General features: G+C 32.2%; 7 protein-coding genes and 1 non-coding gene across 16 annotated transcripts; 4 read left to right on the forward strand and 4 right to left on the reverse strand.

Moving 5' to 3' along the window:
* Positions 1 to 2,765: 2,765 nt before the first annotated feature.
* Positions 2,766 to 3,227, reverse strand: LOC130957645 (uncharacterized). The gene has a single exon (XM_057884495.1). The coding sequence runs from the start codon at positions 3,225 to 3,227 to the stop codon at positions 2,766 to 2,768; it is 462 nt and encodes a 153-aa protein (XP_057740478.1).
* A 4,243-nt stretch (positions 3,228 to 7,470) lies between these two features.
* On the forward strand, positions 7,471 to 7,577 carry LOC130958917 (small nucleolar RNA R71). The gene has a single exon (XR_009078018.1). It is a non-coding gene; the product is annotated as a small nucleolar RNA R71 (small nucleolar RNA).
* A 7,286-nt stretch (positions 7,578 to 14,863) lies between these two features.
* Positions 14,864 to 16,057, reverse strand: LOC130957646 (uncharacterized). The gene is made up of 2 exons (XM_057884496.1): positions 15,953 to 16,057; positions 14,864 to 15,601 (listed from the first exon to the last, which is right to left on the reverse strand). The coding sequence occupies exons 1-2, from the start codon at positions 16,055 to 16,057 to the stop codon at positions 14,864 to 14,866; spliced, it is 843 nt and encodes a 280-aa protein (XP_057740479.1).
* Positions 16,058 to 28,172: 12,115 nt separating this feature from the next.
* Positions 28,173 to 29,949, forward strand: LOC130954118 (UDP-glycosyltransferase 73C6-like). The gene has a single exon (XM_057880855.1). It carries the CDS (start codon positions 28,208 to 28,210, stop codon positions 29,678 to 29,680), a length of 1,473 nt encoding a protein of 490 aa, XP_057736838.1. The 5' UTR covers positions 28,173 to 28,207; the 3' UTR covers positions 29,681 to 29,949.
* A 4,086-nt stretch (positions 29,950 to 34,035) lies between these two features.
* LOC130954622 (UDP-glycosyltransferase 73C6-like) lies at positions 34,036 to 35,701 on the forward strand. Its single transcript, XM_057881378.1, has one exon. The coding sequence runs from the start codon at positions 34,060 to 34,062 to the stop codon at positions 35,530 to 35,532; it is 1,473 nt and encodes a 490-aa protein (XP_057737361.1). The 5' UTR covers positions 34,036 to 34,059; the 3' UTR covers positions 35,533 to 35,701.
* Positions 35,702 to 36,138: 437 nt separating this feature from the next.
* Positions 36,139 to 45,025, reverse strand: LOC130955629 (putative pentatricopeptide repeat-containing protein At1g12700, mitochondrial). 8 transcript variants are annotated; one of them, XM_057882537.1, is made up of 8 exons: positions 44,358 to 45,025; positions 44,108 to 44,270; positions 40,424 to 40,478; positions 40,084 to 40,311; positions 39,537 to 39,617; positions 37,444 to 39,396; positions 37,138 to 37,211; positions 36,139 to 37,042 (listed from the first exon to the last, which is right to left on the reverse strand). In XM_057882537.1, the coding sequence occupies exon 6, from the start codon at positions 39,305 to 39,307 to the stop codon at positions 37,691 to 37,693; it is 1,617 nt and encodes a 538-aa protein (XP_057738520.1). In that variant the 5' UTR covers positions 39,308 to 39,396; positions 39,537 to 39,617; positions 40,084 to 40,311; positions 40,424 to 40,478; positions 44,108 to 44,270; positions 44,358 to 45,025; the 3' UTR covers positions 36,139 to 37,042; positions 37,138 to 37,211; positions 37,444 to 37,690. The 8 variants fall into 8 exon arrangements, 7 of the variants coding, with proteins under 7 accessions (XP_057738520.1, XP_057738521.1, XP_057738519.1 ...); XR_009076826.1 differs by having other exon boundaries at positions 36,140 to 37,211; positions 37,444 to 37,621; positions 39,291 to 39,396; XM_057882538.1 differs by having other exon boundaries at positions 36,140 to 37,211; positions 37,444 to 39,209; positions 39,291 to 39,396.
* A 14,021-nt stretch (positions 45,026 to 59,046) lies between these two features.
* Positions 59,047 to 63,198, forward strand: LOC130957971 (KH domain-containing protein At4g18375). 2 transcript variants are annotated; one of them, XM_057884840.1, is made up of 8 exons: positions 59,047 to 59,184; positions 59,783 to 60,378; positions 60,673 to 61,101; positions 61,304 to 61,561; positions 61,667 to 61,927; positions 62,031 to 62,092; positions 62,567 to 62,634; positions 62,797 to 63,198. In XM_057884840.1, exons 2-7 carry the CDS (start codon positions 59,803 to 59,805, stop codon positions 62,613 to 62,615), a joined length of 1,635 nt encoding a protein of 544 aa, XP_057740823.1. In that variant the 5' UTR covers positions 59,047 to 59,184; positions 59,783 to 59,802; the 3' UTR covers positions 62,616 to 62,634; positions 62,797 to 63,198. The 2 variants fall into 2 exon arrangements, with proteins under 2 accessions (XP_057740823.1, XP_057740824.1); XM_057884841.1 differs by having other exon boundaries at positions 59,168 to 59,294.
* Positions 63,199 to 67,738: 4,540 nt separating this feature from the next.
* On the reverse strand, positions 67,739 to 68,281 carry LOC130957647 (uncharacterized; the record flags this gene model as incomplete). The annotated part of the gene is made up of 1 exon (XM_057884497.1): positions 67,739 to 68,281. A coding segment is annotated over one exon (219 nt), but the record flags the coding sequence as incomplete, so codon positions are not given.
* Positions 68,282 to 72,089: the final 3,808 nt, after the last annotated feature.

The following is a 72,089-nucleotide window of genomic DNA, read 5'->3' on the forward strand; positions in this document are numbered from 1 at the left end:
AAGTAATAAAATCAATCCATACAAATAGACAGAGCTCCTAACCTTAACAATGGAGGATTAGTGGCTCATGGTTCAGAGTAGAAAAAATAAGGTTCTGGTAACAATCTGGTAATAATCTGCTACCTGTCTAAATGTACAGAGTTTCTATTTATTACTATTCCTAATAGGTTTAAAATCAAAAATTAAAAATAATATCTTTTCCTAAAAGATAATATTTGAATTTAAATTCGAATTAATTAACAGATTTTCAGTTGATGGTTGGGGACCACTTGTTTTGTCCATTCTGCAGCTTCTAATCTGTGTTTTCTGGGCTGGAAAGTGGGTCAAAACAGCCCAGAAATTCGTAACCAGTGTTTTCTGAATTATTGCAGATCGCGCATGTGACGCGTTCGCGTCGTCCATGCGCTCGCGTCATTTGTGCAGATTCCAATCCACGCGTTCGCGTTAGGCATGCGATCGCGTCATTGTGATTTCTCCATTCTGCGCGGTCGCGTGAGCCATGCGTCCGCGTCGGTCTTCGCTGGTCATCTCTTTGGTTTCTTCTTTTTTCTCTGCAGAAACTTCATCAAATCCCTCCAAATGCTACCTAAAATAAATAAAATTGCACAAAACTCAAAATAGCATCCATAGTGGCTAAAATATAATTAATTCTTAATTAAACTCAACAAATTAGATGCAAATTCACTTGGAAAAGATAGATAAGATGCTCACGCATCACAACACCAAACTTTAACTGTTGCTTGTCCTCAAGCAACCAAAACTAATATAAGCTTAGGATGTGAATTTGCATGAGAATGAGAGTTTGATTAAGCTCATGTCTCTTCTCACAGTGGGGTTTACAACTGCAATCCTGAATAGTTTTGGCATCTCACTCTCCTTTGAATCAGAAGAATGTTAATGTCATTTAGATTTATAATCCGGATGATATTATGAATTCTCTGATCTTTACATTTCAGTTTAATCCTTGAACACAGCAACATTTACTTTAATTTATTTTTCTTTGGTGCTTTGCACCTTGAGCCTAGCCGTGACTTTAAATGTTTTGTCTCAAAAGTTACTTGACACCAAAACACCACAAGCACTTAACTGGAGAACTCTCTTTGAGTTCTGATTTTTCTTTCAATTACTCCCAGACAGTGGTGCTCAAAGCCTTTGGCATACTCTGTTAAACGCACTTGGTCTCGACTCTAAGTGTTCTGTCTCAAGGATTACTTGACACAATTACACCACAAGCATATGACTAGGAAAACAACTCTTTGAGCTTTTAATCATGTTTGACCTCCCTAGTCATTGATGCTCAGAGTCTTGGACCTTGCTTTATTATTGTTTATTTATTTATATAATGATTTTTTCTTTTGCTGTTTCTTTTGCTTCAAGGATTAAATTTTTGTTTATTTCAGAGAAGTCATAATAATTCTCTAAATTCTTGTTCTTTATACATCAACATCTCTTGATTCAATTTCAAATATGCACTGTTCATATCATACATTCAAAAATCACAGAAAATACCACCACATTTAAGTAAATAAGACTATTCTTAGAATTATACTCAATTTCTCATGCAATACATCACTTCTTTTTCTTTTCTTTTTGGATTCAAGTTCAGTGAGTGGTACATGAAACATCTTTTCAGCATAAAATTAAAAAAAAAGAAACTAAACTAGTCCTAGGATTCTAACTAATAAAGGATCATGCAACAAACAAAACAAAATAGCAGAAAACCGGAACATAACATAGAAAAAGAAGGGAGGAAAAAAAATATGAAAGGAACTCATCCACCTTAGTTATCCTAGTGGTCGTTTTATTCTTCAGGTTGTGCTCCTTAGTGAAGATGATTCGCCTCCCTTTTGTGCCAGAAAACCAATAAGCGCAGCGTCCAACAACACCAAACTTAAAGGTTTGCTTGTCCTCAAGCAAATAAGAACTGAAAATAGAAGAGACAAATATTATGAAAAAATAAAAGGATAAAAGAATAAGAGAGAATTAGGATTGGGAGAGAGAGAGAGAGAAAGAAAACTGGGCGGCGAACTAGTGTGGCGCAAGCGACGCGAACGCGTGGGGCACGCGTTCACGTGATTGCGTTTTAGTTAGTTGACACGATCACGTCGGTCACGCGGTCGCGTGACCCATGTTATGCTTCGGGCGCGAGTGCAGCCTCGCGCCTGCACAACTCTCTGTTCGAATTTAAATATTTGCCAAATTTGGGGTGACGCGATCGCGTGGGGCATGCGATCGCGTAAGTGGCTTCAGAAGGGAATGACACGGAAGCGTCGGCGACGCGTTCGTGTGATAGGGATTATGCGTCTAGCACCAATCCAGCACCACTCCAGCACAATATTTGGTTGTGCACCCTTTTTACGTCAAAAATCAGGGCACGCGGCCGCGTGGGTCACGCGTTCGCATGGGAGGCTAATATTCCCACATGACGCGGACGCATCGGCAATGCGGTCGCGTGGGGCGATTTGTGCCACTGGCACGCCTCCAGCCACGCTCCAGCATGACTCTCTGTTCGTTTTTATTTTCTCCCCTCTCCTTGCGACGCGGACGCGTCGCTGATGCGGTCGCGTCGCGTGAAATTTTTTTTTTTAGCTTGAGGTGTTCGGTTCCTGGGAGAACATAGCTGCATGATCAGAAAATTAATAAGAACTTAATAATAATAAAATAACTAAGAAAAACTACTACGAAAAATAGTGAAGGATACGAAATTATCGGGTTGCCTCCCGACAAGCGCTTCTTTAACGTCTCTAGCTTGACGGTCAATTCTGCTAGTTCAGCAGATGAGTGGTCCTCTGGCGGTCAATCTCGCCTCCAAGATAGTGCTTCAACCTCTGGCCATTCACAATAAATTTCCTGTCAAAATTTTCTTCCTGTATTTCCACATGACCATATGGTGAGGCTCTGGTAACCACAAACGGTCCTGACCATTGGGATTTCAGCTTCCCGGAAAAGAATTTGAGCCTTGAATTATATAAAAGTACTCTTTGTCGTGGCTCAAAGACTCTGATGGCAATCTTTTTGTCATGCAATAGCTTGGTTCTTTCCTTGTAGAGCTTGGCATTCTCATAGGCTGAATATCTGAATTCATCAAGCTCATTCAACTGAAGCATCCGCTTAATTCCTGCAGCTTCTGAATCAAGATTCAGATACCTAATTGCCCAATAAGCCTTGTGCTCTAGCTCAACTGGCAAGTGACAGGCTTTGCCATAGACTAACTGATATGGGGACATGCCAATTCGAGTTTTTTATGCTATCCAGTATGCCCAAAGAGCATCATCAAGCTTCCTAGACCAGTCCTTTCTTGAAACACTGACGATCTTCTCCAGAATCCTCTTAAGCTCCCTATTGGAAACTTCAACATGTCCACTTGTCTGAGGGTGATAAGGGGTTGCCACTTTATGACGGACTTCATATCTCTGCAGAAGAGAGTCCAACTGTCTGTTGCAGAAATGGCTTCCTCCATCACTAATAAGTGTCTTTGGAACACCAAACCGGCTAAAAATATATCTCTGAAGAAAGCTCATTACCACTTTGGCATCATTGGTGGGCAAAGCCACAGCTTCCACCCATTTGGACACATAGTCGACTGCCACTAGAATATAGTTGTTTGAATGTGAGGGTGGAAAAGGTCCCATGAAATCAATACCCCACACATCAAACAACTCAACCTCAAGAATTCCCTGCTGTGGCATTTCATGGTTGGCGGGGAGATTTGCAGCTTTTTCACATTTGCCACAGTGCTTCACAAATGCCCTTGAGTCCCTGAAAAGAGTCGGCCAGTAAAACCCGCTCTGAAGGACTTTTGTAGCTGTCCTCTCACCACCAAATTGGCCTCCATAATCAGACCCATGACAGTTCCAAAGAATCTGCTGCTTTTCCTCATCTGGGACACATCTCCGGATTATTCCATCTGAGCACCTTTTAAAAAGGTATGGTTCTTCCCAAATGTAGTACTTTGCATCAGTCAATAGCTTCTTCACTTGTTGCCTACTGTACTCCCATGGGATAAAATTCATGGCTTTGTAATTTGCAATGTCTGCAAACCATGGTGCCTGCTGAATGAGGAACAATTGTTCATCCGAAAATGTCTCAGTCACAGCTGTGGGTGGTTGTTCTCCTGCTTCAGGCTCAATTCTGGAAAGATGGTCAGCTACTTGATTTTCTGACCATTTCCTGTCTTTTATCTCAATATCAAACTCCTGAAGGAGTAACACCCATCTGATTAATCTTGGTTTAGAATCCTGTTTGGTTAGAAGGTACTTCAAAGCAGTATGATCAGTATAAATAATAACCTTAGAACCAAGTAAATAGGACCTAAACTTATCAACAGCGTACACAACAGCTAATAATTCTTTTTCTGTAGTTGTGTAATTCTTTTGGGCATTATTTAACACACGATTGGCATAGTAAATGACATGTACAAGCTTACCATGCCTCTGTCCTAAAACAGCTCCTATAGCAAAATCACTAGCATCACACATTAATTCAAATGGTAGATCCCAGTCAGGGGGAGCTATAATGGGGGCAGAGGTAAGGTTAGCTTTCAAAGTTTCAAAAGCATCCAGACACTCAGAATTAAAGACAAAAGGGACATCAGCAACCAAAAGGTTGCTTAGAGGTTTTGCAATTTTAGAAAAATCCTTTATAAATCTTCTATAAAATCCTGCATGACCCAAGAAACTCCTGATTGCCTTAACATTAGTTGGTGGTGGTAATTTTTCAATTACCTCTACTTTTGCTTTATCAACCTCAATTCCTTTACTTGAAATCCGGTATCCAAGAACAATACCTTCTATAACCATAAAATGGCATTTTTCCCAATTTAAAACAAGGTTTGATTCTTGACACCGTTTCAAGACAAGAGATAAATGTTTAAGGCAGGATTCAAAAGAATTACCAAAAACAGAAAAGTCATCCATAAATACCTCAATAAACTTTTCAACCATATCAGAAAAAATTGAAAGCATACACCTCTGAAAAGTTGCTGGAGCATTGCAAAGTCCAAAAGGCATTCTCCTGTAGGCAAATACTCCAAAGAGGCATGTGAATGCTGTCTTCTCCTGATCTTGAGGATCCACTGCAATTTGATTATATCCAGAATATCCATCTAGAAAACAATAAAATGCATGACCAGCTAACCTCTAAAGCATCTGATCAATGAAAGGCAGGGGAAATGATCTTTTCTTGTAGCAGTGTTGAGCCTCCTGTAGTCTATACACATTCTCCATCCTATGACTGTTCTTGTGGGGATAAGCTCATTCTTTTCGTTCTTGATCACTGTCATCCCTCCTCTCTTGGGAACTACCTGCACAGGACTTACCCAAGGACTGTAGAAATAGGATAAATAATTTCTGCTTCCCATAGTTTCATTACCTCTTTTTGGACCACCTCTTTCATGGTTGGATTGAGTCTCCTTTGTGGTTGCACAACTGGTTTAGCATCATCTTCAAGGAGGATCTTGTGCATACACTTGGTTGGACTAATCCCCTTTAAGTCACTAATGGTCCACCCAAGAGCTGTTTTATGGTTCTTGAGCACTAAAATAAGCGCCTCTTCCTCTTCAGGCTTCAGGGAAGAGCTAATAATCACTGGATATGAGTCATTCTCACCCAAGAATACATATTTCAGAGTAGGGGTAGGGATTTGAGCTCGAGCTTGGGGACTTCCTCCTCTGTCTTAGGCGTGTGGACCATAGCCTTCTGGGGTGGTGAATTATCAATTTCAACTAATTCATACTCAGAGATAGGATCCAGAATGTCATCAAGTACCTCAGCTTTCAGTACCTCTTGAACAAGCGGTTCAATAACATCTATTTTCATACACCCTTCAGAATCATTAGGGTGCTTGAGAGCTTCAAAAACATGAAGGACCACCTGTTCTTCATTGACCCTCAGGGTTAATTCATCGTTTTGTACATCAATCAGAGCTCTACATGTAGCTAAAAAGGGTCTACCAAGTATGATAGAGGATTTTACTTCCTCTTCCATGTCTAATACAACAAAATCAACAGGAAAGATGAATGGTCCTACTTTAACAAGTAAATCCTCAATAACACCCACAGGTAATTTAATAGAAAGGTCAACAAGTTGAAGAGAAATACGAGTGGGTTTTATCTCCTCAATTTGAAGCTTTTTCATCACTGAAAGTGGCATGAGATTGATGCTGGCTCCAAGGTCACATAAAGCTCTCTGAATGGTGACATCTCCAATGGTGCAAGGAATGACAAAGCTCCCTGGGTCTGGCATCTTCTCAGGAAGGTTGTGTTGAATAATGGCACTGCATTCCTTGGTTAATACCACTGTTTCTTGTTCCTTCTAGTTCCTCTTGTTGGTCAACAATTCTTTCATAAATTTAGCATAGAGAGGCATTTGCTCCAGAGCCTCTGCAAAGGGAATGTTGATCTGTAGCTTCTTGAAGACATCTAAAAATTTAGAGAACTGCTTTTCTTTGGAGGCCTTCTGAAGCCTCTGAGTGTATGGCATTTTCGGCTTAGATTCAGGAGCCTTTGGCAAGGTAGGATAAGTGTCAAGAGAATCATGGAAAGGATTGTCTGCACGCTTAGGAGGTGTGTGCTTGACTTCTTTCTTCTTCTCCTCTGGGGCTTCTTTTTCAACTAATTCTTCATTGGCCTTGGTCTTAGAACCAGTTACTTTACCACTTCTCAACTGAATAATCTTGCAGTCTTCTCTTGGGTTCACCACTGTATCACCTGGAAATGTGCTTGCAGACCTCTCAGGTAATTGCTTGCTTATTTGGCCCATTTGCATTTCTAAGTTTCTAATGGAGGCTCTGGTTTCCTGCACGAAACTCATCATCATCTCCCAATTAGAATCTTCCTTGGATTTAGAGTTTGCCTGATGAGGTGGTTGTTGCTGTTGAGCCTGAAATTGGCGGTTATTGTAATTATTCTGTTGGAAACCGCCCTGAGAATTATTGTTAAAATTCTGAGGTCTCTGAGATTGGTCTCTCCACCCAAAATTTGGGTGATTCCTCTATCCTTGATTGTAGGTCTTAGAATAGGGATCATTGTTGGGATTTCTAGTAGCACTCCCCATGTAATTGACCTGTTCAGAAGACGCTTGAGCATAATCATAGTTATCATTCTGCACAAAATTACCTGTCATGTCATAAGAGGCTTCTTGAGGGGGATTTTGGGTGTTGATAGCTGAGACTTGCATGCCACCCATCTGTTGAGTAAGAAGATTTATTTGCTGAGACATAAGCTTGTTCTGAGCAAGAATAGCATTAAGAGTTTTCACTTCCATGACACCCTTCTTTTGAGGAGCCTCAGAGTTCACAGGATTCATGTTAGAGGAGTATAAATATTGGTTGCTAGCAACCAATTCAGTAAGCTCAATAGTCTCTTCTGGTGTCTTCTTCTTGTGCAATGAACCTCCTGCAGAATTATCTAAGCACATTTTGGATATTTCACTCAAGCCTTCATAAAATATGTCTATTTGTGTCCATTTGGAGAATATGTCTGGAGGGCATTGCCTAGTCAGTAGCTTGTATCTCTCCCAAGCTTCATACAGAGTCTCACCATCCTTCTGTTTGAAGGTATGAACCTCCATCCTAAGCTTAGTCAGCTTTTTTGGTGGGAAAAATTTTGTGAGAAACTCAGTAACCACCTTGTTCCAAGTATCCAAACTGTCCTTGGGTTGAGAATCTAGCCATAGTTTTGCACCATCCCTCAGAGCAAATGGGAAGAGCATTAGTTTGTACACATCTGGGTTCACTCCGTTTGTCTTCACAGTATCACAAATCTGCAGAAAACTTGAAATGAATTGATTTGGGTCTTCGTGGGGGAGACCATGATACTGGCAGTTTTGTTGCACCAGGGTGACCAGTTGAGGCTTCAACTCGAAGTTGTTCGTAGCAATAGGAGGCACTACGATGCTTTTTCCATAAAGATCTGCGGTAGGAGAAGAGTAGAAGCCAAGCACTCTCCTTTGTTGCTCATTCCCATTCGGGTTTGCCGCATTGGGATTATCAGCATTGTTAGCATTCATAGTGGATTCTGCAGCCTTGTACAATTTTGCCTGTTGTAAACGTCGCCTGAAAGTCCTTTCAGGTTTAGGATCAAAGTCTAAGAGATGTTCTTTGCCTTTGTTCCTGCGCATAAACAAACAGAAAACAAGAAAAGATGGGAATCTCTACGTCAGAGTGTAGAGAATTCCCAGTGAAGTAACTCTGTGTAAAGAGATAAAAATATTGAATAAAATAAATAGAAGAAAAATAATAAATAGTCAACACCAAACTTAATTTCAGAAATTAAGAAAAATATTGGTGCTATTTATTTAAAAAAAATTATTTTTATTTTTATTTTTTTTAAGAAAAAGGAAAAAAATAAAAAGAAAAGAAAAAAGGAAAACGTGACAGGGGAGGGGGGAACAAAAGAAAAAAAGAAGGAAGTGTAAAAAGAAAAAAATATTAACGTAAAAAAAAGATTTTTTTTTGAAAAAATAATAAAACAATATTTAAATAAAAATTAAAACTAAAACGCCTAATCTAAGTAATCAAACAACTAATAGTTGTTAATCACTATCAATCCCCGGCAACGGCGCCAAAAACTTGGTGCGGAACTTTACAACCCACACTACTAACCGGCAAGTGCACCGGGTCGTATCAAGTAATACCTTACGTGAGTAAGGGTCGATCCCACGAGGATTGATAGATCAAGCAACAGTTATTGAGTGATAAGCTTAGTTAGGCAAGCAAAATTTGGTTTTGAGATGTTCAAAAGGTTTAAGTTTGAACTTAGAATATCAAAAGGATAGACAAATAAATGAGTTGGGAATAAAATGTTGAGAAAGCAGTTAAGATTTTAGAGTTATCTATTTTCCAGATTTATTTTTATCACTAACTAATTTAATTATGCAAGATTTAATTTCATGGCAAACTATATGTGACTAGGCCCTAATTCCTTAGACCTTCCTAGTCTCCTCTAAAATTCATTAATTGCCAATTCCTTGGTCAATTAATCCCAATTAGAGGGTGATGATCAATTTCTAGTTTATATGCCAAAAGAATTCTAATTATCCAAAAATAAAGGGATTATATGTCACGTATCCCGTTAAATACAAACAATTAGAAATTCAGTATAATATATTTTCAAGCTGTTGTTCAAGTAAAGAGCTTTTCCAAGTTTTACAAGAACTCAATTAGAACATGGGTCATACTTTCGTTCCACCCATATTCATAAAGTAAAGAGCGAAAACAATTATTGAAATATAAATCAAGACATGAATTAAATTAGAAAGATCAAATGAATAAATCCATACAAATAGACAGAGCTCCTAACCTTAACAATGAAGGATTAGTTGCTCATAGTTCAGAGAAGAAAAATAAGGGTTCTGGTAACAATCTGCTACCTGTCTAAATGTACAGAGTTTCTATTTATTACTAATCCTAATAGGTTTAAAATCAAAAATTAAAAATAATAATATCTTTTCCTAAAAGATAAGATTTGAATTTAAATTCGAATTAATTAACAGATCTTTAGTTAATGGTTGGGGACCATTTGATTTGTCTATTCTGCAGCTTCTAATCTGTGTTTTCTGGGCTGGAAAGTGGGTCAAAACAGCCCAAAATTCGTAACCAGCATTTTCTGAATTATTGCAAATCGCGCATGTGACGCGTCCGCGTCGTCCACGCGCTCGCGTCATTTGTGCAGATTCCAGTCCACGCGTTCGCGTCAGGCACGCGATCGCGTCATTGCGATTTCTCCATTCCGCGCAGTCACATGAGCCATGCATCCGCGTCGGTCTTCGCTGGTCATCTCTTTGGTTTCTTCTTTTTCTCTGCAGAAACTTCATCAAATCCCTCCAAATGCTACCTAAAATAAATAAAATTGCACAAAACTCAAAATAGCATCCATAGTGGCTAAAATATAATTAATTCTTAATTAAACTCAACAAATTAGATGCAAATTCACTAGGAAAAGATAGATAAGATGCTCACGCATCAGAGGATCTCCACGTAATTCGGCAATATAAATCTCTTTCTCATCTGAATCACTACTTTTGGAAAAACAATCAACATATGCAACCTTTTTTGAACCCTTTTTAAAATTTTCTTTTTCTTTCTTCATTTGTTCTATCTGTCTTACTCTCTCAGCTAATTGGAAAAGATCTAAAGTATGTTGATTAACAAGTTTCTTTCTAACTCCAAATTCTAGCCCATTAGTAGCCATTTTGACAACTTCATATTCTAGAATTAGAGTAAAACATTTATTCCTCATGTTTCTAAACTGTGCCAAATAAGTGTCAATGGATTCTCCTTCTGCACGCTTGACAGAGAATAAATCTGTAAGACTAACTTTCAATTCACCTCGGAAAAATTGATCATGAAAATTTTTTTCTAACTACGCCCAAGAATGAATAGAATTTGGTCTCAAGTTGGAGAACCATGTAAATGCATTTTTTGTTAAAGAAGAAGGAAAGTATCTCATCTTGAGATATTCATTAGAAGCTGCTTCCCCAATTTTAACAGTATATCGAGCAATATGCTCTATTGTAGACTCATTTTCTTCTCCAGAAAATTTTGTAAGAGATTTTAGAATTTTCCAACCCCTTGGGAGCTCTGCTTGTTGGACACATTCAGGAAAAGCAGACACAAAATATGGCCTATTTAAGCAACCAACATTAAATTCCAAACGGTTTAAAACTTGTTCAACATTTCTTGCTAGATTATAATGCCCCCCTAAGTTGTTTTGCCTAAGTCTTTCTAACATATCATCAGCATTTTGACCATGTCTAGGCATATGGACATCATAATTAGAAATTGCTCCACCATTTTGATTGACATTATCAAATCTTAAACCCTAATTATCATTTTCTTCTAAATTTACCACAATAGCAATCCTATTGACTTGCCTATTTAATTGTTCAATTCTAGTGTTTGTGTTTTCTAAAAGAGGATTTAAAACTGTCACCATTTGATGAGTTAACATGTTTACTAGATCATGGTGGCTTTCATCCATCTGTTGCCTAATATTTGCTAAAGATCCCATGGTTTGACTAGGTTGATTAATAGGCATTGCTCTTGACATGTCAGGAAATATAGGTCTGGAATTTTCTACCCTAGTGACAGTGGATGTAGTAGAATTGGATGCACTGTTATTTCCTGTATTAATAGCATGTGAAAAATTTTGTTGTGATTTATGTGAACCTGACACCCCAGAAACAGGTACATTTGACATGCCATATGAATTTTGATAAATAGGATTTTGAAAAGTTGAGTAGAAAGGCACAGGCAATCCTTGTGTCACCATGGGGGGGACATACCCCGGTGGCAAGCCATATGGCGGCCACTCCACGATATTTATGTGAGTTGCATTTAACCCTGTATGGGCATGGCTAACGCCATCATGCCTCACTGACATCAAGGTAGGCTCTGCGTTTGAAATCACAGGAGAATTCCCGGATTTATTTCCTCTAATCTCATCACTAGAAGTAGAAGAAGATGCTGCAGAAGTATTTGACATGTCAACTGACGCTGATTTCCTTGGCTCTGAACGCACGAACTTACCACTGTGCAACCACATGCAAATTCAAAACTCTTGATTTTTCTTTTGACAAACTACAATCTATTGACAATGTCCCACTGGGCGTGCCAATTTGTTTTACTCAAATTTTTGTTCCATTGTTAACAACAAATAAATCAACAATTTTCGAGTTTTGTTTCACAATCTTAATTCAAGGAGCGAAAACGACTCCTTTTGTGGGTGTCTCAAGGTCTCAATTGTAGTTTCGAAAGTAAAATTAAAGATAAAAAGAAAACATGCAAGGTGCCGGAGGCAAAGTAAAATGCAGAAATTAAAAGAGAAAGAAAGAAGAAGATGAAGAAGAACAAATAAAAAGTAAAGAACTTTGATTAAAAATAGAAAATAAAGTACAAGTTTGAGTTCAGTTCTTCTTGGAAAACACTTAGAAACCCAAAAACGCTCTCAGCCTCCCTGGCATCACAGAGTAAAACTGGAAATCTTAAGTAATTCCTCTGAAGTCTGAACTCAAACTTGTACTTTATTTTCTATTTTTAATCAAAGTTCTTTACTTTTTATTTGTTCTTCTTCATCTTCTTCTTTCTTTCTCTTTTAATTTCTGCATTTTACTTTGCCTCCGGCACCTTGCATGTTTTCTTTTTATCTTTAATTTTACTTTCGAAACTACAATTGAGACCTTGAGACACCCACAAAAGGAGTCGTTTTCGCTCCTTGAATTAAGATTGTGAAACAAAACTCGAAAATTGTTGATTTATTTGTTGTTAACAATGGAACAAAAATTTGAGTAAAACATGCTCCTACCATTTCTTTGATTGTGCCTAGTACTTAAAATATGATGGCTGCCATATCTGATAAGCCTACATCTAAAGCCAATGCCAATAAGGTATGACATATCATTTAGCCTGATTATTAGTACTTGCTTTTGTATTTTTGTTTAACTTTAAAATTCTGAAATTCCCCTAAGTGAGCAGTCAGAAAAGCAAATACCAATCACTTCCATTCATGTTCCAACCCCTAATATGGTGAATGATTTATTGGTTGATTTAGAAAGTCTAAATAAAGCATATGCCTGTAGCATGGATACACAGAAGCCATAGTTGAATCTTGTTCCACCATTCAAAGTCACCTTCCAACAAAGCAGCTCCATACTACACCTCCCACAACCAAGATTGTCGACAATTCCATCTTACTTCCATTGGCCCAACAACTCAGTGTCATTCTATCCAAACCTATTTTGACACTTGCTACCGATCCGCAGTTTAAGGTTCAGCTTTCTGATATTCTTTAAACTTTTTCAACTACACCACATCCTGACAGTATTGATCCTTTGTTGGCTCACTTGCAGAAGGTTTATAAGGACCTTTATGTCAAATTTTCGGAATCTCAAGCAGCTATCTCATCATATCAACAATCAACTGAAGCTCTTTCTAAGTTGAAACAAGACACCTCCTCTTTTGAGACTGCCAAAGTTACCCTGGCTGCCCATATTGCAAAAGCTAAAGATCGGGCTCATGAGCTATCTGAGGAGATTCGAGATTTGGAACAACAGCTGATTGTCAAGAGAGGAGTAAAAAATAGGCTGGATGCTGCTTTGATGAAGAATGAGGCTCAATTTGCCAAAGCAAGTAGCATGCTTGACAGTAGCAATGCAGCTTTACAGTCACTTGAAGACAAGATGCTCTCCTTACAGGAAGCTGCCAAAGAAGCCAGAAACTTTCAAACCGCTCTCCAAACTGAAGTTACTCGCTTTAAGGAGATCTTTGAAACTTAGTCTTGTGTTTCTTATGTGAACCTTTGTGATTTTAATGTGTCCCTGCAATCTTCACTTTTTTGAACTTTTAGAGTTTTGTTTATTACTTGCTTTTGTATGTACTCTATCCTTATTCTGGACACTTGCTATCTTTTGGGAAGTTATTACATTACTTCACACTAAACCAATTATTAATATCACAGTGACCTCTTTTGTATTTCATTTGGGATGACCTCTATATCTGTTCATGTCAGGTTGCACTGGTGCATGCCATCTTGTGTGCATTCGCCTCAAGTGCTGTCAAATTAAATCAAATGTGCATTTATTGACATGCCTCTAGCTTCATACAGGTTTATTCACTAAACTTTTAGTTCTATATGTTAGCATGTACTGTACTATACTCACAAAATGATAAGTTATTTTTTGTATTGACTCTTATTTTAAATTAATGCTTTGGACACATATTTGTCTCATAATCTTAATGCTTTACACTGTCAATGGAACTTGCAATTCAGAGAAATCACAAGGACATGTTAGCTTTTACAAACTGAATTGCAAATATTAGTTAGCTTTTTATTTTTTCCTTTGACACTTCAACTGGATATTCTCGTGTCCTTAAACATGTGGAATGTTTATCTCATGCATGTCTGGCCTGTATACTTTTAGATATTTGCCATTTATTGAAGGAATTCTTCTTCCTGATCCAACTTCAATAATCTTATAGGTATTTCCAGAATAAATCTTGTCAACTACATAAGGTCCTTCCCAAGTTGGAGACCATTTACCGTAAGTTTTTTACTTTTTTATAGGAAAAATTATTTTCCATACTAAATCTCCAACTGCAAATGTCTTTGCTTTAACACGGTGGTTGTATGATTTTGACATAATCTCTTTTTATTGAATCACCCACTCTAAAGCTCTCAACCTTTCGTCATCTAGTTCATTGAGCTCATCATACAAAGAATTCCAATAATCTACTACTGGTACCTCATCTTGTCTAGCCACCCTTATACTTTACAGATTAATATCAATTGGGAATACCGCATCATGACCGTAAACTAGCTTATACGAGGTGTTTCCAGTAGAACCTCTTGGAGAATTTCGGTAAGCCCAAAGAACTTGACTGAGAGTTTGGTGCCAATTTCTTGGCCGCCTTCCAATGTGTTATTTAATTAATGCAATGAAAATTTTATTCGCTGCCTCCACTTGTCCATTGACTTGGGCATAACACAGTGTAGAAGAAAGTATTTTTATATCCCTAGACTTGGCATATTCCATGACCTTTTTTCCAATAAACATGGTTCCTTGATCAGTGGTAATAGACAGAGGATTTTCAAACCTATGCACAATATGCTCCTCAATAAAATCAATTATTTTATTGTGAGCCACCTCCCTTAAATAGCCTCTACCCATTTAGAAAAATAATCAACACCAACCAAAATGAACTTATGACATTTAGAAGAAGGTCGGTGAATCTGTCCGATTAGATCTAAAGCCCAACCTCTAAATGGCCATGGCTAAATTATAACATGTAATTCTAACGCTGGAATATGTTGAAGGCTTCCATGTTTTTGGTATTCTTCACAAGACCTAGCATAATTTATACAATCTCTTTAAATAGTTGGCCAATACAATATTCTCCTATCTATCACCCATTTCATTTTTTCCCCCGACTGATGGGCACCACAAATTCCCTTGTGCACTTCAGCAAGAGCCAAATATACTTCTTTTTCTCCCAAACATGTCAAGAGGGTTCCATCAACAGATTTCTTAAACAAGACATTATTCATTAGAACATAACTTTGAGCCCTATATTTAAGTTTTCTATCGACACTAAGACTTGGATTTTCTAAATATTCCACAATTGGTACTCTCCAATCTTCTGGGTCTAATTTTTCTAATGACAACACTTCTCTTTCTCTCAAAGGCATAAATATGTCCTTTATCCTTACCAATTTTTCTAGTGTTGAGGGCTTAATCTTATAACTTGAAGCAATTTGAGCTAATTCATTTGCTTCTTGATTTAACTCCCTTGGAACATGCCTTAAAATGACATTGTCAAACTTGCTCAACAACTTTGTAGCCACATTGAAATACTTTCTTAAATTTTCACTAACACACATATACTCAAGTGATACTTGATGAACTATAAGTTGTGAATCTCCAAAAATTTCAATATTTTTAACTCCTCTCTCTAATAATAATTCCAGTCCCATTATTAACGCCTTATACTCTGCCTCATTGTTGGAACATGAATAATTCAATTCAAAGAGGAATTTACTCGGCTCACCGCTTGGAGAAATAATTAAAATTCCTATACCAACACCACCCTTATGGCATGAACCGTCAAACTATAATTTTCAAGGCACCAAACCAACAAAACTCAGTAAACTATCATCAATGTCAATACAAGGATGGTCAACTAGAAAATCAGCTAGAACCTGACCCTTAACGGCTTTTGCAGGAACAAAATGTAAAGAAAATTCTGTTAAGGCCAACATCTATTTTCCTAGTCTACCATGCAATATTGGAGAAGATAACATATATTTAAGAACATCAAACTTAGAAATTACATAAACATTCCTAGGAATTAAATAGTACTTAAGTTTTAAACAAGAAAAATATAAAGCTAAACAAAGTTTCTCAATTGGAGAATAACGGCTCTCAACATCATTTAGCACATGACTTAGGTAAAAAATCACTCTTTCGTTGCCATTCTCATCTTCTTGAGCCAGAATTCCACCAATTGTTACTTCAGAAGCTGACACATAAAGTTTTAGAAGTGCTCCATGCCTTGGAGGTGTCATAATAGGAGGATTAGTCAAATACTGCTTGATGTTGTCAAAAGCTTCTTGATGCTCTGTTTTTCATTGGAACTCTTCCTCTTTTTTCAACTTGATCAGAGGCGCAAAAACCTTGGTTTTTCCTGACAGATTGGAAATTAACCTTCTGAGGTAATTGACCTTTCTTAAAAATGATTGCAGTTGCTTTTTGTTTGCCGGGGGAAGAGCCTCTTAGATAGCCTTTGCCTTATTTTTGTCAATTTCAATTCCTTTTTTCTGCACCAAAAAACTAAGAAAATTTCCTGCACTCACACCAAAAACACATTTTAAGGGATTCATTTTCAATTTATGCTTTCTCATTCTTTCAAATGCTTTTTTTTTTAATTTTCTAGATGCTCTTTTTTAGCATTTGATTTGACAACCACATAGTCAACATAGATTTCCATAAAATTTCCAATAAAGTCATGAAAAAATTTATTCATTGCCCTTTGATAAGTTTGCACCAGCATTTTTTAGCCCAAATGGCATCACAACTCATTCAAAAGTTCTTAAAGCACCTAGACACCTAAATGCAGTTTTTGACACATCTTTCTCAACTATGTATATTTTATTATAACCTGAATATCCATCTATAAAACTTAACATTTCATGACCAGCAGTAGAATCTATCAACATATCAACTATAGAAATTGGATATTCATCTTTTGGTGTTGCAGAATTTAAATCTCTAAAATCAACGCAAACCCTTAATTTTCCATTCTTTTTCATGACAGGAACAAAATTAGAAATTCAGTTGACATACCTTGCTGTTCTTATAAACTTAGCCTTAAGAAGTCTTTCAATCTCTTCTTTAATCTTCTGTACGACTTCAGGAGCAAATCTCCTTGGTGGCTGCTTGACAGGTTTGACATTGGCTTTCAATGGCAATTGATGTTCTACTAATTCACAATTCAAGCCTGCATCTCTGCATAATCCCATACAAAATAGTTGCAATATTCCTTCAAAATTTTCACCATTTCTTGTTTGAAATCATTAGGCAGCATCTTGCTCACATATGTTGGTCTAGGATAATCACCGTTACCAATATCTACTTCCTCCAAAGGATCCTGCACCTCAACATTTTTTACAGTGTCAGTGTTATTTTTTTCAAAACCTAAAGGACCATCATCATATATACAATCGTAAGGTACACTATCAATGAACCATTCTCTTTCTGCCATATAGGCTGACAGCCGAGCCAGTTGGCTCGTCAAGCTCATCTATGTTTCTCCTAAGGCCGTATCCGTCCCGGCCTTAGGGACCAAAATAAAACCATTCATATCTATTTTGCACATCTCAATATTTTTAGGATTAAATGCATTGGTGTCAACTGTCAATGGCTTGAGTCCAGGATTATACATCCTGAACTCCACATGCATCTCATCATAGTAACATGTACTATTATCAGCAGAAACTTCTTCCACTCCTCCATCTTCGTTCCAGAAAATCAACTTTTGGTGTAAAGTGGATGGAATAGCACCCATTCTATGAATCCAATCACATCTCAAAAGCAAGTTAAAACCAGCCTTTAAAGGAACCACAACAAATAGAGTTGGCCTATTAACAGAACCAACCTCAATTGACAGCAGAACCACACCTCTAACAGAAGAAGTCCTTCCATTAAAATCTGTTACCCCAATGCTACTTTTAATCAGATATTTTTCAGTCTTTCCAAGCCTTCCCGTCATTCTTTCAGGCATGAGATTAACAGCAGCTCTCCCGTCAACCAAAATTTTATTGACTATCCTTCCATCAACACGAGCCTTGATATGTAGTGGACGCAAGTGTTCCTTATCATTTTCAGTAGGCTTCTCAAACAATCTTCCACCACACATATTGTCATCTAGCAATAAGCATTCGCTTCTAGGAAAGACATCATAACAATCATCTTCTAATGACTCTACTTTCCGGACTTGACTATACTCCTCAGGCAGTATTGACACCACAGCTATAGGTTGCTTAACACTAAATATTGCTTTTAAGCTGTCATCAAAACCAGTGTCAAAATTATCAGTAATTAAATCTTTATCCTTTTCTCCCTTATTTTCAACCATTACCTTCTTTCCAGCAAGATTCTTCTTTACATTTCTATTGCATTTAGGGTGATTAGAAGAATTGCCTATTTTTGCAGACTTGGCCATGGTTGGCAAAGGAGGAAAATCTACCACGTGTCCCTTGTATGGATCCAAAGGAACATACTCAGGTATATTCTTTTTTTGCTCAAAAGTTGTAAAAGGAGAATACTTTGGAATAGTTTGACGATTTGGCCAAGGAGAATAATTAGGAACCTGCTGCATGTTAGGATTATAACAAGAATAAATTGGCTTTGAGGGAATAGGCACATTTTTTGGAATATATATACTACCTCCGTCTTGTGCATGATTCATGTTCCATAACTGAGACTCGTAGTACCTGGGCTTAAAAGGTCTAGGCTTCACCCATTTATTTTTGCCTCTTGCAAAAGCAGTAGGTTGATTCTGCACATTTCTAACATTCTGGACACATTTATTGTTTGAAATTTTGGTGGGAGGAACTCTTGTCTTTTGAGAAAATTCATCAGGTTTTTCATCAATCATGACTACAGTCTTCATCTTCTGGTTGACGGGTTGTATCCCAATGTTGTTGGCGCACTTGTTCAAAGGAGTTTGACCGCCCAACTTTTGTTTTCCTTCGGCTATCTTCCGCTTTAGCTCGTTAGTTTCATTTTCTTTTTCAGCAATCTTCTTTCTTAACTCAGCCTTTTCTTTCTCTTCAACTTTGTACTTTTCAAACTCTTTTGCAGCTTCCTTGTCAAAAACAGCATTGCACTTTGGGCATATAGCAATGGTGCTATCAAATTTTTTAATTCTCAATAAAAAATCTAACAAATCCTCACTAGGACGAGGATAAACTGGCTTTTTATCTTGCTAAAAAATTCTCAGGTCTTTATTTTCATCTTGAGCACTAGTCACTGTAGCGTCAATTCCTATCATGTTGACTGATAAATTGAATGACTCAACATAATTTGAATCAGCAGCAAACGGTTCAGCATCCACCTTCATAGCAGTTTTATCCTCAAACTTCAATCTTCCCTCCTCAATGGCTTTTTGTATCAAATCTCTGAAACGGACGCAATTATTAGTGGTGTGTAAGAATACCTGATGAAACTTACAAAATTTTTTATTCTTTATTTCATCAGCTGAAGGCATCTTTTTTCCTTCTGGTAAAATAAGCTGCTTATCTTTTAATAAAACTTCAAATATCTGATCTGCCTTAGAAATATCAAAAGAATAAGTCTTATTTTCAGTTTTGGAATATGAAAAAACTTTTTCTTTTCCTTCAATAGGCTTCAAAAATTTGCATACGTAAGGAGGACCCCCACACAATTCAGCAATATAAACCTCTTTCTCATCTAAATCACTACTATTGGAAAAACAATTAACATATGCAACCTTTTTAGAACCTTTTTTGAAATTTTCTTTTTCTTTTTTAATATGTTCTATTTGTCTTACACTTTTGGCTAACTGGAAAAGATCTAAAGTATGTTGATTGATAAGTTTCTTCCTAACTCCAAATTCTAACCCATTAGTAGTCATTTTGACAACTTCAGTTTTCGGAATCGGAGTAAAACACTAATTTTTCATGTTTCTAAACCGTGCCAAATAAGTGTCAATGGATTCTCTTTCTGCACGTTTGACAGAGAATAAATCTGTAAGACTAACTTTCAATTCACCTCGAAAAAATTGATCATGAAAATTTTTTTCTAACTACGCCCAAGAATGAATAGAATTTGGTCTCAAGTTGGAGAACCATGTAAATGCATTTTTTGTTAAAGAAGAAGGAAAGTATCTCATCTTGAGATATTCATTAGAAGCTGCTTCCCCAATTTCAACAGTATATCGAGCAATATGCTCTACTGTAGACTCATTTTCTTCTCCAAAAAAGTTTGTAAGAGATTTTGAAATTTTTCAACCCCTTGGGAGCTCTGCTTGTTGGACACATTCAGGAAAAGTAAACACAAAATATGGCCTATTTAAGCAACTAATATTAAATCCCAAACGGTTTAAAACTTGTTCCACATTTCTTGCTAGATTATAATGCCCCCCTAAGTTGTTTTGCCTAAATCTTTCTAACATATCATCAGCATTTTGACCATGTCTAGGCATATGAACATCATAATTAGGAATTGCTCTACCGTTCTGATTGACATTATCAAATCTTAAACCCAGATTGTCATTTTCTTCTAAATTTACCACAGTAGCAATCTTATTGACTTGCCTATTTAATTGTTCAATTCTAGTGTTTGTGTTTTTTAAAAGAGAATTTAAAACTGTCGCCATTTGATGAGTTTAACATGTTTACTAGATCATGGTGGCTTTCATCCATCTGTTGCCTAATATTTGCTAAAGATCCCATGGTTTGACTAGGTTGATTAATAGGCATTGCTCTTGACATGTCAGGAAATATAGGTCTGGAATTTTCTACCCTAGTGACAGTGGATGTAGTAGAATTGGATGCACTGTTATTTCCTGTATTAATAGCATGTGAAAAATTTTGTTGTGATTTATGTGAACCTGACACCCCAGAAACAGGTACATTTGATATGCCATATGAATTTTGATAAATAGGATTTTGAAAAGTTGAGTAGAAAGGCACAGGCAATCCTTGTGTCACCATGGGGGGGACATACCCCTGTGGCAAGCCATATGGCGGCCACCCCACGGTATTATGTGAGTTGTATTTAATCCTGTATGGGCATGGCCAACGCCATCATGCCTCACTGACATCAAGGTAGGCTCTGCGTTTGAAATCACATGATAATTTTCAAATTCATTTCCTCTAATCTCATCACTAGAAGTAGAAGAAGATGCTGCAGAAGTATTTGACATGTCAACTGACGCTGATTTTCTTGGCTCTAGACGCACGAACTTACCACTGCGCAACCACATGTAAATTCAAAAACTCCTGGTTTTCCTTTTGACAATTACAATCTATTGACAAGGTTCCACTAGGCGTGCCAATTTTTTTACTCAAATTTTTGTTAATATTTAAAATAAAATGTGGGTGTTTCAATGTCGCAATTGTAACGTCAAATAAAATTAAAAGGAATAAAAGTAACAAATAAACATATAAATGCAAGGTGCCAGTGACGAAATAAATTACAGAAATTGAAATAAACAGGAAATTAAAAAGAAGATAAAGAAAGAAACATGAATGTAAAAGAGAATAACAAGTAAAAGTAGAGGAGTTTTATTAATAAAAACTAGAAAAAAGTAAAGTACAAGTGTTTGAGTTTAGAGGAATTACTTAAGATTCCCAATTTTACTCTAAGATGCCAAGGGGTTGAGAACGTTTTGGGTTTCTAAGTGTTTTCTAAGAAGAACTGAACTGCATACAATGTGTTCCTAAAGCTTTCTTTATAGACTAACCTAATGTCAGCTGACAGTTAGCATTAGTACATCTGTTGCGGAAAATTTAGATTGGCCCATAACCGTTCCCGCACTTCATATGAATTTCAAAAATCAAATAGATAACCAACTGTCAAATAGTCTAATTTAATTTAAAATAGATATAAATATTATATATGGAGACATTACCGTGTAACTAATTATTTCTTTTTTATAATTTTCTTATAGAAATTATATTTTGTCTAACAGAAGCATAATGATATAAGGTAGCGTTTGTTTTGAGGTATTGGGACAGAGACTGGGAGACTGAGACACAGTATCATGTTTGTTGGCTTAGAGATTGGTACTAAAATTTTTATCTCTGTCCCTAAAATTTCAGTATTTCAGTACCTCCAAAAAGTAGGGACACAAGGGACTGAAATTTTTAGAGACAGAGACTGAAATTTTAATAACATTTTATACCTAAAATACCCTCATTTCAATTAATTAATTCCAATTTTATCCTTTTTGCAAATTAAATTAGAGTTTCATTCTTGTTTCAATTTCTGTCTCTCACTTTGCACCAAACAGAATACTGAAATTTATTTCGGTCTCTGTCTCTTAGTCTCTGTCTCTCAACCTCAGCCTTTCAGTCTCTGTCTCTCTACCAAATGCTACCTAAAGGAACAGGATGAGTTTTTGCTCTTAATAGACTTTTAATTATAGGATACTTTTGATAGAGTCTACCTATATGAGTGTGAACTAAGGTCAGTTCTTAGAGTAAAGATTTTACTCTTAAAGCACTCATGAAAGGATACAAGACACAAGGTCATGTAGTATACTAAATGTGTCATATTTAATATAACATTTAAATGATACTAAAATTTTATGTGTTATCAGTGCATACTTGTTCATATGAGTTAAATGGTTCAAAGTTTGTCTATCATTTTAAATTTGGATGAGTGAATACCACTGTTACTAGGTAAGGGTTTAAATCGCAAGATACCTCTACTGAAAACATAAAACTTCCAAAATGATAGAATTGGAAAGGAATTTTGAAAAATGGTGGGGGATTGTGAGACATATTTTCAAAATATGTAAAAAACTATTTTTGAAGAGTTACATCTCTTCATAGGGTTATGACTTATTCCGTAGCTACACGTTGTATATACTCCATTCCTATAAATTTTTCTAATTTCATTATTACCAGATATTCATCACATCAACACTTTTTTTTATGCGCAAAAGAAAGAATAGAGAATATTATTCTGTAAATTATTATTTAGTTTAAAGTTTGAGTGTATAAATAAGTCAAGTATTTTTTATTATATCCTACATAAAATTTGCAAGTAATCCATTTTACACACCATTATACATTAGTGGAACAAATTAAGCTTAAAAAAATGTGTATAACACACGCCTTAAAAAATTACACTATTTAATTCACTGTTTCCTATTCTCATAATTCGCAATATCCAAATGCAATGCTAATCTATGTGTACAGAAACTGATTTATTTTGCTTGATCATAATAAAGTTGATCTGTGGGCAATGCTTGTCCATAATACAAAAATTGATATACATACAAAATAGTTCTTATTGAGTTGCTTTTAACCTGCAGACTTAGCATACACATTAAATACAGCATAAATTTTTTAAATTCAATTAAATATTTATTATCATAATTTAAAATTAATTATTTTCTAAACTCAACCGTTTGGTTGTTTGAATATAGTATCATATTTTTTTTTCTTTAAAAAAATTTGAGATAAGTTTAATCTCTATGCGTGGCTAATGTAATAGAGCTTTTACCTTCTATTTTAGTATGTTTAATTTTTTTTTCTTTGTATGTTTGGAATTCAAGAACCAAGAATTAACTTGTCTATTCATCTATTTTTATATTTACTTAAAAAAATAAAAATTTTAACAAACAACTTATTGTAGATATTGTACTATAGAAGATGAGTTTTAGTCTTAAATGGAAGATATGGGTGAAGAAATGTGTGACTATAGCGTCTATGTCAGTGTTGATTAATAGGTCACCATCCAAGCCATTTAAGATGGAGAGAGATCTTAGACAAGGAGAATCTCTTTTTTCTTTTTTGTTCATTCTTGTAGTTGACGTCTTGCACAGAATAATGGGTGAGGCAGTCAGAAATGGTCGTATTTCTCCATTTTTTGTGGAGAGTGACAACATAGAGTTGTCACATCTCCAATTTGCATATGACACCATCTTATTTTGCACATAGGAAACGGAGACACTAGTGAACTATAAGAGACTTCTGCATTGCTTCGAGCTGATGTCTGGCCTGAGCATTAACTTTGATAAGTCAAGCTTGATTTCGGTTAACTGTGAGAAGGAATGGGTGACGAATATATGTGGTTTGTTGGGATGTGCTGAAACTACTCTACCTATCATATACTTGGGAATTTCTCTAGGTGCAAATTCTCGGTTGGTGAAAACCTGAAAACCAATCATTGATAAAGTGGAAGATAAGCTCAACCTATGAAAAGCGAAGTCTCTCAACAAAGCTGGTAAGTTAGTTCTCATAAAATCTGTTCTTAATAGCTTACCAGTGTACTACTTAAACTTGTATAAAATGCCAAAGGCGGTTGCAAAAAGGATTATAGGACTACAAAAAAAGTTTTTATGGAATAAAGAAGATGGGAATAATGGTATGCCTCTTGTGAAATGGGAATTGGTGCAAGCTCCGAAAAAGTTGGGCAGTTTAGGGGTGGGGGATGCTTTAATCAGAAATATGTCGCATCTGTTCAAGTGGTAGTGGCGCTTTTCGAAGAAAGATTGCCCGTTGTGGAAGAAGGTTGTTTGTTCTTGTTATCAGCTGAACCCATCTGTAATGTTGTCAAAACAGCTTTTACCGTCAAGAGGTGGCCCGTAGAAAGATATTTGCCAACTTAATATTAGAGAACCAGAGGTAAGAGATATGATGATCAGTGGTTTGTCTATGGAGTTAGAAAATGACAGACATATTAGATTTTGGCAGCATGTTTGGTTACAAAGTGGTTCTTTGAAAGATAGTTTTTCGAGACTCTTCTCTATTTCAAATCAACAAGGATCTATCATAGGGGACTGTGGGTTCTGGGATGGGTTAGAGTAGATATGGAACTTCCAGTGGAAGAGATAATTATTCCAATGGGAGCTAGAGTTACTCAATCAACTTCATGACAGATTACGGCTAGTCAGACTAGTATCTAATAGAGAGGATATAATTATATGGAAATTTAACAGGACAGGTGTTTTTTCTACTAATTCCTTTATGCAGGTATTGTAGAAAGAGACTCTTTCGGAGGACATCACAAGCTACAACTTCACTAGTACCATATGGAGAGGATTGATCCCTCCAAGAGTCGAACTGTTTGCATGGTTCGTCTTAGTAGGCATAGTCAACACTAAAAAGAGACTGAGTAGACTAGGAATTATACATCATAATGATAACATTTGTGTTTTGTGTAAAAAGGAAATAGAATTTGTGCATCATTTGTTTCTTGGCTGTGAGTTTACATGGCAGGTGTGGTGCGCGTGGTTGACAAATGCTGATAGAGCTTGGACAGTTTCAAGGTCGGTCAAAGAGCTGTTTGAGAGTTACATTGAAGTGCCTAGTGGTAACTCTGAGCAAAAGAAGTGGTTGGTAGGTTTCTTTGCAGTTGTCTAGAATATTTGGCTGGAACGGAATTGCAGAGTTTTTCAGAACACTATAACAGGAGTTGATGCTATTAAGAATAGGTCGTTTTTGAGTCACAGGGAATGGTGTGGGGTAGATCTGTTTGGTTGTTGATGGCAATGTCGAAGATGACAACGGATTAAATTTTTGGTATCATGTTTATGTTTTTGTTTTTATTATTGTCTTTATTTTTTACTTGCTCCACTTTAATGTGTTGAGCTCTTTTTGTTTAAGAAAAAAAATTTATATATGTGTGGCCGTATTTCACCAACTGGTTAAATTCAACAACGACAATGAATTTCTCATGATAGAAAAGATGGATATACATGGACTCATGGAGATAGATTGAAACGTTCAAATAAGTAATTGGACAGATAGTCAAATCCAATGGGGAATCTCTTGCACTTTGTACATTCGGATATACATACATACTTTCATCGGATCCAAAGACACATGATGTTGACTGCAAAGAGATTTTCGAAGACAACACAAATATGAATCAACTATGGACATACATTAAAGAAAAGATTTCACTCTTTTTTTTTAAATGTTAAAATAATATTTTTATTCTTTCTACTTATAAAATATATATCTTTTTTTATAATTTAAAAAAAATTTAATTTATTTTAAATTTTTTGTGTTAACTAATATTAATTTTATCTATTTTTCAAAAAAATTATATTACAAAAATATCACTTAACAAAAAAATTTTATTTTTTTGTTATTAAATTTTATTTATTAAAATACTCTTTAATAAATTATTTTTTATTATTTAAATTGTATTTTTATCAAAATATTTTTTAAAAAAATTGATAATTAAATTATTTTTTCTAAAATACTCTTCAATAATTTCTTAATTATGAAAATAGAATTTTATAAAAATTTTTATTAACAATTATTTTTATATTTTACTATTAATTTTCTAATATTAACATATATTATTATAATATTAAATAAAAAAATCTTACCACTGTTAATATGTATAATAATTAATGTATATTGATATCTGAAAATAATCTTATCAGATTTTTTTATTTAATATTAAAATAATATATATTGGTATTAAAAAATTAATAATAAAATATAACTATAATTGTTAACGAAAATTTTAGTAAAATTATAATTTAATAATTAAAAAATTATTGAAAAGTATTTTAGAAAAAAATTATTTTTTAAAAAATATTTTAGTAAAAATATAATTTAATCAATAAAAAATTAATTTATTAAAATATATTTTGGTAAACAAAATTTAATGAAAAAAATAAATTTTTGCTAAAAATTGTTTTTGTAAAAAATAAATTTTTTTTTAAAAAATAAATAAAGTTAACATTAATTAATATAAAAAAATTAAAATGGATTAAAGAATAATGTATATTTTACAAATAGAGAGGAAGAGAGTGTTATTTCAACATCTCTTAAGAGAAGGGAGTGAATTTTTTCTACATTAAATGAATATTTTGTTGTATTTTTTTTTTAAATTGAATTCATTGAATTTAAATTAGGCTTGATAGTACTAAATCGAATCTATCTTATTAGAATTACTTGAAGGCACCCACTTAAATGAAGTCATTAAAAATGACTTCCCTGAAGTCGTTCTTATTATTGAAACAAGTGTCCTACGTGATTTGCTTTTTAATTTGGTCCGGTTTTATTAAATTGTATTGAACCAAACCACTGTATAATTCAAATTTAAAAATACTAATATATCTTTTGGTTAATATTTTTATTAATAAATTTATTTAATTTTTTTCTCCTTCAATAATAAAAATAAAAAACTAAAAAGTAAGTATATCTAAATATAAATAAATTATAATAAAATAAATCATAGCTCTTGTGTATACATTATGTAATTATTTGTATAATGTACCTTTTATTTTATAATAATAATGTTTAAAAAACAAAAAAAAATTAGTTAAAATAGTTCAAATTTATTTTATTTAATATTTATTAATTATTGTTACAATTAATAAATACTAAATTTGCTAAAGTTAAAACTTTTAATTAAAATTTTTTTGGTAAAATTATAAAATTAAATTTTTAATGATTTGTTGAGTATTTATTAAAATAAAAATCTAAAATTTTTATTAAATTCACTTAAATTTAGAGTATGATTTGATTTGAAAATTTTGTTTATACATATAAATAAATGATAATTAGTGATATGGTCATATAAAAATTTGAACATAATTTAATTTGAAGTTCATAATCATGACAACAAAAAAAGTGTTAATTAGTTTTTAATATCAAATTTAGAGTATGATTTGATGTAGTCATATGAAATTCTCTTTTGCACTTCTAATTAAGTGTGAATTAGTGATTTCAATCAAAATTAAAGCATTACTATATATGAAATTCACTCTTACACTAAAAAATTAATATTAATTAAAAGTTGAGATTTAATATAGAATATAATTTAATGTCAAGTTCACTGTTAAATCTCTAATTAAGTGTAAATTAGTTATCTAGAATAAATTTAGAGCACCATTTTATATAAATTAATGACTAAGATAAAATTTAAAAAATAATTTTGATATGAAATATATCACTTCATGTATGATTATTTGTAAACCTAAAACTAAAAGTTAAATTTGTTTTTGAGATGACATTTAGAATATTTAATTGTTGTCATAAATTGGTTTATTATTAATAAAAATAATTAAAATTAATTTTAATTATTGTTATAAACCGGTTTATTTTTATATCGGTTTAACTAGATTCATTTAACACATTGAACCAAAATAGAAAAATTACTGCACCAACTTTAATTTTTTGTCCATCATAAACGACACATGTCCATAAAATTTTCAATCCCAAAATAATATCCAATGGTGCAGCTTTGAGATTCAGTGAAAGTCATTTTTGATGACTTCATTGGAGTGGCCCCCTTACTTGAATTGGGGTTCACACGAGTTTCAACCTAATTTGTTTTTGTGGGTATCTCGCATTTCCTCGGCGGACAAAAACAAATAAATAAATAAATAAAATAAAAATTAGACAATGATATATAGCTGGCCGATGTATGCACTGACATCACCAAGAAAGGAATGTAGTTTATAAATAGCAAATTGCCATATCCAAAAAACAAGAATGGCTTTCCAAACACCACAGCTCCATTTCGTTGTCTTCCCATTCATGGCACAAGGTCACATGATTCCAATGATGGACATAGCAAAGTTATTGCTTCAGCGCAACAATGTTATTGTCACAGTAATCACAACCACACAAAACGCAGCAAGATTCACATCAACTTTTGCTCGTTTCATCGATTCCGGTTACCAAATTCGACTAATTCAGCTTCAGTTTCCATATAAAGAGGCAGGTTTGCCAGAAGGGTGTGAGAATCTTGACATGCTTCATTCACTAGGCAATGCCTTGAGTTTATTCAATGCACTAAACCTTCTAAGGGAACCTGTAGAAAAAATCTTTGAAGAGTTGTCGCCCCCACCAAGCTGCATAGTCTCTGATATGAGTCTACCGTACACAATCCACATCGCTAAGAAGTTCAACATTCCAAGGATTTCTTTTGTTGGAGTGAGTTGCTACTGTCTCATGTGTTACGAAGCTTTGCGCACCAGTAATGTGAAGGAGAGCATAAAGGATGAAACAGAGTACTTTGTTATACCGGGTTTACCTGATGAAATTGAGGTCACCAAAGCGCAGGTACCAGGACCAGCAGACGATAGCTGGAACAAGTTTTATCAAGAGATTCATGCGGCCGAAGCAGACACTTATGGAATAATCATGAATTCGTTCCAAGAATTGGAGCCTGAGTATGAAAGAATGTACAAGAAGGTTAGAAAGGATAAAGTGTGGTGCGTGGGTCCGGTGTCACTAAGCAACAAGGATCAGTTGGAGAAGGCTCAAAGAGGCAACAAGGTTTCAACTGAAGAGTGGATGCACCAAAAATGGCTTGATTCTCAAAAGTCTAAGAGTGTAATTTATGTATGTCTTGGAAGTTTATGTAATCTAACTGCAACTCAGTTGATTGAGATTGGTTTAGCCTTAGAAGAATCAAAGAGACCTTTCATTTGGGTCATAAGGGAAGGGAGTCAATTAAAAAGGCTAGAAAAGTGGATTAAGGAAGATGGGTTTGAAGAAAGAATCAAAGATGAGAGTCTTATAATTCGAGGTTGGGCTCCTCAGCTACTAATACTATCACATCCTTCTATTGGAGGGTTCTTGACACACTGTGGCTGGAACTCTAACTTAGAAGCTATATGCGCCGGTGTGCCAATGCTGACGTGGCCGTTGTTCGCAGACCAGTTTCTGAATGAAAAATTGGTTGTCAAAGTACTCAAAGTTGGAGTGAAAGTTGGTGCAGAGAGCTCAATGGTGTGGGGGAAGGAAGAGGAGATTGGTGTATTGGTTAAGAAAGAAGATATTAAAATAGGAATAGAGAAGTTAATGGATGAGAATGATGCTGATTGTGAAGAGAGAAGAGAAAGGGTAAGACAGTTGGCTGAAATGGCTAAAAGATCTGTAGAAGAAGGAGGATCTTCTCATAGTAACTTGACTATGTTTATCCAAGATATTTTGCATAATCAAATTGTCAAAAGCTAATGGCACAATATCTGTTTGCATGTGTATGATTATTTTGTTCTAGGCTCATTTTTTTAATGAAAATTGTTGTTGTGTTGTCCGTAGTATTTAGTTATGGAAAAGCCGAGTGATTTAATTCAATATCGAAGTGACTTTTTTTTTTATTGCAAAAACTAAATCTGAGTTTATATTTGGGGTTAGACAAAATTTCAATTAAAAATTGAGGGTGACTGGGTGAGATTCCTGGAATGATAAATCCAAATTTGAGATCTGATTTGTGGGTGGCTAATTTTTTTGTTTTTTCTGTAAGACAAATGGATGGATCAAATTTGTAAATAAAAAATTTAAAATTTAAAATTAAAAAATGTGTAGCCATAAGGTATCGTTTGGTAAGGGATACTAGAAATGAGACTCGAAAATCAATACTTAATATTGTATTTAGTACTCAAAGATTAAAAATTTTTGTTTTTAAAATTTCAGTCACTTTAATATTTTTAAAAAGTGATAATATAAAAAATTGTAATTTTTTAGAATAGAAACTAAAATTGTAATAATATTTTATTTTTGAAATATCCTCATTCAAAATTTCATATTTTAAATCTATCTTTCACCATTAATACCACTCCACTTCTCATCTTACCATCATATCTCTATCACCAATAATAGTATCTCATAAATCAGATTCAACAATAATAACAATCTTATAATATTATACCAAATTCCACCGCCAACAAAACAATAATACCAAAAATAACAACAATCAAAATCAGATTTAACAATCTCATAACACAAGAAAAATTTAAAATAAATAGAAAAAAGAATAATAGAGGTGATGTGAAACTAAAACTGAAGTGGCACGACAGACTGAACACCGGGGCTCGATCTGAATAGAAGCGACACGGCATAGAACATAACTGTAACAAACATAATGACAGATGCGATAATTGTAGGTGTTGTCGTCGCCGTGGAAAAACAAAAATATTGCTGCTATGCCAAAGAGAGAGGAGAAACAAAAAAGGAGGTGGCATTAAGGATATTTTAATAATTTGTATTATTTAAAATTTGAAGACATAATTCAGTTTTGTATACTTTATATTAAATATAATATAAAAATTTGGTATTGAATTTGATGGTTTCAGAATTTTTAGACTATTAAATGGTTTATAATAAAATATATTTTTTAAGTTTTTTTAATAATTACTAAATAGTTCTTATTTAATTTTAATTATAAATTAGTCCTTTATATATTATTTAATTATAAAATCTATTTTTTATCTTATAAATTATTCTTTTATCATTCATCTATCATATTTATTGATAATAAAAAATTAAAACAATAACAAATTAGATCTCCATTAATCGTAATAAATATTTTGCAATCTTAATTAATCATAATTTTATCATTGATCTAGTTACATGCATATTGGGTTAAAAAAATCGGATTTGTTAAAAATTCAATCGATTGTGTTAGAGGTTGAGCAAATAGCTTGTTCTGTCTCGTGCTATGCTGCTTACTCTGCTTCTGTCCCGTTCAGTTAGTTTGTTAGAGTTAGTAGGTCCTACTGACTTAACAGAAATTTTTAGGCCAATATTCAATTATTCAGTTTGTTACAATTAGTTGCCAACTGTCATAGATCAAATTAGTTGCTAGAAGATTCAGCTGTGTCTATAAATGCTAATACTCATATACAGAAGCCAGTTTTTCGCTTCAGTTCAATACACACATGTGGAATTTTTCTTATTCAATCAATTGGTCATGTTACCCACTCGATTGAAATCATCAAAGCAATCTAGGTTTAGTTAATTCAATCGATTGGATCTATTACACATCAAAATAACCAACATTTTCAGAGGTATTTCTCGTCTCATTCATACTTCTATATACGAGAATAAGCTATATTTGACAAATATTTTTTTCATTATAAATTAAAAAAAAACTATTATTTCTCCAATAAAAATAACACTTATTCATGTGTACTCCCATGTACTCTAGAGATGATGATAATGGTTGTTAGTCTATTATGAAGTTTAAAAATTTGAGTTAGCCATGTTTTAAGAATTTGAAGTGAAGTTCGCCGGGCTTAGGTAAATTCTATAAAAATGACAGAGTTTGCCATGGGTGGGGCGATTTTGCTCTACATGAAAAAACTCGTATTTGGGAAATTAAAGTTGAAAAATGGGATTTTGAAAAATAATAATTTTTTATTTTATTTCAGAAAAAAATTTATTGGGTAATATGGCCAATCGATTAGATAATATGACCAATCGATTCAATAAGAAAAACGCCACATGCCTTGTAAAATTCAATCGATTGAAGTTTCGGAAACCTGAATTTCAATCTATAGGTTTGTGTATCCAATCGATTGAATTTCTACCAAACACAATTTTTCCAATCCAATTCTTGTGTAATTAGATCAATGATAAAATTTTGATCGATTAAGATGGTAAAATATTTATTACGATTAATAGAAGATCTAATTTGTTATTATTTTAGTTTTTTATTATCACTAAACATGATAGATGAATGATAAAATAATAATTTATAAAATAAAAAATAGATTTTATAATTAAATAATATATAAAAGATTAATTTCTAATTAAAATTAAATAAAAATTATTTAACAATTATTAAAAAATTTAAAAAAATATATTTTGTTATAAAACTATTTAATGGTCTAAATATTTTGAAACTATCAAATCTTTTGCCCAAAAACTTAATTTAATTTTTATCTTTTAGTTTTTATCTCTCAATCTTTATTTCTCCATCTCAATCTTTATTTCAAATGTTAACTAATAGTCCTTTGATTGTGTAGTCCTTTGATTGTGCTATGTAAAATCAGCACCCTCTAATATTCTTCCGCTCCAAGATTTGATATTTTCCCCTCGAACGGTCTGATACTTCTTTTGCTTTTGATCTAATGTAATAAAAGCTCTTTCAAATGTGTGCTATATCCAAATGTAATGCTAGTCTATGTGTATAGAAGCTGATTTGTTTTGTTTGTTCATAATAAAGTTGATCTGCAATGCTTATTCACAATACAAAAATTGATATACATATTTGTAGTTCTTATTGACTTGTTTTTAACCTGCAGACACATTAAATACAACATAGATTTTTTAAACTCAACAATTTGATTGTTTAAATATAGTATCATATTTTTTTTTCTTTAAAAAAAAAATTGGGATGTGAGTTTAATCTCTATGCGTGGCTAATGTAAGAGTTTTTACCTTTTATTTTTAGTATGTTTAATTTTTTTTCTTTGTATGTTTGGAATCCAAGACCCAAGAATTAACTTGTCTATCCATCTATTTTTATATTTACTTATAAAAGTAAATATAAAAATTTTAACAAACAACTTATAGGGTGTGGCCGTATTCCACTAACTAGTTAAAGCCAACAACGACAATGAATTTCTCATCAGGATAGGAAGGATGGAATGGATATACATGGAGTCATGGACTCACGAAGACAGAGTGAAACGTTCAAATAAGTAATTGGACAGTCAAATCCAATGAGAATCTCTTGCACTTTGACACTTTGTGCATTCAGATATACATGTATGATTTCATCGGATCCGAAGACACCTGATGTTGATTGTAAAGAGATTTCCGGAGACACAACACACCATAGAAAAATTTTTATAATTAAAATTAATAATTAAAAATTATTAAAATATGATGTATTGATACTTTAAAAAAATTTTCACGCAATAATATATGAATTAATTATGGACATATATTAAAATAAATTATTAAAATATATATTAAAAATAAATTAAATTATATATATTTATATAAAAAATTAGAATTAGTAATTTTTAATATTTTTTATTATTATTTAATCAGTACAAACATTAAATTATATTTAACAAATAAAATTTATTATTTTTATGTATATAAATTCTAAAAAAATATAGATACAAACTGTATTAATTAATATGTACAAAATTTTTATAAATATAGATATAAATTATATATTTTTTGTGTATAAAATTAAATATAAATATAAATTATTATTGACTAAATACTAACCAAAAATAATAATATTTGTTCGTTATATAATATTACTCTTTTATATACAAATACATAATAATAACTGATTATGGTGTACTCCTTTATATACAAATACATAATAATAACTGATTTTGGTGTGTTGATAATGTTTTTATATATAAATTGATGATTATACTATTTTTTAAATTTTTTAATAATATAAAGGATATTTTTTATTTTTTATTTTATCAAATAATTTTATTAAAAATAAAAAATATATAACATTTTTTAGATTGCCTATGTAGACACTTACGTCACCAAGAAAGAAATGCAGTTTATAAAGCTAGAGTCCAAGTAAAATTATTCAGTACACTAAACCTAAATTATCCATCTCCAAGGAAACAAAAATGGCTTCCCAAACACCACAGCTCCATTTCGTTCTGTTTCCATTAATGGCACAAGGCCACTTGATTCCGATGATGGACTTAGCAAAGTTATTACTTCAGCGCAATAACAATATTATTGTCACGGTTGTCACAACCCCGAAAAACGCAGCAAGATTCACATCAACCTTCGCTCGCTACATTGATTCCGGTTACCAGATTCGACAAATCCAGCTTCAGTTTCCATATCAAGAAGCCGGCTTGCCAGAAGGATGTGAGAATCTTGACATGCTTCATTCACTTGGCAACGCTTTCAGCTTTTTCAACGCAGCAAGTCTTCTAAGGGAACCGGTGGAGAAGATCTTCGAAGAGTTGTCGCCGCCGGCAAGCTGCATAGTCTCCGATATGAGTCTGCCGTACACGATCCACGTCGCTAAGAAATTCAAGATTCCAAGGGTTTCTTTCGCTGGAGTTAGTTGCTTCTGTTTAATGTGTTATGATGCTTTGCATACAAGTAATGTGAGGAATAGTGTTCAGGATGAAACAGAGTACTTCGTTATACCAGGTTTACCGGACGAAATTGAAGTCACTAAATCGCAGGTACCGGCACAGGTGGACGAGAATTGGAGCAGGTTTGGTGAAGAGATTTATGCAGCTGAAAGTGATTCTTATGGAGTAATCATGAATTCGTTTCAAGAATTGGAGCCTGAGTATGAAAGAATGTACAAGAAGGTTAGAAAGGATAAAGTGTGGTGTGTTGGTCCGGTGTCACTGATCAACAAGGATCAGTTGGAGAAGGTTCAAAGAGGAAACAGTGTTTCAGTTGAAGAGTGGAAGCATCAAAATTGGCTTGATTCTCAAAAGCCAAAGAGTGTGATTTATGTCTGCCTTGGAAGCTTAAGTAATGTAACTGCAATTCAGTTGATTGAGATTGGTTTAGCCTTAGAAGAATCTAGAAGACCCTTCATTTGGGTAATTAGAGAAGGGAATCAATTAGAGGCGCTAGAAAAGTGGATTAAGGAAGATGGTTTTGAAGAAAGAATCAAAAGTAAGAGTGTTATAATTCGAGGTTGGGCTCCTCAGCTACTAATACTGTCACATCCTTCAATTGGAGGGTTCTTGACACACTGTGGCTGGAACTCTACTTTGGAAGCTATATGCGCCGGCATGCCGATGCTGACGTGGCCGTTATTCGCAGACCAGTTTCTGAACGAAAAACTAGTTGTCCAAGTACTAAAAGTTGGAGTGATGGTTGGTGTGAAAAGTCCTACTGCTTGGGTGAAGGAAGAGGTTGGTGAACTGGTTAAGAAAGAAGATATTAAAATAGCAATAGAGGAGTTAATGGATGAGAATAATGGTGAATGTGAAGAAAGAAGAGAAAGGATAAAAAAGTTAGCGGAAATGGCTAAAAGATCTGTAGAAGAAGGTGGATCTTCTCATAGTAACTTGACTGTGTTTATCAAAGAAATTTTGCATAAAAGCGTGGGAGGAATATGATAATATAACTTTCCAAACTAATGGCAAACAATGTAATTGCAAATGTGTGAGAGTTTTTAGTATGCTTAATTTTTGGTGTGTTTGGAATATCAAAATATTTGACTATAGGGCTCTTCAATGTACAATATGCGGTTTGCACTTGGAATCCAATAATGGTCTTGCTTATTAATCCATTTTTATATGTAATTTAAAAATAATTAATGTGTAAAATAATTTATGTATGTAGTTAAAACGATAAATCCTTTAATCTCAACTAATTATATTAAGTTCAAATCCTAAATAGTATTTGATTTGATCTTTGATCTGAAGATTATCAAAATCAGGAAATAAAACCATCATAGAGCACTCAACTATAATTGAAGTGGTGATGAGGCGAGAGGTGGTGGGGCAGACTTTACTTTAGGACGTGAAGACAACTCAATCCGCCCTTGTCTTCTTTTCCAATGTGGTTGTCTTAATCCAAATGGTTGGACACATTACAAAGGATGAAAATGAAAGCTCACATTACATGATACATACAAGCCAAACTTTGGGAAGGAAGGGATGATAGTAAGAGTTGTTCATCAATTGGAAAGTTGAAGAAGGGACGGCAAAAGCTGAATAAGCTTATGCAGAAGTATACTGATGTTCTGCAAGTGTGTTATCTCAGCTTCTTTTTTTTTTTTTTTGCAGCTGATATGCCTTAATCCTCATCAAATCAAAAGGTTGATAGGTCCAATTTCCTCAATCAGCTCATTGGAATACAAATAATAAACTCGCTGCTGCCACTTATTTCGACAAGCAATTGAAAAATGTTTAAGAGATTGTGTTTATCTCTGGCAAATTTGTTTATATATAATATAAATAAAGTGTGGTGAACAACAAAGCAGATACACATACCAAGAAAGGAATGTTATAGATGTCACACAAGTAAACGAATTAAACCCACCCAAATTCAGTGGACTAAATCCAGTTACGATATCAACCAAAACAAAAATGGATTCCATAACACCACAGCTCCATTTCGTTGTGTTCCATTTAGTGGCACAAGGTCACATGATCCCAGTGATGGACATTGCAAAAAATACTGCTTCAGCAGAATGTTGTTGTCATGGTAGTCACAACCCCACAAAATGCAGCAAGAATCACATAAACCACAAACCTTTGCTCGTTACAATGATTCCGGTTATCAGATTCGATTAATTCAGCATCAATTTCCACATCAAGAGGCTGGTTTGCCAGAAGGGTGTGAGAATTTTGATATGTTACCTTCACTTGGCAATGCCGTTAATTTGTTGAACGCAACAAGCATTTTTGTGGGAACTGGTGGAGAAGCTTTTCGAAGAGTTGGTGCTGCTGCCGAGCTCCATAGTTTCTGATACGTTTTTGCCATATACAATCCACATTGCCAACAAATTCAGCATTCTGGGATTTCTTTTGCCGGAGTAAGCTGATTCTGTCTCGTGTACTCAGTTTCGCACCAATGATGTGAGGGAAAGCATAAAGGATGAATCAGAGTACTTTGTTGTGCCTGGTATATCGGACAAAATTGAAGTAACCAAACCACTGCCATTATCACCAAACAATGAGAAATGGAACAAGTTTAGTGAAGAAAAAAGAACTAACTACTCAATTGTGCCTCCTCAACAAAAATGCTGTGGTCGAAAGAAGTATATGCCACTTTTCCAATCCCTAGGTATCTGCAAGTTTATCTTTTAACAGTAAGAATGCTTTTTTGTATGTTGAAAAATAATCTAATTAAAATGCCTATGTATGTAACTTCAGAAATCAACTTGGAAATTAAAACATTTTCCAACTTAGAACTAACTACTCAATTGAAACAGCTAGTCCAATAACTAAGGCCCAAAGAAAAAGCATTTTCGAACCATGTAAGTCACTTCAGAAATCAACTTGGAAATTAAAACAACTGACCTTATTGCTTGCCATGCATCTAATGAACATTTCCAGAAAAGTTTGTGCCTCATCCTTTTTCTTTTCTCTAGAAGTGACAGCACTAGAGAGGTTTTAATTGTCTTCCCATTGTAAAATCAAGGGCTTCCCTATTCTGATGATCCACCTTTACAAAGATGATCGATTATGTTTTTGACATCTGCATGATTTTCTCTGATGAAAAAATGATTGAAAAATCTTCTGTGCATTCTTTTACTCTTCCAGAGTTCTATAAACCATGTACAAGTATTTTGTATGTGTACAAATTAGGACAAATATCATCATTAACAATTTGGTTTAATAGTATAATTGCCTTGCCAAGTTGCTGCCTGTCGAATAACGCATGTAACAATATATTGTAAGTTTCAATATTTGGATCCAAATTCTTGAACATATCTTGGAAAAGATTCATGGCTTCATCTAATCTTTTATTCTTGCAATAACCACTAATCAAGATATTGTAACTCCAAACATTTGGAACAAAACTTCTTTCAAAGATGAGACTTTTAAATAATTTAATTGCCTCATCAAGATGCTGGTTTTTGCACAGGAAATCTAAAAGGATATTATAAGTGTTTACATCAGGGAATGGTTGACCGCAATAATGCATTTCATTAACAATCTCCCGTGCAGACGAGATTCTACCAGCTTTGCACAAGCCATCAACTAGATAATTATAAGTTACAATGTTTGGAACTATGTTCTTACGAAACATATCTTTCATCAAATTCCTGGCCTCATCCACTCTGTTAATCTTGCAATAACCTTTAATCAAGATGTTATAACTCCAAACATCAGGCACAACACCCCTTTCAATTACCATATCAAATAAGTTTCTTGCCTCATCAACTTCATTGTTCAAACAATATCCATTCATCAAAATTGTGTAAGTAATAATGTTTGGTTGCTGACCCCTTAGAATCATCACATCGCACAAAACATGGGCTTGTAATAGCATCTCTTCTTTGCATAATGCATCAATTATTATATTAAAGGTATACACATCTAGGCTGATGTCTTTAACAACAATCTCATTCAGCAATAATCTAGCTTCTTTCCATTGGCCCACATGACAAAAACCATAAATTAATGAAGTGTAAGTGACAACATCAGGGGAAATTCCTCGATCAAGCATATTAAAATACAAATCCAGTGCATCATCCAAAAGTCCATCTTTGCACAAACCATCAACAACAATATTGTACATTACAAGATTCGGCCTAACATACTGACCCTCCATTTTCCAAAGCATCTGGAGAGCAAATATTGTTTTTCCAGACTTACACAGCCCATTGATTAAGGTTCCATACATAACTTCATCAAACCAAAATCCTTTTGCAACTATTTTATTATAAAGGTAGAGTGCATCCGAAATCTTACCATTAAGACACAACCCCTTCATTATTGTAGTAAAAGTTACAGCACTTGGCTTAAATCCCCACTTAACAAACTTGCTCATTACCGAGAGTGCAAAACCCATCTGACCTGCATGGCCATAACAATTGATCAAGATGTTCAAAGTAACACTAAATGGTAGGATGCCCTTTGACTCCATCTGGGTATAAAGATAAATAGCCGTGGCATAATACTTCATCTTTACAACCGTTCCCAAGATTTTGGTTAATTCCACAATCGATGGCTGCGGATGCATATCAACCATGCAATTAAATAAAGCTACAGCATCTTCAACAGTATCAAATTTGTAAGCGTCTCGTGATAGAAGCGGCTGTGAATGAAGAAGACATAGCCTTGTACGGTGGGCATATGGCATAAAAGCAAGTAAGTTCGATGATGGCAGAAGAAAGCGATGGAGTTTAGGGATTGCATACCTCGTTGCATACAACATTGTTCTCTTAACATAGAAACTGATGATACTTCACGAAACACAATTCTCCACTCTATGATTATCAGTATTGCCTGAAACCGTTTAGCTACCTTAAGAATGAAGAAGACGAATTAGGATATTTAATACAATACAATAACAATTCATTGATCTCAATAGAAATTAAAAGCTAAGTAGTTGCCACAAACAAATAAATAAAAAATAAAAAATGAAGAAGACTCAAAATTAGCACCTTAAAGCGAGAACAGCGGAAGCAGAGGCAAAGTGGCGAACACAGCAATGGTGAAATCGAAAGCGAAAGCGAAAGCGGAAGCTGAAACAGAACGCGGAAAAGAGAGAACTGAGAAGAGTTGCAGAATTGAACGGGAGAGGCATGGTATTGTTAGGGTTGTGTTTCACAATTGGTTTTGTTTTTTTTTTCCATTTTTAATATTTTATAATCACTAAGTATATATTAAAATTAGTTATTAATATAAAATATATGTTAGAATATAAAATATAAATTAAAAATAAAAATATGTTAAATTATGTATGTTTTTATATAAAAATATATGATAATGAATTTATTTTAGTATATAAATAATATTTTTAATTATTTTAATATTTTGTGATAAAATATATTTTTTTAAGGAAAAGTATACGAAATCAAGAAGTTACTAGCCAAAAACTAAACAAAACTATATTAATTTATATTAATAATTAATTTTAAATTTTTTAAATTTTGAACCTAATTAAAACCTATAAAAACCTTTTTTTTTCTCTCATATTAACTTACTCACCTCCAACAATCACACACACAGACCTTTCCCTCTAATTGTCAGGCCCTCTCTGCCTCCCCACCACGACCCACTCCTCTTCTATCACCGATATCTGACTCGTTGGATTCGCCACCGTCGACAAGAACCGCTTTCCTTTTGTGAACCAGATGTGTTACTAAAGCCGCAAAAACTTATCTTCACTGAAACATGGTTGTCCATTCCATGACTATGTACTCAAATTGAAAATCTCTGTTTCATGGAGCACTTTGATCAGTGCCTACAGTTTTCATGGTTGTGGTGACCAAGCATTGCAACTTTTTCATAAAATGCAAGAGAGAGGAGTGAAGTCAGACGCAATTACCTTACTCGCCGTATTATCTGCTTGTAATCATGCGGGTTTTGTAACTGAGACTTAACTGGTATTCAAACAAGCGAGTGCAGATTATAAAATTCAATTAACTTTAGAGCACTATGCATGCCTAATTGATCTTCTTGAAAAGAAATATATAAAAAAAAACATTCATTTAATGTCAAAAAAAAAACATTATAATACTTAACAAAAGAAATATTCAATTATATTTTAGCAAAAATAATTAAATATCTATAAAATTTAAAAAAAAAATATGAAATTTTTAAAGGGATAGAGGCATTCATATTTGCAATACAAAAAAACTCGAAAAATATATAAAAGAACATCCATTTAGTATGAAAAAAAAAACATTCTGATACTTAGCAGAAGAAACATTCATATATTTTAACTAGTAGAGATTTTAAATTCACCAAAAATATTTTGGCTGATTTTTTGCTAATACCTTTTTGGTTCCTAGCATTACTTTTTTTTTTTAATATTACAAGGGCATTCTCAAATAACTTCAATTTCAAAATTTTTAATAACTTCAATTTTTAATAATTCAACTAAATCATTTCTTACTCGTTATAAATGATACCAAATGTTTTGTCAATCACCATTCAATATTCTTAGATTTAGACACCACATGTGATTAATTGACATATATTGGCTTTAATTTTACCAACAATGTAAATTTGTTCCTAGTTAACATTATATTAGAGAAAATTATTCTAAAGGACAGTTAGGAAATTTTAATTATTAAAAATGATTTTTAATATTAAAATTATTAAGAAGGACCAAATTTTTTTATAATATTTAAAAAGAAGAACCAAATCTTTTTATAAGAAGATAAATATATCTTTAATTATTTTTTATTTATTTTTTATAATTTTTATATTGATAAATTTTATTTTTCTTAAAATTTTAGTGATTTTTATTAATTAATTATTTATTTTTTTATTTTTTTATTTTCATGATCTTTACCTAATGAAAAAAAATACAAAGATCATAAAAGTAAAAAATAAATAAATAAATAATAAAAATTACTAAAATTAAAAAAAATAAAAATTATTAATATAAAAATAAAAAATAAATAAAAAATAGTTAACAATTAATATTTTAATAATTAAATTTCCCTAATGATCTTTTAGAGTAATTTTTTATAAATTAATTAACATAATTAATCCTAAGTGAATATTCATACATATCTATATAGTGTTGAGAATCAGATAATATATATTAAAGATTATAAAAAATAAATAAATAAATAGTTAAGGATATATTTATTTCCTTATAAAAAGATTTAATTTTTCTTCTTAAATATTATAAAAAGATTTAGTCCTTCTTAATAATTTTAGTATTAAAGGTCCTTTTTAATAATTAAATCTTCCTAACGGTCTATTATATTAAATACGTATAAAATAAAAAATTTAATTTAGTTGTTTAAATTTATATTATTATATCTATTTCAGTGTTTTGTTGAAAAAAAAATTTACTAAAATTAAAATATATTAGACGTTCGTGTTTAAAGAAGCTTAATTTCAATTTTCTGTTGATAAAATAAAATTTATGTGAGATTATTAAATTATTAAAAAATGTGAGATTAAAATGATAAAAAAATTTGAATATTGAAAAATTTTTTATAACCTGCTGATTAAGATTTTATAATTCTGATATAATCTGTAATTAAATTCTCTTATTAAAAAATTTCTTAATTTTTTTATTAAATTAAAATCCATATTTAAATGATAATTTTATAAAATTTTGTGACCATTTGACATTTATAATGAGTTATAAGAAGTTTAGTATAGTTGAATTATTAAAAATTAGAAGATTTATGAAGCTATAGAATGTCATATAGTACTGACACAATTCACATAATTTGCTAATTAAAATTCTGTAACTTTGGCATAATTCTTATATCTATGTGTGAATGGTAATTTTATGGCATTTTGTGATCATTTTGTGTCATTTGAAATGAGTCACAAGAGATCTAGTGAAATTGAAGAAGTTGGAGAATGTTTTGTAATACTAGCATAATTCATGTAACCTGCTTATTAGAATCCTGTAATTCCAGTATAATTTTTATAATTGGATTCTCTTGTGAAAAAATTATTTAAATTTTTGAGTAAAATATCATTTTTGTTCTTAATATTTGGGGTAAGTTTTAAAGTTGTTCCTAATGTTTGAATCGTCCTAATTAAATCTTTAACGTTTCAAAATTGACTCAATGTTGTCCTGTTGTAACACCATAACTTTCAGCACGTCATGATCGTACCAAAAGCAAGACGTTACTGACCTGTTTTCCTTTTTTACTATTTAATATTAAGCCTTTAGGTCGATACCGCGTTTCAATTTTAAGAAAATGCCAGAAAACTTTTGTTTATATTAATGAAAATCATATATCAAATATCTCCAAGAAATACTAGTCACATAGTTATCAATAATAATAAATATCATACAAAAGAATACAAAAGAAACTCAGTTACAACTCCTATCCCTCTGTATAAAATAAAATCTTAAATAACGCGAGGGAATTCTATAAAAGCAACTCAACACGTAAACTTAACTTAAATAAAACTCCTAATTGCCCGCGGCTTCAAACTGAGTCTCCGAACCTGTGGCACTGAAAGGGTGGAAGATTTTGGGATGAGATTACAGTCAACATCCCTAAGTTTCAGAATCCACAAGTTTCAGGTTCATATCACTTTATTTGATTAATTAATTATCAATTGGAAGTGGAGCCCTGTTTTCATAAACCAGTTCAGAGTTTCCAGCAAACAACCAACCTTCCAAGTGACTTATCTAAGTCTACAAAATAGATATGAACATGAAACTTGTACTCACTTAAAATAGATAGATAGATCTTTAAAATCCTTTTGAAATCAACTCAAAATTCTGTTTAAGTTAAAAGATACAGCGTCTGGAAGTTGGTACTGCAGAACCAGTAAACCAGAAAAATCTGCAGCAACCACTAAACTTCAAAAAATCATATCTCCCAAACCACTTGGCCAAATTTCCTGAAATTTTTATGGAATATTCAAGACACACTAAAGTTTTACAGAAAAATAATTTCATCTAAAAATTAGGTCTGGACTGCTCCCAAAAAGTCATTCGTTCTGCTGCCAATTATGCAGATTTCTGCAGAAATTCTGCACAATGTATTTCCAACAATCTCACATACCAAATCCTATATTCAAGCCTAGAATTCATCTAAAACCACATTTCTAACTTTCTTTTGACTAACCAAAGTTGCCCAAGAACTCTTAATTCAATATATCACAACCTAATCAAACAAATAGTTCAATAACCACCATCTGACATAAAAATTAGAACCAGAATTTCCAGCAATCCAGTCACAATCCCGATCTTAACTCGAAATCGTTCTTAAAAACCAAAATCAGCATTACCAAGCGTCTTTAAAGTCATCATTCAAACATATTTCAAACGAAGAACAAAACATGCTTTCACAATTACAAACACCCAATACATTTTCAGTAAACTTTCACACCAACATACACGTTCTTTTAACAAAGATCTCAAACCACATAAAACCACCAAGAGACGCAATCAGTCACACATTTACTCTGCATCCAAAATCCATCATAGATCAAGCATTCATATATTTGCAATAATTCAGTAAACTTCTTAGGCATTCAAAGTTTAAAATTTTTAATTTAATAAAATATCCCCTACCTCGATTAGCTGAACCCGCAAGAGTTAACCAGGTTAAATCCGCTTACTTTAAATTCACAGCACCAGCGGCAATTCCATCATGACCGAGATAGCGGTAGCAGCACCAATTTTTATCCCGCTCACAGCAACCACAACTTCGACAGTTCCATGAGAATAATCGATACTAAAATGAAGATATCAACTATTGAAGTTAGGATAAAAACATAGCAGAGAAACAGGGTGTTAAACAGAGCATGAATGGAAGCGTTACAGGGTTACGAATGGGGAATTCGATGTCAGAACAAAAAGGAGGATGCAACAGCTTGCCTTCTCGAATGACAAGCTTTAGCATGAACAATAACGGTGCTCAAGAATTCCGGCGGCAGGGACGCTTGGCAGAAACAGCAGAAGAACGACGCTCCCTCTCTTCGAGCTCCTCGTTCATTTCTCTCTCTAGGTTTCTTCCACTGTGACGGTGGCACCAGGAACCTTCGTCACTTTCGTCTTCCCTCGGTGAACAGCGTCAACGGTGTGGAGTGGCAGCACGGTGCAACAGCAGCGGCGGAACGGACTTGATGGAAAGCAGAACGACGACGCTTTCTCTCTCCCAGCTCAGCAACGACGATGACGATTCCTTGTGGTGGTCGTGCTCCTCCCTTCGGCGACTGGCGGCGAGCTGGGCGCGGCGACGTGGTGCGGTGGCTGGCGCAGTCTCCCTCTTCTGTTCCCCTCTCCTCTCGTTCTCTGCTCTCTCAAATCTCACTCTCTTTTCCCCTGTTTCATTTTCCCCCTTTTTCTTTTCTTCTGTTGTGTGAGGTTGCTTGTGTTGTGTGTATACAAGGAAAAGGTGTAGCGGTGGTGAGCGAATAGTGAGGAAGAGGTGAGTGTGGCTCACTGAGCGGTGGACGGGTGTGGAGGGGGTTACGTGTGTGATTTGTGTGAGAGGGGTTAGGGTTAGTGAAATTAGGAATTAGGGTTTAGAATTGGAAATTTAGGATTTTAGAATTTTGATTTAAAATCTAATTTAATAGATATAATTAATTTTAAAAATATTATTTTATTTTTTAAATTACAAATTATTTGTAATTAAATATTTTAATTTAAAATTATAGATAAATAAATAAATTTTTTTTGTTCATAATATTAATTAAAACTTTAAATTATTTTAATTTAAATTATATATAAAATTCTCTTTCATCTTCAATTACTAAAATTCTGAATTTTAATTAAGCAAAAATCATTAATTTTAGTAAATTAAAAATACCTAATTATAATTGAGATTTATATAAGACTAAATTAATTTAAAACATGAAGTCTGATAACTTTTCTAAAAAGAAAATCATATATATAATTATAAATAATTTATTATTTATTTTCTAAAAATCTGGGAGTTACACCTGTCGTTAAGAATCTGTTAATGAAATTGATGGCGGAACAAAATTGAGACGATTTTAAAACGTTAGATATTTAAATAGAACGAACACGTTGGGGACAAAAACGATACATAGAAATAAATTTTAATTCTATCCTTCAATAATATTAATTTTTTATGATACATTGTTATTCAATTATTTTTTAATCACATCTAAGTAAATTATACTTAATCACATTAATTTTATTCTAAATAAATTTATTTTTTATAATTTTACTTTTAAAAATTTTTATTCATCATAAAATGTTCGTAGAATGACTAGTACATAAACTTGTGAAGAAAAAAATAATAAATATACAATAAAGTAATGTGATTTTAGTCATTTTACAAATATTTCATGATGAGTAAAAATCTTTAGGAATAAAATTATAAAAAAAATAAATTTATTTAGAATCAAAGTAATTTGATTAAGTGTAATTTACTTAAATGTGATTAAAAATAATTGAATAACTATGTACAGTAAAAAATTGATATTAGTGAATGATAAAATTAAAATTTATTTCTATGTATCGTTTTTGTTCCCAACGTTTTCGTCCTATTTAAGTCTCTAACGTTTCAAAATCGTCTCAATTTTGTCCCACCGTCAATTTCGTTAACAGATTTCTAACGGCAGGATAACATTAAATTAATTTTAAAATGTTACGGACTTAATAAGACGATTCAAATGTTAGGAACAACTTTAAAACAGTATCAAAAAAAAGGAACAACTTTAAAACTTACCCAAAACATTAGGAACAAAAACAATACCTTCCTCTAAATTTGTTATGAATTGTGCCATTATTGCAGAATATTCTCCAACCTTTTCAATTTTGTAATTTCTAATGATCTAACCACACTAAATTCGTTGTGACTCAACACGCATAATATCAAATGGTTACAGAATTCCATAAAACCATCATCCAAATATGAATTTTGATTTTTAAAAAAATTGAAGAAAATTTTTTACAAAAGGATCTAGTTACAGAAATTATAATAAGGTTACAAAAACTGTTCAACAAGTTATAAGAATTATGCCAATATTATAAGATATTCTCTCGCCTATTAATCTCAATTTTCAATAAGCTCAATAACACTAGATTTCTTGTTGCTCATCATGTATGGCACCAAATTATCTGAAAATTCGATAAAAAAATCTCTATTCAAATATAGATTTTAAATTTATGAAAAATTCAAGTAATTATCTTAGGAGGAATTTTAGTTACAGAAATTATATCACATTACAGGATCTTATTCTGTAGGTTATAGAAATTATGTGAAAATTATAAAAAAATTTTAAACTGGTCAATCTTACAACTTCTAACAATCTAACCACATTAGATCTTTTGTAGTTTATCATGGACGACACTAATTGATCACAAAATTCCATGAAATTATTATCTAAATCTAGTGATTTATGCAGATTTTATTAAAAAATAGCAATGAAATTTTTTAATCGTGACATATAAAATTTTTTAATTTTGAGACTGAAATTTTTTAACCGTGATACAAATTATTGTTAAGAGGGTGAAATAAGAATATAAAAGAAGAAAAAGGAGGAAAAAAAGAGGAGGAGAAGGAAGAGAAAAGAAAATTTTAAACTTATAGAATTTATCATAAAATAATATTAAAACTTTTTAACTGTGTCATAGAAAATTTCTTAATTTTAATATTAAAATTTTTCAATTATATATAATTTTTTTAATGATGTCATTTTTAACTAAATAATATATTTTTTATTTATGTGTTATTTATAATAAATTGATGTATTTTTTATTTTAAAATATATTTAAATATATTTTGTTGATCAAGTGAGTTTATATTGTAGACTTGTTTAATTTAAAGAAGCAACATTAGTGTGTAAGAAGAAAAAGAAATGGGAAAGTATGAGGAGCCAATGGAATATTTATACAATGTGTACAATGGAGGTTTATGGAATACTAGAGATATAATCATTAGTGTTACCTTTTCTCATCAGTTAAAGCTTTTGGGATGAGTTGTATCATGACATAGTATTAGAACGCTAGATCCGAAAGGTCAAGAGTTCGATCCTTGGTGAATCCCAAATCAGTTTAATTTCATTTTGTAACTCAATAGGCCATTGTACATATTGTACAAATAGTCCATTGTTTTCCTAGCGAGATCCGAAAAAAAATACACATAATAATTTGACTGAATTTGGTTAAAAGCTTACTTTCTCTAAATTATAAAATAGCTCGTTGTTGGGATTTAAATAAAAATAACACACACATTAACTATCTTTTTATTTCTTTTATACCCACTTGTGAGTTGTGACCATTGTTCCCTTCACTGTTTTTTGTTTGGGACAAAATTGTTCCCTTCATTGTGAATAACAACAAAAGGAATTCTTGGTAATGAAAATATTGCACGGCCTGATTAGAGATCTATTTACAAAAAACGAGCAACCAGAGCCCAGCATGAGTTCGGATTGGCTTTATCATTTACGCGGCTTGGTTTATAACAAGCGCGACATGCCAATGAGCCTTGGCTCTAGTGGCATTTCTCCCCCCTTTCCCACCTCAAGGTCTAGGATTCAAACCTTAGAGAATGCAATTGAGGAAAATTGTGAAAATATGTGAGGAGTGTGTGGGTGTGTTGTGTACTTAGGATTGGGGGTTGTCTAATCCATTGGGGTACCTAATATTGGGGGTTGTCCAATCCACCGACAAAAAAAAATAAATAAATAACAAGCGCGACATAGAGCAAAGCAGCTTTGTTTCCAGCTGGGACAGAAAAGAAGAGATATTTTTCATAGAATGGATCTTTTCAATTTTTATTTATACCTCGCACATTAATAGCCATTTTATATAAGATGTTAATTATAGTATGTGTGATTCTGATTGTGACTGTAATTCATGGAGTGATTTTGAGGATGAAGATTATTTAAAAAAAAAGTCAAGAAAAAAGAAAAATAAATAGAGCTGTACTACTTTCACAAGGTTTCACTCACCAGATAAACCTAATGAAACACCAAGGTTCAATCTAAAGAAGAGATCTCAGAGAATCTTCAAAAATCATCCTTTGAACAGCCCTATTTTTTGCCGTGTATGGCCACTATCCGACCTTATGATGAAGAATTTCCTCCTCTTCATGTTAGCACTGATGATCACGAATCACTCGAAGACCATATGTTATCCCTAAGGGAGTAACTCCACAAGGATATCAGTCAACCACGCCACAAGAAGAGGTCTTAAATTGGCAGATTGAAAATGCTGTCAGCCAAAATAAAATCTTGCTAAGAATTGATCATACCTTAGAAATATTTGTTGACAAAACTGACAAATTGTCTACACAAGTGTATTATGTGCAAGTCTAAGTCAACGAATTGAGAGAAGGCCTAACTAGGCAAGTTCAACAGTTTGATCAAGATCTTAAGACGTACATTCAGACTTAGTACTTTGGTCTTGAATTTCACAAAAAAAAGATCAAGAGTTGACATGCATAAAGGTACAGCTCAAGCAAATTGAGGAAGATCGGGCCAGACAATCTAAACCACAAGCATTGGCCATAGACTCACTATCCATGTATCCACCACCATATCCCACATACTCTTCCATCTTTACTCCTCCACAACAATCTCCTCCTGATTTGCCTGATTATGATAGTATTTTCAAAACAAACTATCATTTTATCCAAAGATTTCACCAAAAAAGGAAAAAACAGGTTGTCCAACATATAAGTCTTCAATCAAAAGTAACTCATAAACCAAGACCAAGACCACTTTGGTCAACAGCATACTTCTTCAGAGAAGGAACTTCTAGATAAAAATCCAACAAGACCTCTGCTAAAGAAAAAGAAATTAAAGAAGGATCCTCACTCACCGAACAGTGTAAAAAACATACAAGAAATTATTGTGAAGCAAAAGGAAAAGGAAAGGCTCTGTTGGTCTTTTATAAAAATAATGGTCTTGAGGGCAGTTTGGAAGAGAAAATATTGGTGGGTTGATGGTGTTCATTATTAAAAGGTGGAGGATTTTTGGTGGAATTTCTTTATTAGGACGAGAGAGATAATCAACTATTATGTTGCAGTTTTCTTTGATGTGCTTAACTATGAATTTATAGCGAGAAAACCAATTTTTCTATCTTAAGAGTTGTGAATTTGGAAGTGTCTTTCCTTTGGTTTTCAGCATTGATGAAAATGATGTATTGTCCTTCTGTTCCTGGCTTCTGGAAGATCGTCCTAACAGTTTCATCCGGTGCTCGACTGATGACCGGAGGCATCGTTGTATGCACATTAGGCACATGCTGTGGAAAAGCTCTTTCATAGTTAGTGATCCATTCCAAACTTACTATAGAGGAAAGCTCCTATGTAGTAATCATTTTTGAAATGTTAACAATTGCTGGTCTATGATTCTTATCGGTGAACATCAAGAGAGCATCTTCTGTGGAGTTTGGTAGGTTTAGATCTAGAGCATGATCTTGGACTCTATCCAAGACTTGATGGTGAAGTGTAACCTGCTCAACACTAGCATCTTGTATTACTCCAATAAGTTGGACTTGTATCTTAATTCTTTGAGCAAGTGTCAGATCTGTGAGTTTTATAGTAAAATTTGGAGAGATCGTGAGGATCACACTTCCGTTTGTTAATGTGGTAACAAGTGCTTCAATGAGAGCATGTTGGTACTCTTTGAATGTGGTATCTAGGAGTGCAATCTTTGCTATTATAGGTAATCCTTTCCTGCCGTGTAAGGTGAGAATCAACCTTATTGCTCCTAGATGTAGATGAGTGTATCCTTATTGCAGATAATCACGAATAAGTTCTTGTGAGATCTCAATCGTGACATACTGCTCTGCACCCGTAGCTTGAAAGCCACATTGTTGTAAATATGAGGTCTGGATGATTTCTTTGACAGGGGGTGTAGGGTTTCGGGTGATGAGATAACGGATATTAGTTATGGTTGACCGTTTTTGTTTGTGATAAAAAGTGTATGGGTTTATGAGGGGCTGCTGGGTTACAGGTATTTTTGAATCTTCTAGAACATGAGTAATTTCTACAAGATTCTCAATTTTATTGAACAAGGTTTTCTTAAAGGTTGGGGGTAACCTCTCAATGGTAAGGGCTGTATTATGAAAAACAGGCTAATTAGGATCGGAACTAGACATTTGTTTAGAAATTCTCTTACTTCCTGTCATCTTCAATATACTTTCTCTTTGCATGTTCCTTAAGGCTCTGATCCATAGAGGTGGATCCAGGCATATTCATAAAAGAGGCTTCCAGATTTTATGGATATTTTACAACTATTTTTCAACAGACCTATAATAGATGCAAAATAGAGGTTGTTAATGGAGCTCTTTGCAAAACATACTGAAATTCTGGTTCTCTTTTTTTTTTTTTCCAACACTAGAAATTTTCATGGATCTGATCAGTTTCATTTCTGATAGGCAGGATCCTCATACAAGAGGCAAGCCTAGAGCATACATGAAACTAAGAAGCAAAGATAGACATATTAAAGAATCAAATTTTTAGAGAGGAAGAGAATTTTAGCAAGTATTCATGGTGAATATCTCACAATGGTTATTCGAAACTTGAATTGGTTTATTACAAGGATAGAGGCCTCTCTATATAGAGACTTACAGATGAGGTTGTAATCTTCACGACTAATAAAAACAGGACATATGGCAGATAAGAAAGAATCTTATCTCTTGCTACAACAATACATAAGGACAAACAACTTGAAGCAGATTACTAGGATCCAGACACGTGGAGGATGAAGATAAGGATCTTATCAACTCCATTATTTCACTTTACTGCATACATAATTATTTGGCTAAGGGCCAAAACTTAGTGATGGGCTCATACTCTAGTGATGTCATCTATGTGCTCTAAATGTGGAGTAAACACGATTGCATCTTCTTGCTGAAAATAGTAATCCCCAAGTCTTTCATAGGCAGTAACCACTTCTTCAGTTGGTTCTTCAGTGCCATCATCAATACCTGCATCCACATGTGTTGGACTAGATAAAAGTGGATAAATTCTTGTATTTGGTTATTCTTCATAGTTGTAAGTATTCTGAGAGAATGTTGGATTATCCCACGGGCTTGAGTTTTGGGCAAGTGATGGAATTGGAAAAGAGATGAAACCAGTAAAAAAATTAGTCTGGAATTGCCGTAACTCTTCTTGTATTGTTCTGACTGTTCTCAAGGAGCTAGAACTGTCTTCTCCTTGGCAGAGAGAAAGTCCTTCAATAATTCCTGATATCGGGTTTATTGTAAAAGGTAAGATGTTTGGCAAGATTGTTGAGACAACTTTTTTCATCTGTAGGCCACATCTTTAAATACCCTATTATGTTGATGTTGCATCGTGTATAGAGGGTATTTTGTTTGTAACAGAACTGTCTCTTTAGGACAAAAGAGTAATAGAATTTATGCTTCTTTTTGTGAGGAATATTTCATATTCCATGAGCCTCCAATGCATTGTAAAGTTTCTCTTACCATGTTGGGATAGGGACAAACATAGTTAGAAGTTGTTTAAGGAGTGATCTCAATAATTACTTATTACAAAGCAGGTGATATATGACAAGAGCGGAAACAACTATGGCACAGTCATATTGGACAAAGAGTATCCATATAAACCATAACATTTCTTTTAGATTTTTCACACATAGATACTGAAGAACTACTAAATTGGTTGCATGACCTCGGTGAGCTTTCTTCACTTCTAGACCACTAAAGGAAGAGTTCCATCTATCTTTACCGTTGGAATAACTTATATTATATCTACATAGTAAAAATTAACGGAAGTTAAATCTTCCTCTCAAGTATACCAGAACCGCTTCCTATATATTATAAAAAAAAAATTTAGTGTACCTAAAATTCTGGTGTTCCAATTATTTTAATGGTGTTTCAGTTGTTTTAAATGTTAATCTGAATTATAAAATATATATATAATATATAGTAATTAAAATCAACGGTTAAAACAATTAAAACACATATTTCAGGTACACTTAAATTTTTTTTATATTATATGATGATATTAGCCTCTTAAATTAATAAAATTTTAGGAGTTTCTAAAGTCTTAGTATTTATTTAGGCGTCATTATTTTAATAATTTTTTTCAATAAAAAATATTTTTTTTAGGGCAATTTACGTAAATAAATAAAGTGGGAGAGTTATTTACGTAAATGTGCAAATCTGTTTGTTGTTACGATTTTGTGCAAAATGGATTTATATGTAAACCGTGGGAGGTCACCACGGATTAGGAGCAAATTTTTGTAGGAGGAAACCGTTGTAGGTCACCACGGTTTATGAAGGAAATTTGGCAAGCATAAACCGTGGGGAGTCACCACGGTTTATGAAGAAACTTGTTTGCACATAAAACCTTGTGGGTCACCACGGTTTATATGTGGTAAATAATGGCCAGAAAATCTTGTTAATTTTATGTCCAAGAGACACAAAGCTGTTTATTATAAAAATCATTATTTTTATAATAGAAAGAGTACAATAAAAAAAATCAGATAATACTAAGAAAATGATTTTTATAGTTATAAAAAATTGATGTCTATTTACTAAAAAATAAAAAATTAATATTTAATTTAAGATGATGAAATTTAATAAATTTAAAATATTTAAAATTTGTGATGTAAAATAAATTAGAAAAAAATTAGACTCTAATAATAAACACCATGAAATTTTTGGATTTTTTTCTATTATAAAATAAAAAAATATTTTTAAAAATAAATTACACTAACATTAATGTTTGGAATCTGTGTTTTTATTTTTTATTTTGAGTTTTTATGAAGTTTTCAAAATCTTAGGCGAACTTATAAAAAATACTCAAAAGTTCGTTTAAGCTTAAGGTGACCTCTCTCATTATATACATCTTTATTTTTTCATTTATAAAATAAAGATTTATTACACTATAACATATTAATGAGTACAATAAAATAATTACTTGTTAATATTGGTATATTAATATTCATTAACATGCTTATTGATTAAATATTTTATATAGATTTAATAAATTCACATATAAGTGTATATTGATACATTAGTATTTGTTAAATTTAAAATAAAAAATATTTATTATATTTTAAGAATATTAATGAGTACTCTACAAAATATTAATAAGTAATTATTTTATTATGTTCATTAATATTTTTATAGTATAATAAATATTTAAATATAGTGTAAAATGAAAATAGGGATAAACATAATGAAAAACTAATTGATAATACATGTAAAAATTTTATAGTATATTAGTCAATAATACATAAAGAGAACGAAAAAATTTTATTATAAATATTCAATAGAAATAGATGATTTTTTTCTTTATAAAATGTACTATATAGTGTGTATTTATTAGGCTGCCTTTGTTTTCAACAACAAAATAGGATAAGACATTGAAAATAGGACAGGACAAGACACTGATAGATAGAGACACAAAATTTGTGTTCTTGTAATTCTGCTTGGTGATAAACTAGAACAAATTATGAAAATCTAATTTATTCTCATTTTTTCATTAAAAAAAATTTGAGATGAAAAATATAATAATAAAAAATATAATTATAAAAAATTTAACAAGAATAATAAAAAAATAAAAAATAAGTTGTGTCTCTTGGACATAAAATTAACAAGGTTTTCTGGCCATTATTTACCACACATAAACCGTGGTGACCCACAAGGTTTTATGTGCAAACAAGTTTCTTCATAAACCGTGGTGACTCCCCACGGTTTATGCTTGCCAAATTTCCTTCATAAACCGTGGTGACCTACCACGGTTTCCTCCTACAAAAATTTGCTCCTAATCCGTGGTGACCTCCCACGGTTTATGCATGTTTAGAAACCGTGGTGGGTTGCCACGGTTTACATATAAATCCATTTTGCACAAAATCGTAACAACATACAGATTTGCACATTTACGTAAATAACTCTCCCACTTTATTTATTTACGTAAATTGCCCTTTTTTTTAGTATGTTTGATAAATTTTTAGTAGTAAAAATAAAAGTACTAAAAAATAAAAAAAAATTTTGAGAAATTATAATTTATATCTTTTTAATTTTTTTTTAAAAAAAATATTTTTTATGTAATAAATAAATAAAAAAATACCTTAATATTATTATATCCAAATATATTTAATAAATAAAAATTTTTTTATATAAAATATCTAAACATAAAATTACTTTTACTTTTTTATAAAATTTAAAAAAATAACTTAAAAACAAATCCTAAGTTAATATCCTAAAATCAAGTTTCAGCAATCCACGTGTCATAATTCCGGTTCATGTTGAATGTATGCATTCTTCTTTTCAACGCCCATGTTTTACCGGTCTTATTTTCCATGAATTCATCCAACAAATTCATCCTGTTGACTGTTGAAAATGTTATTATTATGGTTGAGCAAAGAGATTTTTATATGAATGCATCATGGAGCTGCCGTTCCTCTCTCCTAAGTCTTACCATGTGCTGGTCATCCATGGAAGTTTCAACACCTAATTCAAAGCATCAGACAAGTGTGTTTGAAATTTGGCCAATCTGTTCTAAAAATTTACGCTATCACATGCATCATTGATGTAAATTTTACCTATAAAAAGAAATGATTCATTCATCAGACGGGCAAAATCTTTTTCAGCAAAAAAATCCAATTCATCCAATCTCTCCTTTCTTATTACCTATTTTTTATGCATCACAAATTTTTCATTTGTCCAAGCATCACCATTATCACACACAATTACTTCATTATCATTCAGACAATCACAGCATATATTGAGTGTACATAAAAGATTATCTCTGATTTTGAACATATGGTTGCTGTCTTTCGAGGTTGGTGTGTCATCAAAACTTCTACATGAATGCATCATGGAGCTGCCGTTACTCTCTCCTTCTCCCTCCCCCTCTGATTGAAGTCCTCATTGGTTCTCATTATTAAATTATCCCTCCCCAAGTTATTAGTAAATATGTGTGATTTAAACAAAAAACAAGACATCACATGCCCTTTCATATTATTTATTTGTTTTACTTGGGCCAAGCAAGCATGATTAAAATAGACAAGCTCATTGCAATAGTCCAAAACAACAACGCATCACATTCCTTTTTTTTTATTATTTTTGTTTTTCAAAAATCAGAATGGCAAAAACCCCTATCTTCAAGGATGTCAGAAACTTAACAAGGATAACTTACCAAAAATCTAATACAATCTCCAAAGTATGAGAACCTAAATCAATCTAAATAGTAATTTGTTATATATTCTTTGGTATCTGAAATAAAGGAAAAAAAGAAACAAAAACCAAAGAATAAGCTCTCTAAATGACAGTAAATACATCACAAGTAAATCAAGATCAGCACAATGATTAACAATAAACTCTAAAAGAATATCAATTTAAACCCAATTTTAATAAGATCAGCACAATGATTAACAAAAAAATATTGAGTGAGATAAGAGCACAACATCAAGAAAGCTTAATAAAATTTAACATCAGAAAAAAGAAAGAACAAGCCATCATTTTATCAGTACCAATTTAACATAGTTTTCACAAGGTTAACACAAATTAACATGCTTTAACAAATAACAAGTTTTTAATCCAATTTTAACAAACTCAGCACAATGATTAACAACAAAAAAATTCCTAAATGAGGTAATGAGCACAAAATCAAGAAAATTAACAAAATTAACAACAAATAAAAAATCCAAGAACAGCTGGTAACAGTTTATCAGTACCAATTTAGCATCAATCAATAAGCCATGATTAACAAGCTCCCCACAATGATTAACAAAAAAAAAATGACTCCATGAGGTAATGGGCACAAAATCAAGAAACTTTAACAAATTTAACAACAGACAAAAAAGTCAAGAACAAGCCAGTAATAATTTATCAGTACTAATTTAGCATCAATCAATAACCAGTAACAGAGTAATTAATCAAGAATAGGCTAGAACAAGCCAGAGTAGTGAGCAAGCCAATTAACCAAGAACAAGCAGTAAGCACTGACAGAACATCCAATTAACTCAAGCACAAAGTAAAAAACAAAACAGCAACAATCACTTAATCAATAATCATCAATCAATGAAAAACAAAACACCAACAGTGAGTATTAAAAACGACGATCGCTAACCATCGGGGAACAAGCATGAAGAGGGTTTGGTTTCTGAACAGACAAAAAAAAACACGATGAACAGGCACTAGCAGTGAGCATTGACGACGACGGAGAGCGGTTGAGCGCAACGGACGACGGCGAAAAGGCGACTGATGAGAGCGAACAGGGATAGAGAGCGAACAGATGACTGATGACGAACAGAGGATGGTGGGGCGAAGTAACGAACGCCGATAGCACGAAGACGGAAGTTCTTGAGTGCGACGGATGCGGCAGCAGCAGTCTCTCACTCCGACAGACGGCGACAATATTGGTGGAGGCTAGGTTTGCTTTCTTTGGTGGAGGCTAGGCATTTTGCTGATGACTAAGGAAGGAGTTGGAAAGGGGAGCCAAACGCGTGCAATCCCTTTTTTCCGTTCAACAAAGGAAACGGCGTCGTTTCCTGTAAACCGACCAGGTCCCGGTCTGATTTTCCGGCTGGTTCCCGACCGGTTCAGCAATTTGTATCCGGTTTCTACTAATAACCCAAACCGCCTAAGCAATCGTTTACGGTCAGACTGATTTGACCGGTCAATCTGTTCTGATTTTCAGAACATTGATCACAACGCAGCTCAAGAAGGAAAACATAAATTTATAACAATCCCATCAACAATCCAACATTCTAGCATACATAACAATTTCATCCATTACAATAACATAAGTCTCAATAAAACATAAATCTAATGACATAGAACATATATAGTCATTTATAAGATGGCTCCAAAGAGGATGGCTGGTCGGCAGCAACTGTTGCCTGGATCTAGGTTTGTTGTATCTCTCCCAGCAAAAGAATTTAGTTAAGAACTTAAGATGCAGAATCACAGGTGGGGCGGGTTTCAAGATAGTTTAAGTTTCGGGTGGGTTGAATTTCAATGCGTATTCTGATTTTTTCGTTTGGGTTAACTTTGTTGGCACCAAGTCCTAAAAAAAAAAAATTAAAATTGCATTAAATTTTAAATTAAATTTATTTAAAATAAAATATTATTATATCTTGCATTTTAAATGTTTTTACATTATTCATTTTGATTATTAAATTTTGACAAATTTAAATAAAATAATTTTTATTTTAAATTTTAAATATGATCTTAACTTTTTTTAAATGTATTTACATGGACTAAATTCAAAGTAACAAATTTTAAATTTTTATGTATATCTTAAATAATACAAAAATATTTGTTATGATTTTTTTTAATTTTAATGCTTTATTTGTTAGACATTATACGTACTAATTTTTTTTCTTGTGTCGCCATTATCAGGTTTGTTTTTAAGTGATTTTTTCCTTAAGCTCAACCTGAAATTTATAAGTTTTATTATTGTATTATAAATTTCTTTTAAAGTTATGTTTGGATAATTTAGTATTCAACTCAAGGATCTAATATTCACATTAGATAATTGGTTAAGAAAAATAATTTAATTAATTATGATATATGTAAATTTAATAATTCAAACAACACTAAACTACTATTATATTTGACCTCAACATTTAATGAGCATCTTTTATTTCACCAATCTTTTATATTCACTAATCAATTAGGATATGTATTTAATAATTCAAATACACTAAACCACTATCATATTTGACCTTAACGTTTAAATTTGTATTTCTTTATACTTCACCATTACTCATAGTATCTATAAAATATAGGTGATGAATTACGTATAAAAAAAAAATCACTATAATAGTTAACTTACTCATGTAAATTTTAGGATTTACCAATTGAGATATAGGGTTTATAATGAACATAAGTATTAGGTTAATTGACCTCAATCTTTAAATCATTATTTTTAGAGTGCACCAATATTCATGATATATATAGAATATATAGATTATGAATTGCATATAAAGAAATAAAAGAGTCGTTATCTGATTAGTGCTTACGGTTGTTAATTTATTTAGGTAAAATGAACATAATTAATAGGTTAATTGATCTCAATATTTAAATTAGTATTTTTTAGAGTGCACAATATCATATATTTATAGAATATAGTGATGAATTGCATATAAAATAAGTTACTTTATCATTAATGTTTATTGTGGTTAGATTAATCATATTAAGTTTAGAGTTCACCAATTGAAATGTAAATTTAAAATGAAAATAAACTAAATTAATTGACCTCAATTTAAATATAAGAAATATAAGCTGATATTTTTTTTAGTAAAAAAGTAATAATAAACTTATTCATTAAATTAATTACATATAAAAAATACAAATAATATGTTAACTAAAAAAAATTATTATTTTTTACTATTTTTAAAAAAATTAAAATTTAATTTAACTCTTAAATTACATATTAAATATTATTATTTATATAATATATCTATATCAATTATTTTAAAATAATTTAATTTATATTTTTATTGAATAATATTTATTTAAAATTATAATTTTAATTCCCGACGGGAGATAAAACTAGTTCTTTTAAAAACTCATCCAAACAAGCTTTTAATTAAATTATTTTGCATCCAGTCCAAAAAAAAAAATATTTTGCAGAGTATTAATTTTACCTTCGTCTCTTGGTCTCACGTTCTAAACGAAGCGAAACGACGAGTTCAAGACTGCGTTGAAGCGTCAACACCCTTTTCTGCCTTCTGCTGTAGCCTGTAAGCCTCTTTCCTCTCTCAGATCTGAACCTTTCTTCGTATTTGCCCTTTCCACTTTCTTCCTCTTTAGTTTTCTCTTCCCTCCCACGCATTGCATTACATTCCAAAAGGTTTTCTATTTATTTATTTTTGCTATATTTCCCAGCCATATCTGTATCAATATTAGAGTTGTCAAAACAAAACTCCTTAAATTTGATTTTAGTTGCTCTCTGCAAGGCAATAAAATATGGATCTTGTTCGTCGTGTAAATATTTTCCTTTATTTTTCTCTCCTTAATTGGTACTTTGGGAATTTGACTTTTTGATCGTGATTTCTGCTGAAATAACTAACCCTAAAATGCCGATGTTTTCCGCTTTATGCTTTCGGAAATTGGTCAACTTTGAATCATTTATCAATAGATGATGTCACTCTCTTTTTGAGAATTTTGTGATGTGTTTGATTGAATAAATTGTTTGGGGTTGGGCATGGTTGTGTAGTTTATGTGACGTTATATTTTTGTTGTTGATTGCTGTCATGTTTTGAAGTAGAATTTTGGCCTAATTACTTTATTGTTCATTCTCTTCTGACCTTTGTGTTGCAATTTGTGAAACTTTTGCAGGGTATCAAGATTTTGATCTGATGGCTGGCCATAGGAGCAATTATGGTAAGCGTCCCCGTCCGCATTCTGACTATGAAAATGGAGGAAATAAGAGGAGGAATGCAGGTGATGACAGAGAGCAGTTTGTGATTGATCCAGAAGACACTGTGTACCGCTATTTGTGCCCTGCCAGAAAGATTGGCAGTGTCATTGGTAGGGGAGGTGAGATTGTTAAGCAATTGAGGATAGACACTAAATCGAAGATTAGGATTGGTGAGACTGTATCGGGTTGTGATGAGCGAGTCGTTACTATCTACAGTGTCAGCGATGAGACTAATGCTTTTGAGGATAGTGGCAATTACGTGTCTCCTGCTATGGATGCTCTTTTTAAGATTCATGACAGAGTGATTGCTGAGGACTTACATGGTGATCTGGACGATGATATTGGTCACCAAGTACATGCTAAGCTGTTAGTTCCGTCTGATCAGATTGGTTGTGTCATTGGAAAAGGCGGGCAGATAGTACAGAGCATACGCAGTGATACTGGTGCACAGATTCGTATATTGAAGGATGAACATTTACCTTTGTGTGCCTTGAACTCTGATGAACTTGTGCAGGTAAACTGGACTTGCTTTACTTGCTTATTGCATTCATTGGCTTTTCTTTTACTATGAATATTAATTTTATGAATATGATTTGTTTCAGCTGATATTTCAGTTCTTATTCACTTTACTATTTATTGGGGCAATGAGGCTAGTAGTTCACTCCCTATTTGGATGGCTTGATAACAAATTTTCTTCTCAAGTTTTCTTTCTTATATACATTTTTGGATGATGTTAGATATCTAGAAAGTATCATCATCATGTACTTTTCTTTAATACATATGCTTTGTATTGTTATTGGAACTCCAGATTTCTGGTGATGCTGCTGTTGTGAAGAAGGCTCTTTATCAAATTGCATCTCGACTTCATGATAACCCTTCAAGATCTCAGCATCTGCTTACTTCTGCTGTTCCGAGTGTATACCCTGCTGGTGGCTCACTTATGGGTCCAACTGCAGGGGCTCCAATTGTGGGGATAGCTCCTCTTATGGGTGCATATGGGGGGTATAAAGGGGAAGCAGGTGATTGGCCACGGTCCTTGTACTCAGCTCCAAGGGATGAAACATCTTCAAAGGAATTTTCTGTTCGATTGGTGTGTCCAATTGGTAACATTGGCGGTGTCATAGGCAAAGGTGGTGTTATAATCAATCAAATTAGACAAGAGTCTGGGGCAACAATAAAAGTTGATAGTTCAACAAGTGAAGCTGATGAATGCTTAATAACAATTGCAACAAAAGAGGTAGATTATCTATTACCTAGTGTACAATTTTTCATTTTATTCTTTTGAAGTATTTAACGATGCAACAAGAGGTAGATTATCTATTACGTAGTGTACAATTTTTCATTTTATTCTTTTGAAGTATTCTTGTTGAATTCTCAGGGGATATTAATAGATGATTCTGTTCTCTATTGTGATAGTTTGTTAAATTTTGCTATCTCAGTTCTTTGAAGAAACATTTTCTCCAACAATAGGAGCAGCTGTGCGCTTGCAACCGCGTTGCAGTGAGAAAGTTGAAAGAGATTCGGGAATCATCTCTTTCACTACCAGACTGTTAGTGTCAACCTCTCGAATCGGTTGCCTTATTGGTAAAGGAGGATCTATCATAACTGAGATGAGAAGGCTTACAAAAGCTAACATACGTATACTGTCAAAGGACAATCTTCCGAAAATTGCATCTGATGATGATGAAATGGTACAGGTAAGGGTATTTTCATGCTTTATTTTGGTAATGTTTTAGATTGTACAATAATGGTGCAAACATTCTGTCCTATAATTGTTTTTATCTTTTCTGCCCCCCGTTTAGATTTCAGGAGATCTTGATGTTGCTAAGGAGGCTCTTGTGCAAGTGCTTACACGGTTGAGAGCAAATATTTTTGATAGGGAGGGTGCCGTCAACACATTCCTTCCAGTCCTGCCATATGTTCCTGTTTCAGCTGATGGATCAGATGGCTATGATAGTAGAGAGGGTAAAAGACATGGGCGTGGACATTCATATTCAAGTGGATACGGAGGCTCTAGTGATTTAGCAGCTGGTGATGCATATGGAAGCTATGGAGGCTCACAGGTACTTGTACACAAAGTTTGAGGAAAAACATAACATAGTTGAATTTGTTGAGTAAATTAATATTTCCCATTTGATGTTTGAATGTGTTTCCATCTACCTGTAGCTTGGTGGCAGCAGTCTCTATGGGGCTTATGGAAGTTATTCTTTGGGACGGCCTAGCACTGGGTAGCCAACCTTCACTGTTATCTGAATTTTTCCTTTAGTTTTATGTTCATGTCCATCACGTACAATTGTCACCGTAGACTATTATACTCTTTGAATGAAGCCGTCATATGATGACTTCTCTAGTTTTGAATCAAAGATTACTGCTGTGATTATTTTTGTATGACTGGGTTTGGTTTTGCACCAGTATGGTCTCTGTTTGAAACTTGTTAAGGTAGTTTTTTCTTTCTCCCGTATTATAAAAGTTCAAAATTTGCAGTACTATAAGATGTTTTGAACTTAATATATCCTCTTGGATAACATCATTTACCAGGAAATGTTTTCTAGAAAGCTCTTTGATGCTGAATAATTTCTGGAATGAAGTTAGAAGTTTCCTTATTTGGTATCTTTTTGTGAAGAAACCACAGCTACTGATATGTTTTTCCCTTTTATTTCAAGTGTTCCTGAATGGTCAGTTCTGATAGTATCTGTTGCCAGGTTGTCTAGTCAGAGCAGTCTTTCTAGGAGGAGAAATCATGCTTATTAAACTTGATGCGTGTCTGCAGGTATGTTTCTATTTTCACTATCTTTTATCTGGCAACTTCCTATAAGGCAGTCACATTAGTATAAGAGATTGATGTGATGATATCTTACTCTGACCGGTGACCCATTTAGAATTCTGATGCTCTTCTTTTCCCTTTGTTCCCTTTCCCTTCCCATCCAAACAGCTGAGATCTGTGAAGCCTGCAGCCCGCCTACTGCCTAAACCAGAAGACCAGATGAACCAGGGTTTGACAAACTTATGGCCCACCTTGATGCATCTACCTAGAGGACCAAACCTATATGTGGAGACTATTGAAATTGGCCATGTCCATTTTACCTTACCTTCCAAGCTTGATAACTTATGCTCCCAAGAACCTACAAAGTTGGCTTGCCTTTGTTTCTATTTTGTCTTTTTCTGGTTCATTTGTCGTCCGAACTGAGATTACCATGTAGCTACAGTCATCCCACACTTGTATACTTGTATGATTGATTTTGGGTCTTATTTTCTGACGGTTCATTGTCACCTGCAGTATTTAGCTTTTATGATACGACACTGATTTCTTCGCAATTGACCTTAAATTTTAGAATTTGGTGTAGTTTTGGTTTCATCTTTATTGCAGGTGCTACTGTTTGCCTATATCATCTAAAGCAGGTAAAGGTGTTTCACATTAGTTTACTGTGAAAATTCATTCTTATGCATGATTTTGATTACTTTTTGGGACTACACATTTCCACTAAAAGGTATGAAAGCTGCTCTGAGTTATGCTGTTAAATGAATTTTCAAATCAAGAATTAACTTGGCTAAGGATTCAAGACTTACTTGGTTAAGGAAAGCATCGGATTACTTAAATGATCTTTGACAATCAGCCAATAGGATATATGCCTAAGATATTCCTAATTATTTAAGCACTGTAGGGTTTTCTTTTGTTTTTAACTTGATTAGAATCCAGCTGCCTTGTTTTTTATTGCTCAAACCATTTTAGAGTACCTGCTAGCTATTCATAAAATAAAATTAAAAAAAAAAATAGAAGAGAAAAGAACATATCGGTGTTTTTTAGGTCAATCGATTTCCGCACAGTGCATAGATGTTAGTCTTCTTAATTACTGTCTGTGTGTTGTTGACCTTTTACAAGGTTGAAGGTATTCTAGCTAGTACCCAAGCCCCAACGTTCTTTTCATGTTTGGTGTCATGCACCCAAATCTAAATCACATATGTTGGCATGCCCCCTTGATGATCTGTGGAGATATTGTTCAAAAATTGAACTCCGGTGCCTAATTGTTTATGCTGATATGTTGTTTTAACCTAATGCAACTTGATTTCTTCTGTGAAATTCCATATGGCAGGCCTTACTGGGTGTAAGATTATTTTGTGGGGAGCTAATGATGAATTGTTGGTTCCCTTATGTTTTGGGAAAATGCTAACATTTGGTTCCCAGATTTATTCTATTGTTCTATTGCTTTAAATTTCCTGGTAGTTTGGTCCCTTGCAAACTCTGCGCCAAAGAAATCTATGTTGTAAACCGCAAAAGAAGATTTTCATATTTATCGAATCATGTTTTAGCAATGCTAGATAATGTTGCTAAGCATTTCTGATGATGACATTTGTGGGTTGTGATAATAGTTTTGAGTTTCAGATCTGAAAGCTCGCTGTCCCTGGCTGGAATTATGTCAAAGTTCTCAGTTTAATCTCTCAATTTAAGTTTATTGGATTTAACTCCCCAAAATATAGAGAATCAAATATGCCCCGTGTGTTCATTCGTCTGCCGTATAAAGATAACACGTGGGTCTACAAAGGAATGTTTACTTTTTGGACTCTATCAAAAGGATTGCTACTTGGTAGTTCAATCCATTATTTGATATTTGATCGGTTAGGACAAGGTTTTTCCGTCAGCCATATTATGGTACTTTACTGTATTTGAGTATTTATGGGAAGTATCAAGGGTAATGTACAAAAATTAAACCATGGAAAGAGTTGAAGACCTAAATGATGAATACTTTTTTTATTTTTATCTTAAAAAGAGTAAAACTGCAAAAATTGGATTTATCTGTTGTAGGTTTTTTTTTAATTATTTAAAATGACGTATAACATGCTACATGGCAGCATAACTAAACAAATGCGTTTCTAAAGCGAAATCTAATAAAATATGCTGCAGTGCACAGTTCCAATCATATGTTACTACTTACTATGCTACAAGCTTTGGTGTTTTTTAAATATGAGTTCTAAGCTTTTCCAGAGGTAAGTTTACCATTTACTACACAACATTCAGATGTTTTCCTTCTTTCTATACAGCCGAATTCTAGTAAATTAGATACACCTAACCCAATTGATTAAAGCACTTTTTCAACTGAATCTATAGTACATGTAAGATGCTGTGTTGAATTTAAGTCTATATCAGCTCTTAAATGATCCATAGAGGGGGGTGATAAGAGAAGCTACTCTGAACTAGGGGTGGTGGGGTGGGTGTGCATCTAAGAAAAAGTAAAATGATTTATACTCCTAAAAATCTCTATTTATTTTTTTAATATATTTTGTTTTACCATCAACTAATATCTTAGCATGGTCGAATTAAGATATTATGTTTTCCTTTTAAATATTTCAATACACCAAGCGTGGCCTTGCTATTTTATTTTTATATAGAAGATTGTTTATGAGAATTTGTATAGGAGTATCAATGTGAAGTGTGAAGTAAAAAATTATTTGTATTTGTGTGAGGTTATTTAGCCATGCAAAGTCACATCAAATCCAGCAATAAGAATCCTCCGGATTACACATCATTTTCACATTTTTTCCCCTTTGGATAAATGACAACAATTGCCCAGTTATTTTGGGCTGCCCCCCTCTTCAGGAGTGATACAACTATTAATGCTTCTAGTTGACAACTTGCAATCCCAATCCAAGTGGCAGGTAGTATCATATGAAATCAATTTCTTCTTTATATAAAGTTTGGCCAGTAACCTTACTCTTTCTGTGCTTCAAAGTTCAAACCCAAATGCATTACTCAAGTCCAATCCACTTCTTCTCCTCTATGAGGATAATCCATGCTTCATGCTTCTTTTATTTCTCTGTTTTCTTCAAATAAGGAATGTTGTTGTGTAACTATGGCAGTCATTGATGCTCTTTTTTAATTTCCTGAATTGGTTTTTCTGAATTTCGTCTAATGTCTTGCATGTGGGGATGAGGCCATGCATTGCAGCCAAGGATGACTTGCCGGCATATTCTTTCAGAAATGATGCTTGCTAACTCCTTTCATTGTCATTTTTTTAATGTTCAATTTTTTGTCTAATAATATCTGTTGATTTAGAGTTTTAATCTACTATTAATATGTTATTTTCAAGTTTTTCTTTATCTTGATAATTTCTATAAACTCCTAGAATTATTTTACAATTCACTAGGCATGACAATTTCATTAGCTCATTGGTCGGTAAGTCGTCTTTGGCTACATTAAGGCCTGATTCTCTCATGCTAGATTTTTGATGATATGGCATAGAGCACTTGATTCTTTGGGAGAATGATGATTAATGGTGAGATTGATCAACTAATAATTGCACAAATGCTAGCTGAGAACAACATACATGACATAACTTATTAAAAACAGTAGTATCTAGGTTCATATATATGTGTATAAAATGAAGCTATAAATTTTTTTTTCATAATGATTTCTTTGATTTGACTTGCTGAATTTTGCAGGTGTATTATGTTAACAACTTAACATCCATCTCGTTGCTAGTCTCAATGTTTCTGAAGTAAGCATTTTATTAACATTTCTTAACATTTTTAGTTTTGTTTAGTGCAATATTAAATCATTCTTTATTATTAATTTAATTGATTTTAATTATAAAAAATATATATAATATATATTAATTAAAATTAAGGTTAAAATTACTAAAATACTTAGGTATATTTAAAATTTTTCCATTAGTATTAATTAGTTGTGAACTCTTACTTTAGAATCCAATCCATTATTATTAATTATTTATTTTGGTGGACGGTGATGATTTAGGATAAAAAAATAATTAAAAAAATTAGTTGGTAATTTTTTTTGAACTAAAAAGCTCAATACAGCAAAGTGAAACAATTAGAGTACATAGAGTACATAGAATTATTAGAATTACTAATCAAACAGATATAAATTAATCCAAAATTAAACATATGTGAAACAAATAAAAATTAGTTCGTAATTACAATTTGCTTTCTCATATGTGAAAATTAAAGAATAATATTAAGGATCAATTATGGGCATAAGAAAATCTTGGGAAGTAGGAGTATTTTGATGAAATGAATAATAGAAAGAAAGAATTTTCTCAAAGTTGATGAGGAGAAACAGTGGGTTCTATATTTGGAAATAAAGCATGCATTTGTATTGCAGAGTTGCAGTTATGACCAGTCATACAATTAATATTTCAACTGTTAAGAACATGATTTTCCATGGTCAACAATCAATGCTGTCACATGGGTAAAAACTTAGAACTAAAATGAACAAAAAAAAAAATGATTTGTTTGTTTCAATATATGACTTTAAGGTTTTAAAATTGTCAGGTTAGTTACCGTTAGTCTATATATGAAGTGAGATTATAGTTCAATTTAGTGTTTGAATAATCAATTATATTATTTAAGAATTAAGTTAACATGTGTCTCAAAAATCTATATTAAAATTATTAATTAAAAAAATATTTTATATAAAAATTATAAAATTTAAATTTTAATACATTTATGTATTTACTAAATATTAAAAAATTCTACTAATAGAATAATAATAACTTAACATCTTGAACTAAGAACACATTTTAATTAAACTCGTTATTCAATTCTAATATCACCAAAAACTATAACTCAAAAATATTCTGTAAAGAATGTGATGGTTAATTTGTTTGTGTATTCAGAAATTAAAAATGAAAACAGTAGATTATATATAAGAACGAAGAAGAGTAAACAAGTGTATATACATAAATTTAATTTTTACCGACAATATAAAAGAGTATTGTACTGACAATTAATTGTATATTATTATATTAATAAATATAATTAATTTTTTAATTTGTTATTTAAAAAATTATTTAAATGTATAAATCTGATTAGATAATTATCAAAAATATAAAATTCTCTATATGGAAAACAAAATTAAATAAATTATACATAAAGAGAGGGGAGAGATAAAACCATTCTAATTAACTCAATATTTATTTCACCGGCTTCAATAAAGACAATTCCTATTTCCTAATACATAAGAAGAAAGAAATCAGGCAGTATGTAAATTACATCAGGTATTTTTCCTTCAACCCTATCAAGTTTCATGGGCTATGAATCTATGATTGATGAACAATTAAAACACGGAGCAAGAAAAATTAAGTAAAAATAATAATTAAGTCTGAAAATTTCCAAAAGAAATTAAACTCTTCAGTCTTTACTATATATATTTTCAACAAATTAAATTAAACACACAATATATATAATCAAAAAGATATGAGACCTTCCCTTATAAGCAAGGCAAACATGAGGACAAAGAGGCCAAGAGTGATGCATTGAGTTGGTGATATCAATGTTTGTGAATATGCTACTAAGGTCAGTGCTGCTCCAATTGATCCAATTACAAGAGAATTAATGTTCTGCCTCATCACCATTTTCTTCTTCTTCCAAAAGCTTGAATCAGTAATTGATGTGTTTATCTTGAAATATTATATTAGATTAGATTAGGTATGTATAAGAGCCATCAAATTGGAATATTATATATAATAAGTCTTTCTAAAAAAAGTCAACGCTTTTGTTAGGTGATCTCATGGTAGTTAATAAATTATTGATAGAGTACAGTGAATTAATTAACTGATGATCATGATCCATTAGAAATAAAATATTTAGTAAACCAATTTGTGTTAGTGGAATGGTGATCTCACTCGTGTGTTTAAATATGTGTTGAAAATTTATTGGCTAACGGTAAACTTTTAAATAGAGTTCATCAGATTTGCGACCACAGATTAATTACTGGCTTGTCAGATTGAAAATATTTTATTAGAATTGAAATGCCTATAATATTTTATATTTTGTTGTTAGATTAAAAAAACAAAAATATTTAATGTAATATACATTTTTCATAACACATTCTATCAATCGCATATTATTAATCCTTTTGTCATTGGTCATCTACTTATTAGGAGCAAAAGATTGATCCCTGAATACTTTCTATGCTTAATATTGGATTCAAACTTCTGATCTCCTGGTTAAGAAATCGAATACTAAGCCATCAAGCTCTCACTCACATTGTTGAAAAAAGAAACTAAATTATTATTTTAAAGTTTCTTTTTTCTTTTGATGGGAATTTGTTTTACAAAATAAATTGTTCATGGTGAACTTTTTTTTTTCAAATTAATATGGGCCCTTAATAAAGATTTATATGAGCCGAAAAATTTAGGTAAGATTCCAGATGATAAATATGTTTGTCCATGAATAAAAAAAAAAATCTGTTTTACATGTAACTTTAAAATGAAATTTCAATTTGCAAAGCATTAGTTTTTGATTGGTCGAATAGAAGAGTATCATAGGAAACAAAAAAGATATATGTTTTGCATGAAACTAATTCATTTTGAGGCATCTGACCAAAAAATAAAATAAAAAAGAAACTATACATTATCAAGTCTATGCATTAAGAGTAATTAACGAAATGTTATTTACTTATTTTACTAACTCACTGTTGTTGTAGGATTTAGGGTTTAGATGATCTTTTTTCCTATTAAAGTAGTATAAGTTAAAAACTTTGGATGGTAATTCATATAAATAATTATTTGTAACTTTTAAAGGGATTTATAACCTTTGAAAAGTAGAGGGAAAAAACAAAAATAAAATTAAAAGAGAGTGTGCAAATTCCAATAACTTTGAGATGTAGACTTAACATAATATGAAATTTATTATTTCAATTTAGAGTCAGATTTTTCATTACTGAAATAAAATAAACAAAATTGGCTCTCAAAATAATTTATGATATTAATATATTCGCCTTTAGAAAATTTGTGAATAGTAAATTTTAATAATTTTAGTGGGGTATTAAATTTAAAATACCTTAAAGAAGAACTAATTTTTTTATTAAATATTATTTATGAAAAGAAACTATTTTCTAAGAAAATTCAACCTTCATACAAATGATCCCCAAATATTATATCTAATTTAAATTAAATAGTTGTTTGATTATTGTTGGTAGGATATTTATTATTTTTTCTTTCCCTTTTGTTTTTTCTATTGATATTGATAAGAACAAGACTTGCTTTGGCTCTTCCCTTCTATTTTTTATCAAACATATGAAACGTGCATTACATAGTTTAGCTCAAAATGGAAGGTATATATATACACACTTTAATTGAACATATCTATTGATGAGTTTTCCAGCTAAATACTTGCTTCATAAGAGATCGTTTCTCCTCAAATTATAACTTTAGTTTATAAAATATCTTGCTGCTTTGCACTATGTATCGGTTTGATAAAATTTTAATTTTTTTTAAGTATTTTTTTTTAGAAAAAATTAAAAGTTGTGTATATCCGATAAATTAAAATAAAAATAACTTTTAGTATGTGAAAATTATAAAAAATGTGTTTGATAAAATTGATTTTAACAATTAAAATTTTTTTAATAGACATAAATATAATAAATAATGAAATTATACTAAGCTATTCATTAAATTTTGAAAATATAAACTAACTTTAAAAAATATTAAAAAATATTTTTATAAATACTTTAAAAGTTACTTTTTTTTAAATTAAAAGTAGAAATATTTTTATTTTTGGTACATGAATAGTAAAAAGATTTAAATTTAATACCCCATGCCACCACATGCTCCATATACCATTTTAATAGGTTGGTATTCACCAATAGTGTTGATTGATAGTTAGAAATTAACCTCTTCAAGATAGCAACCTAGATAAATAGTATTGGAACATGGTGGTGGTGGTCGTAACTACGCGCATGCTTGTGGGTCATACTTAAATGAGTTTAATTATTCTGTTTATTTTTATAATTTTATTAAATTTATAATTAAATTTTTATATTTTTTAACAAAATTTTTATATAAATTTTAATTTTATAATTAAATTTTTATTAGTATAAAAAATATTAAAGTTAATAGAATATTTTTTATAAATTAATAATACTCATAATAAAAAATTTAATTAAAAATTTAATTATTTATTTTAAAAAATATAAAAATTTAATTATAAATTTAATAAAATTATAGAACAATACAATAATTAAACCTACTTAAAATCACTTCAAGAAGGTGTACGTGGTTTCACCAGATACATTATAGTTCACTAGAGATAGTGTGGGAAAATGGATGAGAATGTAAATTCCCATTTAGCATTATATGATATCAGGATACATACCTTTAGTCGATTTTGGGATTTTGAAAACAATGACATGCAGTATGACTTTATTTGCATCAAATAAAGAGAAATCTCAAATAAACATGCAAAGTAAACTTTGAACTTATTATCATATATTTTATTTCCCTTAACCAATAATAATAATCTCCCACATATGGGTGGTATTGAGTACAAATCGAAGGGATATAAACTGAGAGTCTTCTCTATTTTTATCGTAGAAAGCTTATAAATTTTTTTTATTGAAGAATCACTTCAATTTTCTTGTCTTTTAGAATCATTTTCTATCGGTTCTTTTACTTAGAATCCTTTTAGAGCTAGAATTCTTTTCAACAGAGCTTCTTGATCTACCTCCAAAGTATGGTGTTGCTGTCTCTTTCCGTACAGAATTTTGTAGAAGAATGAGAAAATCAAGGTTTGAGAGAAAAAAAAAATTGTTGGACTAAATTACAAAAATAATAACTTATTCATCTAACATTAAAAAATTTTAAATAAATTTAAACTAGGATGCTACTTGACTAAAATGAGTTCGTTTGCATTGCTATAGAATTTTCTCTCAATTTGAAATTTAAACCTCCCACTTATCTGAAATTAAAATTTAAACTTTGATTAGAGGAAGAGCGGGTGTTACACATTTCATTTTTTACATAGATTTATTTTTTATGTACCGGATTAAAGAAGTTTATATATACATACATACGGATATATAGGATTGAAAGTGAGTTAAGCGAGTCAGCTTGATCTCGACTCGTTAATAGTTTAATAAATTGAACTTGTGAACTGATGAGTTAAGTTTGAGTTTGAAATTGAGCTCATATATTAAATGAGTCGAATACTATGATGTACAGACACTGACACGGACACAGGATACGACATGACACAGGACACGCCGACACGCAAATTTTAAAATCTTACATGACACGGGGACACACATACATATAAAATATGAAGTATTTTTTAGATAAACCGTAATGATATTTTAATATTTTATTGATATTAAAATATAAATTAATTTTTAAAATTTTTTAATGTCTTATTTTAATTATATCAAGTATTTAAAATATTTTTTGTTTTAATAAATAATAATATATACTATATCTAAATTTATTTTAAGAATAT

Source organism: Arachis stenosperma, chromosome 10, assembly GCF_014773155.1.
Source record: "Arachis stenosperma cultivar V10309 chromosome 10, arast.V10309.gnm1.PFL2, whole genome shotgun sequence".
Taxonomy (NCBI): Eukaryota; Viridiplantae; Streptophyta; class Magnoliopsida; order Fabales; family Fabaceae; genus Arachis; species Arachis stenosperma.

Excerpts from the sequence above, each read along its gene's own strand:
- LOC130954118 (XM_057880855.1), top strand. The coding sequence starts at position 28,208 with ATGGCTTTCCAAACACCACAGCTCCATTTCGTTGTCTTCCCATTCATG.
- LOC130957645 (XM_057884495.1), bottom strand. The coding sequence starts at position 3,227 with ATGTCCCCATATCAGTTAGTCTATGGCAAAGCCTGTCACTTGCCAGTT.
- LOC130954622 (XM_057881378.1), top strand. The coding sequence starts at position 34,060 with ATGGCTTCCCAAACACCACAGCTCCATTTCGTTCTGTTTCCATTAATG.
- LOC130957971 (XM_057884840.1), top strand. The coding sequence starts at position 59,803 with ATGGCTGGCCATAGGAGCAATTATGGTAAGCGTCCCCGTCCGCATTCT. Across the intron at positions 61,102-61,303 it reads TAACAATTGCAACAAAAGAG|TTCTTTGAAGAAACATTTTC; the intron begins GTAGATTATCTA and ends TTGCTATCTCAG. Across the intron at positions 61,562-61,666 it reads ATGATGATGAAATGGTACAG|ATTTCAGGAGATCTTGATGT; the intron begins GTAAGGGTATTT and ends CCCCCCGTTTAG.
- LOC130957646 (XM_057884496.1), bottom strand. The coding sequence starts at position 16,057 with ATGACACCTCCAAGGCATGGAGCACTTCTAAAACTTTATGTGTCAGCT. Across the intron at positions 15,602-15,952 it reads ATGAGAATGGCAACGAAAGA|TTTGACGGTTCATGCCATAA; the intron begins GTGATTTTTTAC and ends TGAAAATTATAG.
- LOC130955629 (XM_057882537.1), bottom strand. The coding sequence starts at position 39,307 with ATGTTGTATGCAACGAGGTATGCAATCCCTAAACTCCATCGCTTTCTT.